This window comes from Balaenoptera borealis (genome assembly GCF_965194805.1).
Source record: "Balaenoptera borealis genome assembly, contig: HAP1_SCAFFOLD_1608, whole genome shotgun sequence".
NCBI lineage: Eukaryota > Metazoa > Chordata > Mammalia > Artiodactyla > Balaenopteridae > Balaenoptera > Balaenoptera borealis.
The window spans coordinates 19,814-91,902 of NW_028122627.1; the positions used below are offsets into that span (position 1 = coordinate 19,814).

General features: G+C 39.8%; 1 protein-coding gene and 2 long non-coding RNA genes across 10 annotated transcripts in view; 2 read left to right on the forward strand and 1 right to left on the reverse strand.

The window, feature by feature from the left end:
* Positions 1 to 25,611: 25,611 nt before the first annotated feature.
* On the reverse strand, positions 25,612 to 26,723 carry LOC309622132. Its single transcript, XR_014240536.1, has 2 exons — positions 26,529 to 26,723; positions 25,612 to 26,402 (listed from the first exon to the last, which is right to left on the reverse strand). It is a non-coding gene; the product is annotated as an uncharacterized lncRNA (long non-coding RNA).
* Positions 26,724 to 26,746: 23 nt separating this feature from the next.
* INSIG2 (insulin induced gene 2) lies at positions 26,747 to 51,566 on the forward strand. Of its 7 annotated transcripts, XM_082409285.1 has the most exons (6): positions 26,747 to 26,824; positions 39,696 to 40,088; positions 46,340 to 46,464; positions 49,598 to 49,764; positions 49,929 to 50,028; positions 51,080 to 51,566. In XM_082409285.1, the coding sequence occupies exons 2-6, from the start codon at positions 39,845 to 39,847 to the stop codon at positions 51,119 to 51,121; spliced, it is 678 nt and encodes a 225-aa protein (XP_082265411.1). In that variant the 5' UTR covers positions 26,747 to 26,824; positions 39,696 to 39,844; the 3' UTR covers positions 51,122 to 51,566. The 7 variants fall into 7 exon arrangements, with proteins under 7 accessions (XP_082265411.1, XP_082265407.1, XP_082265413.1 ...); XM_082409281.1 differs by lacking the exon at positions 51,080 to 51,566 and having other exon boundaries at positions 49,929 to 51,070; XM_082409287.1 differs by lacking the exon at positions 39,696 to 40,088 and having other exon boundaries at positions 26,773 to 26,824.
* Positions 51,567 to 68,998: 17,432 nt separating this feature from the next.
* Positions 68,999 to 72,089, forward strand: part of LOC309622133 — a 13,081-nt gene continuing 9,990 nt past the window's right edge. The window contains exon 1 of one of the 2 annotated variants that reach the window (XR_014240537.1): positions 68,999 to 69,211. This is a non-coding gene — a long non-coding RNA (uncharacterized lncRNA). Of the gene's footprint in view, positions 69,212 to 69,422; positions 69,859 to 72,089 lie in introns of those variants that run through there. The other variant, XR_014240538.1, reaches the window with a different exon arrangement.

The window sequence follows — 72,089 nt, forward strand, 5'->3', positions numbered from 1 at the left end:
CATTTACATCTCAAAGGCACAGGGAAAGTATGCAAGTTTCTCCAAGAAGGACTTTTGTTTTCTAAGGCCAGAATTTTTACAACACTTACAAGCCTTTTGAGATAAATTAGGGGAGGTTTGGGGCTTGGTTAAAAGGATAGGTGAATTTTTAATTCTTTCTGGAGCCACATTTCTGGTCTTGCAAATAATTGTAAGATAAGGACAGTTGCTTTTAATACCGCAAAGAATTGGTTTGCAGCCTAAATGATATCAAAGGGCTGATCCTTCCATCCAACCATATTATCTTTAATTTGCTTTTTTATATCAGGGAGAAGATTTCCAACTAAGATGGAAATCAAAAGATTTTTATGTTCTGAATTTAGAGCTGTTTGTCTTTGGAATGTTTTAGTGAATTCTTTCACAAAGGCTTCAGAAGTTTTCTCTGTCCCTCTGGGTACATAATTTTGGTTTAGTTTAGGGGAAGAGGCCAAAAATATTTCTGGCAGTATTGAATAACGCTGTCAACTGAAAAAAAATGCACAACCTAAAAGTTGAGAATTATATTTTATTCAGTGGACTTTCTGAGGACTTCAAGCCTGGGAGGTAGCCTCTCAGACAGCTCTGAAAGACTGCTCTGAACAGGTAAGGGAGTAGCCAGGATATTTGGGAGTTTTGCAACAAAAATCAGGTAGTTGGAACATCAAAAGATTACTGTTAATTAAAGAAAACCAGATATCTCAAGTTAATGAATTTAGTACGTTTCTGTGTATGGGAAGACACAAGATTCTGGGCTCATCAAAATCATTCCTTTGAAAAGCACCTTAGCTATCTAGGGTCAGTATCCTGTTCTTTCCCATCTTGAGTTCCCTCAGGGTGCACCGTTGGGGGCGGCTGTAGTGGCTTGATGGCTGCACATCCTTTGTATACTAATATGGCAGGCAACATTTTTCATTTACAACCCCATGGGCCCAAGATGTGTTTCCAAAGAGAGTGCAAAAATATTACCCTCCTAAGATCCAGAGCCACTCCCAAAGATAGCCAAATAGAAAATTTCTCTGAATGCTGGCAATAGGCTCTAGCTGCAAATGGAGTTCAACCCACATTTCTGATGGTTACCAAGCTGAGTTCTCAGGACACACAACAGGACAAACAAGAAGGTAACAACTGTCTCTGGGAGAGAAAGGATCAATAATCAATGGGTCTGACTTTGGAAATAAAAGGACAACATGAAATTTTATTTTTCTCTTTCAACAGTGTACTACAGAGATTCAGGAATGCTGACACTGGTAAGAATTATCCCTCTTCTTTGGCTTTTACCAGTTTTCCCAAGATCCCATCTTCAAGCTGTGGCATCTCCCAGAATTTGGTAAGGTTTTCCATTAATTTTAATTTTAGTTTCCCCTTCACTGCTTAAAGGGAAAATGTAGCAGTTTATCACAAATTCTCTCAGAGTTCTGTTAACCTGGGAAGAGTCAATATGGGTGATCTTGGGTAGCCTTGGCTTGCAGAAGCTGAAGCAGGATCTCAGTTCCCTGACCAGAGATTGAAGCCAGACCGTGGCAGTGAGAGCACCAAATCCTAACCACTAGATCATGACGGTCAATGGCTAGTGACAAGGTCCTGGATCGTCTGCTTAAGAGAAGGGAATTTCAACAAAGAGACGGAAAGTAGTGAAACAAGTAAAGTGTCTATTAGGAGGAAAAAAGCACGTATGGATAGACACACATGGGAGGGCTCAGAGAAAGAGTTGCATCTTTAAGGTAGTTCAAATCACTTATATGGGGCAGTTCTTCTAGGTTTCCTCTGGCCAGTCATCTTGCTTTCCCTGGCTCTGAGTCCGTATTTGGTCTAACCCAGGGCCCTCCCCTGTGTGTGCGTGCATCTTTTAACCAAGATGGATTCCAGTGCAAGGGTTTCTGGGAAGAAGAACACATTATGGTCTGGCACCTCCTTCCTTCTGTGACCTCTGAGGAACCTTTCTGTGCATGTGTAGTTTGGGAGGTCTCCTTGACCTCAAGAATGAAAAATATGTGGTCTCTTTATCTTCTATTCAAGCAGGACTCAACTCCTCCTTGCTCCTGCCATTGTCTTTATCTTGGAGTATCTGTCCACAGGGGACAGTTTCCAGATACTCAGCCTGGGGCCCATCTGTCTCCTGCTTCATGGGGACCTTCCTTCGAGGGTAGTTATGGGAGTATCTGTAAGGCCACTAATTTGGCCAACTTTTGTGTATAGTCATGTACTAGTCTGCAGGGTGGAAAGACAATTCAGAAAAAGGAGGAGTAGAATGAGTACTCAAGTAAAGAAAGATAAGATAGAGGAGAGTAATAGGAATTGTGTCAGTCCCATAGTCCCTTGATTTAGGTACCTATTGTGTCTTCAATTTTTCACTAGCAGTTTGTAATGAATCTTTCAATGAAGCTGTTTTGGAATTTTGAAGCCTTTTATAGGCTTTGGCATGTCAATTAAAATAGGTGTCCCATTCTGTTTGTTTGATTTGGTAGTCTTTGCTTTCAAGTGAACTTCTTAAATAATCTTTTCTAATTGGAATGCTCCTCTTAATGGCCATTGTAATTCTAAGTGGTATTCATAATATTTTGACATTTTTGTAGATATCTACAGCTTCTGGGACCATAGTTCTTAGATATAAAATAAGCAGGTGTGCTGGAGGTAGCATGCTCAACTCTTTGGAACTTAAGGATCCCATTTCTTTAGCTAAGTCTTGGGTCTCTCAGAGCCAAACTAATACCTAAGAGGGATGTTGCGCTGGGTTGGGGATTGTGTTTTCAGTGTACCTCATTGCATGGAAACTTTCTTGAGGTTGCAGGTGACCTAGTGTCAATCTAACCCTTTCTGTGACCAATTTATCCTAACATAGGAGCCTTAGAGTTAGGTGGCAAGTGCTCTAACAGCTTTTAAGTGCTTGGCACCCACTGAATTTTCAGGTTTTAGCTTTCAAGATTCCCATTAGCAATAGCTTTACCTTAACACAACAGTAGTAGTCAAAGAGATATTACTGTGAACTGGTCAATAGAAGGCCTTGTGTGGCCCTTCAGCAATTCCCAGTGTGGCAATGGAGAAAGGACTGAACCAACAGACCCCAACAAAAAGGGACTGCAGACTGGGATTCCAATCAAATGTGTAACTGCAGACTGAACCACCAGCAGTTCCCAATGTGGAATCTGGAGACTGATCCAAGGGCTGGGATTCTAATCAAATGGGGAATTGCAGACTGAAGCAAGGACTAGGGGCTTGGGCTCTGGGTGGAACTGTGCTAGCTTAAGCTAAGCTGCCCTGGACTGGAAAGCTAATTAGATCAGGAGCTTAATGCAAAGACAGTGGAGCTCAAAACTGAGTGGAACTTACCCACAGATCTTGGACATGGTGAGGAAGGCAGAGAACCCAAAGTGTTCATCGGTACCAGGACCTGTGTTTCTCATCATCCCTGAAGCCATCAGAAGTTTCCTTCGGATCCCACTGCTGCCACCAATACTGTTAAAACAAAATTCAACGGAGTGAATTTTAAAGATCTTGTTGGCTTTAGTCAATGATTTATGAATCAGGCAGCATCCCTTCTAGCAGATAGAAAGGAGCTCCAAGGAACTGTAGAAAATTAAAGATTTTTATAGGCAGAAAGGAGCAGGACAAGAAAGTTATATTAGCAAAAAAAATGGATTGGTTGTGGCAAGGTCACCTTCCTCTAGGGGACAGCAGGGTCTACTAGATGGATTACCTCACTAGTGCCGCCTAGGTATTTCCTGATTGACTGGTTTAAGATTCCATTCCTGGGAGAAGCTGAAACTGTAATTAAGTTAGGTATTAACTCTTGGTTTAATGATGTGGGGCATAGCAAAAGTGACTCCATTTTGGGTCTTCTGTCTCTTTTTTAACAGTATTGATCAACTTCTGCCAATCCAAATTATGTCTGCTAGTACTTATAATGTGTGTGTGTGTGTGTGTGCGTGCGTGCGTGTGTGTGTGTGTGTGTGTGTGTGTGTGTGTGTTTTGCAGCTGTTTTGGGGTTGTTGGAATCAGTATATAGTAGATGGGGAAAATATTACAGTTATGTAATTTGTGTATAGAAAGGATAATATTTTCCGGACTACTAGGAAGAAATACATAGCTACCCCTTTGAGTTTTACTTTCCTTTCAGAGAAAATCTGAAGCTAACCAATGTGAGTAGGGTGTGCCCACTTCGCATCACAAACAACTAGACTGAAATGGTGTGAAAGTAACAAGATATCATTTTCTCTTTCCTTTTTGGTACCAGAAACATCTTACAGAGAATTTGGGTAAACTGTGCTCTTTCAAAGAAAATCAAGAAGAAATTGATTGATTAGTTAATGTTCATTAATAACTTATTCTGAGCTAAGAATTACAAAGTGTTCAAAACATGTACAAATCATAGACCCTGTCCTCAGGGGGCCTTCAAACTCATTGAGAAGACATACAGAAACATCAAAGTATGATCCCTACGTGAAGCTTCTGATAAGTACTAAAGAAAGGGTGTAGACCAGAATTTGGCAAATTTTTCTATAAAGAACAGATAGTAATTATATTAGGCTGGCATTTTATATGGTCTCTGGGTCAACTACTCAAGTCTGTCCTTATAGAGGAAAAAGCCGCTATAGACAATCATAAATGAATGGGCGTGGCTGTGTTCCAATAAAATTGTATCTACAAAAATAGATGGCAGGCTGAATTTGGAAGGAGGACCATGCTTTGTTGACCTCTGGTATAGTCATTAAGTGGTGTGGGTATTCAGAGAACTGAGAGAGTTTAACAGTCTTCATGCAGTAGCAGGAGATTGAAGACTAAGTAGGAATTCTTAGTGGGAACACAGTGTAAACAAAAGCTGTGTATAATAAAAAGGCTTTGTTTTGGGGTGGGTGGGAGTAAATAGAAAAAATGGGCTTCTCTGTGAAAGCACCCCAAGAGGCAAGGGAATTTCCACTTCTGGCAAGCAACTGCTGAGAGATTAAATGCACAATATAGATCCTGAGATGCATATTCCTAAAGCCATGGTGCCTGTTCAGGTCCTTTTGCCCTTCCACCAGGCTATATTTCTAGCCTATCTCTTTCTGCAGAATTGGCATTTCAGACTCGAGGGTACAGGGATGTCAACCTACAGGAAGAATGAAATTTGTTGTATGAGTGTTTAGGAGAGTTCCTTGGTGAGGTTTTCTCTATGTGGTCAAGAGTTGCACACCAATCTAAGTGACTGAGGTAGCTCTGAATGTCCAAGTCTCTGATGACAAGAGCTCCCAGTTTAAGACAAACCCTTACGCCAAAGGGTGGCATTTCTTCCACTGTATTAATCAGAACACTAGTCTGGCTCAATGATTCCAGAAAAATAGGGTTCTTCTTCCTTTTGGAGATTGACTAGGTCCACTGGTAAATTAAAGGGCAAGAGAAGACCTGTTGCAGAGAAATCTGTTTAACTTGTAATAACCATAAATTTCCCAAACATTTGACCACAGAACCTTTTTCCATGGAGCATCTATTAACATCTGATAGAACCCATTTTGGAAAACAATGTTTTAGGGAAACAAGTGTGGAAATAAATATTGCTAACAGTTACTAGTTGTGGCTTCAAGTTAACATGAAAGACAGGGTGGGGGATGAGAAAGAGAGAGAATTTTAAAAGCTCAGATGACTCTTGAGGGATGTAAGTATAGGGTGGAACTGAGCCTTTTTATTTACTGTAGCCATTTGAATTCTTGTCCCAACCTACCCACAACCTTCTAATTTCAGGTGAACAGGAGTACTAAAATGCTGTGATAAGGTAGCAAAAAATAGGGAGCAGAATACTTAAATATCTTTTCTTCTTTTCTTGTTGTTATTGATGTTAAACTTCTGGCTTTGTTCTCTTCTTCCTGGTCCTTCTGGAGCCTTTGTTTGAAAGCATGAAAATGATTGTCATCTGGAACGATTCATGGCAGGCAGAGCTGAGCTTAGAGGGAAAACAAACGTATGATTAGCAAGTACATAAACATCCCTATCCAGACCTAACTCCCCTCCTCTGTAGAGCAGAGGAGGGGCGGTGCAGAGGAGTGAGGCAACCAAGAATTTCATTGAAGTATCTGGAGGATTCGCTGGGAAATTCTGTCCAATTTGCTGCAAACAAGTCAGACATTACAATCTAATTAAATTTAACCCTTTGTTGAAGATGCTCTAGTTGGCATTTCATTTCAAAGCATTTTCTTTTTTTTTTCTTCTATGAGCTTACGAAACGCCCTAATTTTAGGCACTGTATGGCTATCTAGTTTTGTCAGCTTGTTCACTTGGTATGTATTTATTTAGGATCTACTATACAACAAGTACTAGCAAATCAATGAAGAATTTGGCATGATCCCGCCACTGAGGGGCTGATAATCAATATGGGGAGAGAGACACAGAAGCTAATAAATACAGTCAAGTGTTTAGATGCATGCTCGATATCTGTATAGGCAGAGGTGAATTCAAGGGAAGCAGCTGTCAGTTCTACCTGGAAATCCCAGAAGTTTCATGCAAAGGGTGGTCTTAGAACCAAATCTTGAAAAATGAGCAAGTAGGGTGTTTGTCAGGCAGACAGATATTCACATCCTCCAGATATCTGTTGCTGGTTAGTTCCATGTGCAGTTAGATGATCAGCAAATCCTTAAGCCCATCCCATCCTCATACTATCTTGTAGTTGAGAATACTGTACCATCAGTGATCTTCAAAGTGAAACATGTGAACCCAGGGTGAGGGACATTGCAGATGATCCACTAAAATGTAGAAAAGAAATGCCACAACTTTAAAATTTTTATCTCATCCCTTTGAAATTTCTATTTTTGAGTTTTATGAAGTGCATATGAATGTCATTATATATGTTTATAATTTATAAATAAATATACGTATATTGGAGGTGCGTGGTGCAAATTTTTTACTGATGGAGTGCAGGATCCAAAAGCTTGTAGACCACCTGTATTTGTTATTCATCTATGAAGTGGTTGCAAATATCTTAGGTTTTGTCTTTTTTGTTCAATAGACTATTCCTCAGTGTCTAGACATTAATTTTTTTTTTTTTTTTTTTAGTAATAGTAGCACACTATTTTATGCCTCTACCAAGTTCCAGGTTCTGAATTAGGCACTTTGCATAAAGTACCTCGGTTAACTTTTAGAATTGTCCTAGTGAGACTGGGAAAACTGTCCCAGTTTGTGATTGAAAAAGTGAGGAACATAGAAGTTTAGTAATTTTCCTCCATATTAGAAGGTGGCAGACCCATGGTTGAAATTATATGTAGTCTGACTTAAATGCCAACATGCTGAACAATTAACAATTGCCTTTTCAAGGTCAATAAAAAGAAATTACTAACGTGCTTTCTTTGTTTTGTTGGAGATGATAGAAATTAAGTATTTATAACCTTTTACACTTATAATTTTACCATGAAAATGTATATTCCTGTGAGTAAATGTGAACTCTGATGCTTATTAGATTATTCAGCCTTTTATACTTGCATTTGATTTTTGAAAATGTATCTCTTCTTTGACCTGGAAAGAATTAGCCATCTCTAGTCATTTATCATAAATAGAAAATATTTATTTAGTACTTACTATATGTCAGACACTGTAAAAAAATATTTTCCCACAACAGCAAGCCTCCAGTTAAGTAACTACTTAGAGTAATAGCTAGTAGGTGATAAAGCCAAAATTCTAACCCAAGCAGTATCTTTGGCTTTGGAACCCATGCTGTTAACCGTTAGGCTGTGTTCCCTCCCCATAAAAAGGCATAAAGTTGCCTCAACAAGAATATTCATTGCAATGTTTTTTGCAGTAGTGAAAAACTGAAAGCAACCTTAATAGCCATCAACAATGTCCATCATTGTGTTCCATTCCCTGTGGTAATCCATGAGGAATGGAATACAGTAAATACTATGCAGCCAATAAAAATGCTAACTGTACAGTACTGGTTTCTTGGAGCCGCCATAACAAATTACCACATACTTGGTGACTTAAACAATAGGAATTTATTGTCTCACTGTTCTGGAGGTCAGAAGTCCAAAATCAAGGTATCATCAGGGTCAGACTCCCTCTGAAGGCTCTAGGAGAGAATCCTTCTTTGCCTCTTCCAGCTTCTGGTGACCCCAGGTGTTGCTTGGCTGGTAGCTGCATCCATCCAATCTTTATCTCATCTTCATATGGCCCCCTCCCTCTGTCTCTCTGTGTCCAAATCTCCCTCTCCTTTTACTCAGAAGGATGCCAGTCATTGGATTTAGGGCTCATCCTAAATCCAGGATGATTTCATCTCTAGACTCTTAACTCATTAAATTTGCAAAGACACCACTTCCCAATAAGGTCACTTTCTGAGGTTCCAGGTGGACATTAATCTGGGGGCGGGGGGACACTACTCAACTCACTATACTAATTTAAACCTATATTTATTGAAATACAAAATGATGTATTATTAAGTAAAAAAACCCATTAAATTGCAGCATGCCTAATATGATTTCATTATTATAAAAAGTATATGCTAACATGTGTGTATACATACATAGAAACGCGTGTAGAAGAGTATCCCCCAAAATGTTAATATTGATTATCTCTCTGTAGTAGGATTATGGATGATTTTTGCTTTTCTCTCTATCATTTTCTATACAGTCTGAATGCTTTGCTGTGAAGAAAAAATAATCAGAAAAACAATTTCTAATTTTTTAGAACATATCTATATTTGACTCAAAAATTCCCAAACACTTTAATGACAGAGTATGAAACCCTATTGGTCTAATACTTTTGATGCTTACAGAAAATCACTTGGGGGAAAATCATAAGAAAGGATTTTGCTTTTTGTTTGCACAGAAAAACACTTTATCAGCTCTTCCCATGTTCCTAACCTCAAGTCCTTTGTCATCTCCAACCGCACCCCATCGTATTGACTACAAAAAGCCTCTAAACCCAATTTTTTTACCTCTTCGTTGTAGTCACACATCTGTTTTGTTCGTCATAGAATTCTCAGATATTAGGCAAAGGGTTTTAAAAATCTTTCACAATGTGAAACAATATCCCTTTAATTTTTCCACGTGCAAGACCTCATCTTCCCACCAATATTGTGACTCAAAGAAAAGATTGTGTCACACTTCTTTGTCTTCTCATATTGTGGTTGCCTATCTCTGACTCATGGAAGTCAGCTAAGAAAATATGTGGTTATCTGAAAGACTAATTTCTCTCTATAAAGGTACCTTTTAAAGATAAATATTCCCTAATTGCCTAATGTCTTATGAGAAATTGAAATGCTTTTCTCAGTATACCTATCTTGTTTTGCTGCAAATCTGCTGCTTCTCTCAACATACTAGCTGCTGATTCATTACCGTCAGCTATTTGGATGGGATTGTTTCTCTACTTGTTATCTCTGCAGTCAGAGTTCCAATCCCTTGGGATGTCCAGACTATTTTTGTCATCACCTTTGCAATTTAGTTGCATGTTTTGCAACATGAAAAATACTTTGGGAGGCTCTTAAAATTGAGAATAATGTTGAGAATATCAAGAGATCTATATAGTCAAATTTACTATGAGGTCCTTACCAGGCTGAGCACTCTCTGAGGACGCAAACTGGGTTTTCTTCCTTCTTATACCCTCATGTTTGTAGCCAGTCTGGCCCATAGCACTCACTAAATGAGCTTGCTTATGTGGCTTCCAAGATGCTAGACTTCCCATCAGCCTCATTAAGCTGAAACTCAGAATATTCTTTTTCCATCAGGGATGGGCAGTGACAGTGCCTGGCAGAGCCCGAGGAGAAAAAAGGCCAGCAGATACTCCTTACCCTGCTTCTGAGTATGCAGATTTGTCCCTGGGATATAGGCCATGTCTTGACCCTCAGCTCTGGGCACACTTACTTTTAGGCTATGATTTAGAGATGCAAGAAAATGAGCAATGGGAGAAAGAGTTTCTTCAATGAATATGAAAAGGATTAAAGATCAAGGATATAGCACCAATTCCCTATCTATTCGACCCCAGTCATCAGCTAGGCAAAGCATGTAGAACAACCTCTCTGTCTCCATGCCCCACCCCTGCACATTCTTGAGAAGGACACTCTGTGTGGCCCCTGGGACCAGCAAACCCACCGCAGACACACCCAGACCATGTCCATGAATCCTACCAACATCTGGGACCCATGTTGTGATTGACTGTATTTAACTGTTATTTGGTGACTGTGTTTTGAGCGGGGAGGCTGAGGCTAGCTAGGGCTAAATGGACTCAGGTTTTCTGGAAATCAGGCACAAACACTGCATCCGATTTTTCCTGCAGAGATGGTGAGAAGCCCAGAGGAACTTTGGTTTACGGAATGGGGGCAGCTGCTGCCTCAATGCAAGAGGTAATTCCTTCAGCAGACGTAGTAAGGCAGAGTCTTACGTGTGGAGGAAATGTTCTATCCCTTTTCCCGACCATATAAAAGATTGAGTGCCAAAGCTGGTTGAATGTTCATTTTGTGATTACTGGCATGAGTGAGCTTGGTATTGTTTTAGCAATTGTCTCTCAGAAAAAGGAGGTAACATTGGTTAAAAAGGTCATTGGGTGGCTCCATTCAGAACAGCCCTCAGGATAATGTCAGGAGTAGAGCACACCTCCCTGTTAGAAGAATTAAAAAAAAAAAAAAAAAAAGAGGAAGAAGAAAGCAGTTGAGTCAGTTGGGATGCTGAATTACTGAACAACATTCTGCATAATTATTGGAGCAGGAAAGAAACGCCTGCGTAGTTTGCATCGTTTCTTGCTTCAAAAGAAAAGCTAAAGTTCCGATGCTGAATTACTGAACAACATTCTGTATAATTATTGGAGCAGGAAAGAAACGCCTGTGTTGTTTGCATCGTTTCTTGCTTCAAAAGAAAAGCTTAAAAAAAAAAACCCGATAAAGTCAGATGTAAAATTTCTGTTTCAAGACTCCCAGGTGACACTGATAGATTCCTGTTAAACAAAAAAGATGTTTTCTGAAAAATAAAATAAAATCTTACTGCAAAAATAGCAAAATTGCAAAGGAGGGAAGAAAAGTAACCTCAGATTTGAGAGAAATACCAATCTTCAAAGTCCATTATCCAAAGACATTGTACATCAATACTTGATTTGAATTATGGAGCTGGGTTGTACTTTCATTTACATGGTATTTCCCCAAGTAGCCAGATAATATCAATACCTTGCATTTATACGACGATCATCTTCCCAGATGGCTTCATTAAATTGTATGTTTTATGAGACCCACTTTCTGAAATGTGGTCATCTCTGAATGAGAATGATGTTCCCGGGTAACTCGGGGCAAGGGAAAAATCGTGTTTTGCATTCATGTGTCTATCAGTCCTCATAAAAATCTTTAGTTAGCAATCATTTCCTGAGCATCTGTGTGGGCAGAGCCCGAGACAAAGCTTTGTATGGTAACATACGGAAGATTAAAAGGTGTGGTCCCAACCCTCCAATACCTCAGACTCTATTAAAGGTAATTTTTCCATTTCACAAATGTGAAAACTTGAAGCCAGAGAAGTTTAGAGAATTGGCAGAGATCATATGGTATAATTTTCCAGAAGTGGTAATCCTTATTTCCAGGTTTGGATGTGAGTAGTTTTGATAATAACATCCAAAAATGTTTAAAATATCACAAAGATGTATTTAAGTGGAAAGGTTAAGGCTTGGATTTTACTTAAGGAAGAAAAGACCAGCACCAAAAAAAGAAAATGAAGAAGGGTCTCTTATGTCGTCAACATAGATTATAAATATTATTAAATATCTAGGACTGTGATAATTGCCTTGAGGGGACAAAAGAAAGGCAGAATTCCAACTGTAAAGAGCTTGGCTGACTTTGGAAGTAGACTATTGCCTATATGTGGTGGTTTCAAGGAAACAGGGAACCTGACTTAATTTGTTGGCTTAGTTCACTACCTTGTAAAATTGCAAGTTCCCCCAGGAGAAGTAACACATGAAGCCATGCCCAGCACAATGTTTGGCACATGACAATCACTCCATAAAGATTAGTAGGAAGTTACCTTGTGCGGATAAATTTATCATAGCCTTTCTTGAGAACTTAGGTTTTAATGAGTTAGTTAAAAGGGGGGGGTAGGGTGGTGAGTGGAGAGGGTAGGAGTAATGGGTACCAAAGGAGGGAAGAAGAAATAGTCAAGAGTGAAAAGAAAGCAGAAAAGAGAGCCTATGGGACTGGGAAAACCTTGTCTTCCTTATAATCTCTCTCAGGGACTTCACTGATGTATAGTGTACTGCATATCTGGAGATATGGGGATATAAGATTATTTATATAAAATACCTACAAGATCATACATCACAGTAGAAATTCCAGCTCTAATACTGATCTCCTTGGGATTTGGGGCAAGTTGCTTCACTTAGCTGGGTCTTAGATATCCTATCAGTTAAACAAGGGGATAGACTAAATGACCTCTAAGATAATTTTCTGTGTATAGAGTTCTGTTTTTCTACATAAATGAGAATATAGGACCATTTAGAACAAGAAGTAGGGGAGCGATTGTCCTGACGCTTACTGAGCTTGATGAAAGAAGGGATAATGTTAAAATCAAAGGTCTAGTGACCTTTTCTTAATGTACTACTACAGTCTGTTCAACACCTCAGTCTCCTGATCAAAATATATTGGATTCTATTCTGTCAACCTTAAAAGACCGTATCCAACTTCAGATGCATTTAGAATAATGGGTGATTTATCTTTGTTCTAGATTTCTGTATTTTTTTTTCTTTCCTGAGCTGAGATCTTCTTCAACGATGTCTAACTTGTGGTTCTCTCAGTAATAAAATTTAAAAAGTTTTTAGTTAAAAATAAAACTACAAATGTTAACTAAAAAAATGTTATGTATGAAACATTCTAAATTTCCAAAACTTTTCCCACAAAGTAAAGTTGCTAAATTATATTTTAAAATTATAAGTGCTAAAAGAATTCAGAGAGTATAAAATCATAAAGGTTATAGGTAATCAGGAGAAGCTTCAAAGTAGAAATAGGGCTGCAAGTTTGGCCTTGAGGACATTTAAGCCTGGAATTGTTGGAGGAAAAGGCTTTCTAGTTCTAAGAGTATCTTACAAAGAGCGGGACTTCTAAATGCAGGTCTAAGGGCCATTCTGGTCCAAGAAGTTTTCACTGATCATGACTACTAAAAAAAGTCGAGGGCAATGCAGTGAGTATGTCTGAAAACTAAATGTAAGCAATTTAGAGGACTCTTATTTTGAGACAGTGTCCTTCCTTCATTTGAGTGTTAACATACCCTTTTGTAAAATGATAGTCGTTGTGGATGTTTTTATTTTGTGAAATAATGGTGTCAAATTTGGCCTCCATGGGACGGTCTCTCTCTTTCCCTTTGAAATTTTACTGACCCATGAAATCCAAAGATCTGGGCACCACCAGTTAGGTGAGCATTTCCTGACATTGGACCTTTCCTATAGCCTTCCCCCATGTAAGCCAAGAGGTTGAGGACAGCTTTCCAGCAGGGGTGAGGACCATTGTGTCTTAGGATTTTATTTCCCTGTTCCTGTGATGTTGTCCTGGCAGTAAATGCTGTGCAGCCTTAGCCATGACGCTGATAGAGTTAAGCTCGTTATGCTGGACCTATGATGTGTCCCAGGCCTTTCAATGACATAGCAACCTAGAAAACACCAGCTGCTTTGTTGACTTTTACTTTATTTTAGAGCTCCATGCCACACTGGCAGCAGAAGCGCTGCCAGCCTGTTTACCAAAGTCCCTGCTTTGTACTGATTAAATAAAAGCACTCTTTCACAACTCTTCCTCATTCCGTTGATGGAACGCCTGATCCTTGGATTTCTGCTTTAGTACAGGCATGCAGAATTCCTTCCTCAGAAGCCACTCTTAGGTATTTAAAAGGCCCCTTGACTCCAACATACAGGGGGGGACCACCCCTCTAAGCCACCACGTAAACACTGATTCCCCTCTGGAGGAAACACACGTGGGGACACACTGTTCTAGTACAAAGCTTTATGGTTTTCCATTTCCACAGCTATCCCTGTGTCTCCTGGCCCCTTGCTAAGGAGCACATATAAGGAAATTTTTAATGGTGATCCTAGGGCTGGAGCTATAAAAAAAAGCTAATGAACTTTCTATATTCTAATAGATGTTTTGTTATATATTTTAATATTTATATTTTATTATATGTTTAATAGGTAGCAAATTTTATACATGTTTTTATCAGCTCACTGTGATCTTTGAGCTATTATGGGGGAAAAAGATCTTAGAAACACAAACTCTGATTTCATGTTTCTCAATTCAAAGATGAAGGAAAACTAAGGCCCAGATTAGGTAGTGACTAGCTCAAGGTCACCCAGCTATTCAGCTGAAGTGCAAGGACTTGAAGTTGATCTAGTGCTCTGTCTCCTACCTTCCTCCAATACCCCATTGGAACTGAAATCATTGCAATAGCCACTGCCAAGTACTTAACAATGGATATTTGATGGTGGTCCTTTAAGTCTGTACCAGGGTGGTTTTCAGTTTTTCCCTTCATCAGCACAGGAAGGCAAGGACATCGCACAGACTCTAATATTTCATGCTAGCTCTGGATTCCCTTGGTTTTATATTTCTGACTCTTCCCTCAGTTTCTTGTAGGGCTTTATGATTTAATTTAATTTCAGCTTATGGCTAGCTTTGGTACCCAGAAGAGTGGTAATTTGTCCTTTAAATTATTCACCCAGGGGAGTCAGTGTTCTTAGAAAGTGACGGCGGGAAGAACCCAGAAGCTTTGTCCCCTCAGAGGGATACACAACACACACTGATACCTCACTCACTTGTTCTCCCGCCACAGTACCTTATCTCCTGTGTCCAGCCCCAGTTCCTATAATATTTTGTATTTCTGCAGAGCTTTTCACATTCACAAATAAAGCAATTTAGACAGTATTTACACACTGACTAGCGACTAATTATACACGTACAAGCACTGCAATCATTCTGGACAAGCAGCATTCCTCTACATGAAGTTCCCTGTAGGAACGTGTCTGAGAGTTATTTGTGGAGAGAAATTTGGGGCAACACTCTTGGCTCCTACATTCAACTGTTCAACGTAGCGGAGTTTATATAATCTAAGATGCACCTCTGGACTGTGCATCTCAGAGCTGAGCCAGGGGCTAGAAGGTTTACAAAAGAAGAGAAAAAAATGGGTGACTGTGAGCCTAGAGGATCTTATGAAAATTGCTGATGAAACCAGGAAAACAGCTCACAAAGAACACATGGTGTTATAAAGTCACCTGCCAGGGTGTTTGGTACAGATATACAGGTGCTGTTTTACGCAGCACCGGAGTACAGGATGGAGGTAATCATTGTAGTTTTCAGTTAAAAGGATAAGAGCTGAATAATATTAAGAGCTACCATTTAATGAGTGCCTAACCTGTACTAAATTCTTCCCACGTATTCTTTCATCTAATCCCACTGGCATCCCCATGTGTCACATAAAATTTACTAAATTTTACAAAGAAGTAAAATCACATACTTCAGATTACCTGGATAGCTAGTAAGGGAGAGCGGGAATTTAAGCCACGTCTGTCTGACCATGCCGTTATACCTTCTGCACCCTAAGAGGGATGACAAGAGGCAAATACCTAGTGTGTATGTGTATATGTGGAAGTGCATTATGCACACAGAAGAAGGAAAGGATTGGTAGCATTCCATTTATAGGGACGCTAAGAAAAGAAATTAAACATTTTCAAAGTTTAAGTTTTGGCAATAGAGTGGGGTAGGAGCAATGGAAGTGCTCCTAATAAACTGATTTGGGTTCAGAGGGTCTTCTCTGATGAATCCAAACAGAAAATAGACAAGCAGTCATGTTCAAAGACTAAACAACCACGTAAGTCTGTAAGAATGTTACATGTTAATGTCCAGAATGAAGGGAGCTATGTGAAACATATGAAGTCATCAAAAAGGACTTGTCCGCTTATGTGGAGGAGGAAAAGCAAGTGACAGATGCCTTTGCTGCATGATGCTTGGTCTCTGTTTGCTGGGCTCTGCTAATCTGGTATGGTGTTTTAAAATCTTGTCTGCAAATCTGACACTGCTCTCATTGAGAGGTGGAATCTATGTCTCCTCTCTCTGAATCTGGGCCAACCCTAGTGAGCAGTTGACCAGCTGAGTATGGCAGAAGTGATACCCTGTGACTGAAAGGTGATACAGCTGCTACCTGGTTGGATACACAGCAATGAATAACCGGAATACCTGGTGAGGATGCCAGACCCAAGCGTATCACCCTAAGGAAAGAACCCATTGGCTGAAGAGAAGCATTTCCCCTTGGGAGACCAAAGGGTTAGGAGCAAAGAGAAAAGTCAAAGTATGAGAACTCTCAGGTCTAAGAAGGCAAGTAGAAGTGAAAAGTACAAATAAGTCACAGAGTCAGGCTGAAAACAGGTCAGACTGTAGAGTGCAAGCACTCAGGGTGAAGTTATGAACAATACAAATGTATGTGGTTCAGGACTGAGGTGGTGAGTCACAGATGGCCCAGAAAGGTGCCCATGATTTAAGGAGCCTGGTAGACCCAGACATTTACAGTGTTAAAAGAGAAAAGGAAGAAAGCAGAACTGCTTATCTGCTTTAATTCCTACGTTTTCTCCAGCTGAAAGACTGTCAGATAGGGAAGGAATGTGTAAGAATCTGTAGGTGCTGACTGTTCAAAATGCATACACATTTCATGACATTCATGATGAGGTGCATTTCTTAGACACTGAAAGAACTTCGGGATAAAACAGAGGAATTCCTGTCAATAATTTTTGAAGAATCCTGAGAATTAGGGAAGACTGAAAATGGACAATGTCTTCTTCTCAAAACAGAGGTGAATCCTGTGAACTCCGGAGATGGGCTTGACATCTGAGACCAATTATTAAGGAGATGATTTGTAAGCCTTTGGCAAAGAAAACAGCATAAATTAGTGAGGATGAAGTGCTTAGCTTGAATTTCTACATCAATTTACCAACCTCTAACGATAGCACTCTGAATGTGAGTTGGGTGTACAGTAGGCAGAGTTCTCTCTGATGAATGGATTTATGTCAACTAAAAGGCAGGGCTCTCTCTAGAGCCCACCACAGGCCTCTGGGCTTGGCGCTGTACTACACAAATTGTTTACTATGGACTTGGAATAAGATTATGATAGCATGATGGCATGCAGATACAGGCTGTAGGTAACACAAAGCTGAAAGGCATTATGTTAAATGGTGGAATTTGTACCCCAGAGATCTTTATAGGTAGTAACTATGATCATGGTTTAAGAAGAAGAAATTCAACCCTTTTGAATTATAAACACTTTCGTTTAGGCATCCACCCCTCACCTTCAATGGACAAGGTAGAAACATCCAAAACAGCCCCAATTCTACTCACAACTATAAAAGAAAAAGATAAAGAAAATGTGGTTTCTGCACATGGAAAGGATTTAAGAGTTATTTAAATTTAACAACTCAATACAACTTAATAGTGGGATGTAGCTGCCAAAAAATGCTACTGTGATAGAACATTGTGTTAAAAGAAGTATCCAAAACAAGGGGTGTGAGGCTGCAACTCTGGTGTTTGTTCTGGAAGTAGCCCTATGGCAGGTAAATTGACAGACTGAAGTATGTCCAGAAGAAAGCAACAGTTATAGAAGGGGGCAGAGAAACTGTGCTATGGAAAATGAGTAAAGAAACAGTATATTTAGCCAGGACAAGAATCTGTGGGGAGTGTGGAGTGGAAGGAGAATAGAACAATTTAAAACTGTCACATGGAAGGGAATCAAGAGGTGGGAGCCATAAAGAATCCGAGTCCAGTTGAACCCCAGGAGGAACTCTCTCATACCTGGAGCTGTGTGTGCAAAGATGAAGAGGTGAGAAAGTCCCAATCCTGGAGACATTCGATAGAAATAAGGCCATTTGTCAAGATGTATATCAAAGTCATTAATAATAATACCCACAAAACTATGATCTTTTATGACTTTATCAGATATATTCCTTACAACAGGAAGTCTTGGGTTGGCCAAAAAGTTCGTTCGGGTTTTCCGTACCATCTTCTGGAAAAACCCGAACGAACTTTTTGGCCAACCAGTGCTTTAATGATGAGGAAATGGAGGATCAGAGAAGCCAAGCAACTTGCCAAAGAATACCCAGCTGGTGATAGCGAGCAGAGACCAGAACGTAGATACGCCTGCTTCTAAAGAGTGTTCACCCTTTTCCACTAGTACAGGCTTCCTCAAAGAAAACTGAGCTCTAGCAGAGGATCAATCTTTAAAATCACAGAGGAGCTATGAGATCTACTGGAGCTAAGGTGTCCAATAAAACCTCTGAGAATATTAAGCATCACCAGGACTCTCCAGGCCATCACTGAGCAACATATACTATTTCTCAGTTTGGAATATCTTTTCTACTGATGGTTCTGTCATACTTCAATACTAAAATTAATTTTATGAATCTAAGATCTGTTTCTGAAAAGTCTTAAGTTCTTTTAATTTTCTGTCATCATTATTAAAGCATTAATTCCTAGCCTTAAAGAAAAAGCAATGCTTCTCAAATTCCAAAGGAACTAAATTTAATTTTTTTAATTAAAACAATTTATCAAAGTATAGTTGATTTATCATATTGTGTTAGTTTCAGGTGTACAGAAAGTGATTCAGTTATATATATATATTTTTTTCAGATTATTTTCAATTATAGGTTATTACAAGATGGTGAATAGAGTTCCCTGTGCTCTACAGTAGGTCCTTGTTGCTTATCTATTTTATATATAGTAGTGTGTATCTGTTAATCCCATACTCCTAATTTATCCCTCTCCTCCCTTTCCCCTTTGAATTTAAAATCATTTCAAATAATTTATTTCTATGGAAAAATATTTCGATAGTTCCTGTTTTGGGGAAATCTAAATCCCAAAAGGAATCTAAATTCAAGCCCTTGACTTTCTATAGGTGTGTTTTGTGTCTATTACATCACCTACCTTATACATATTTCTTTTGGGAAATTTTAAACTATTTAATCATTTGTGTCCTCCACCTGTTATCAGATAAAATCCTCTGCTTTTATATATATGTAACTGGCAAGTCAGAGGAAATTCTCTGCTACATTTTTCAGCCCCTTATAAAAGCAATATACACTTTTAGACAACTGTGAGTCTAGCTTAAGTTCAATAAGAGCTTAGAATACACCTATTCCCTTCGGGAGAGTGAAAGCTGTATAAGCCCCTCATGTGTGATTCAGTTTGAATGAAGGAGCGTTGCAGAGCTGGAACGACAGTGTGGTGAATTAGCAGGAGAGAAATCCCTGAGAGAGCACCTTGCTATGTTTTTTGACCTCAGATTGTATGGGCCCTTGCAATAATTAATAGCTAGTGTCGCCTCTTTTTTCTTGGTCTCTATCATTGCCTCTCTGACAAATAGTTTATAGTCTATAATCTTTCCAGTTGTCTTCTAGCCCTGATGTTTTATACCTCAGTGACTTTGTCTCAGAGTTGTATTTTGCATTTGCTTCCTCATCCATGGTGACCTTGTTTGGGCTTTGTTTAGTTTATTTGTTGCCTGATGATACATACCAAGCCTTACAGGGACCATTTGACTTTATATACATTGACTAAAGTCAATTTATTGACTTTAGTCATCACTGCTTCCTAACAGACCCGAAAAACGTCCTGAAAGGGTTACACCAAGGTCAGTACTAAATGGTGAATACCCTTCTCATTGCCCTGTTCTTTCAGAATATTGGGGGTTCAACCTGTCCTGTTCCCCATCCTGCCCACCTCTTTGACCACATTTTTTTTTTTTTTTTTTTCTGTAGCCAGCATTGATCATCACATCACTAATCATCACGGATTGAAGCAGTGCAACCATGAGAATTCAGGTTAGTTTGCCGGCTGGTGACTAGACTGATTTATAAGCGCCTCTGTCATTCCTCTTTTCTTCCAGTTTGTTTGAATGTGGTATGGAGCTAGCCACCAATTAAAAAAAAATTACAATTAAGCTAAGGTCAGTAATTGCAGTAGACATTGAATGAGTTTACATGCAAGAAGATAAGCATCCCTATTATGAAATCACCTCACATTTGTAACTATTATCGAATAGTGGGTGATCTCAGTGTACAGAGTTATGAAATGATAAATAACTTATATTGAGTATTCTGGGCATATTATTAAGAAAATGTACAAAAGCTTTACCTACAAATATACCAAGAATGATCTATTATTGTCTCAGAGTCTGTTAAGCTAATACAGTAGAAAAAATGTCTTTTACATGATCTAAAAGATGTAAAGCATGGTCCTGAGATCAAGATGAATTCTATTTAAAAAAAAAAAAAAGAGCACAGGATTAGGAATCAAAGATCTGATTGCTCTTCTGACCCAACTAAAAATAAACCTTGGGCAAGTCCTTTCCCTCTGTGAGCCTCCTGGTCTCCTCCCAGCGCTGACAAAGGATGTAAGAAGATCCTGAAACAGTCTCACAAAGAGAACAGACATGTGGCTGGGGTGTGGGGAGGAGGGTAGGGAAGGGAAGGCCTGGGAGTGTGGGATGAACAGGTGCACACTATTATATAGAGGATGGATACACAACAAGGTCCCACCATAGAGCACAGGGAACTCTATGCAATATCCTGGGATAAACCATCATGGAAAAGAAGATGGAAAAGAATAGATATACGTATGTAACTGAGTCACTTTGCTGTCCAGAAGAAAGTAACACAGTATTGTCAATCAACTGTACTTCAATAAAATAAAAAAAAAAAAGAAGATCCTGCACTCAGAGTAGAGTAAAAGCCCCCTTTCCCTGGCAGAGCCTCCTCCATTCCCGCGGCCGGCTACCCCAGGCTCTTGTGACCCCAGCAATTAGGCTGTGTGTCCACCAAGAGTTCATTGTGATTGTTACCAGTTGTGTTGTTGAAATTACATAAAGTGATACAAAATTTGTAATTTGATGAAATGAAAATATGAAAGGGGTGGTTTTTGTTTCCTATGACAAATAAGTTGAAAGCTCTGGATACTTGGTTAAGGTGAGTGTTACTAAAGAAACTTCTAGATGTATTAGATGTGGGCTTGGTATTTGGAAAAGGCTGGAAGAACATTTAGAAGGGTTCAATTCACAGGCATTTTGGACCCTATCCGTTCTAAGACCACTTTAAACAAAACTAAAGACAGGAAGTTTTTGTATTTACTGGGGTGGAGTGAATTTGGCATGCAAACTTGCCTGAAGGCCAGCTTCTGGCTACATTTCCACAGGTACTTATTTCGTACCTTTGAATTTCCCACTGCTCCGCTCATTTCTGCCTGTGGGTGGGGAGTGGGATTACTTCACAGGGTCAAAGGTGCTGTTCTTTGGGATCCTGCCTTTTCAATGTGAGGTCTCTGAAGCCAAAAGTTCGCAGCCAAGATGTTACATTGTCTCTTGTCTGAAAAGTCTGCCAAAACAGAATTTCAGTTTTTCCCAATCAGCAAATAATTTCAGGGCAAGAGTGGCTTCCTTGCTCTGCTTACTTGCCTGGGGTCCCATTTCCCCTTAGATTTCAGCCTGCTAATTCCTCTTGATCTTTTCGGATGTCTGATGCTTTCAAGGTCCTACTTAAAATACATTCCAACAAACACTGTTTCCAGCGGGAAGCTTTTTCTTTATAACCTGGCCCACCTTTATGTGCTATATAGACTTTCTTATAGGTCACCTACTCATGATTCTTGCTGAGAAACCAAACTGCCTTCTGAAATGGGCATGTCCCTCTGGAAGAGGCTGGTGCCAAGTCTGAAAGCTTAGAATGCCATAACTCAAACTTTTTCCTAAAGTAAAACTAAAACCACTGGGCTCCTCTGCATTACAGAATTCTGTCTCCAACATGCTAAGAGAACCAATAAATTTTAGATGGACACATTGGTGGATAGATAATGATTTTGCCTCTATTTCTTGATGTTTTTTCTTACCTTGTCAGTATTTTGAGGCAGGTAAATTTACATAAATCATCTAATCAGTGCTTCCCAGTAAAACGTCATGTGATGATAGAAGTGTCCTATAATCTGCACTGTCCATCACGTGGGTTATTGCACTCTTGAGATGTGGCTAGTGTAACTGAGGACCTGAATTTTTATTTTATTTTAATTAATTTAAATAGATGCATGTGTCTAGTGCCTGCTGTATTAGACAGTACAGATTCTAAGACAAATTTCTTTCTGCTCCTTCAGGATAAACACTTGTTATATAAGAAGGCTACATAAAAATAGTTTTCTGATCAGTCTTCTCTCCAGATGCTACGTAGTTCATGAAAGCAAAATAGTAGCAACCACTATTGACATAAAACAAATAACAAACACAACAAAATTTTAATTAACCCAACAAATATTTATTGAACTTGTATTACAATACAAACCAGGCACCATCCTAGGCACTGAAAAGTGTGCCATATGCCCTAAGAGCCTGCTTTCTATGTAGATGATGATGGATTGATTGATGACAGAGGATTTTATAAACAGCTTTCACTGTAAAATGCAACGTCAATACTTCAACTTCCCCTAAACATATTAGAGAGGGATGTTTATTTGACAATATATAAACATAGCCAACCACTAGCTCTGTGAGATGCTCCAAAGGGGGGGGGGGAAACAAATGTTTCATGGAACAAATTGTGTCCTGGAATATTACAGGGTCGCAAAATTCCCATATTGACAATATCTGTTTAATTTTTTCTAATCCAGTGCTTACCAAATATGAGCACAGAATCCTATTTTTCTCCACAAATTCCTGTTAATATTAATTCTACGGAATACATTTTGGGAATTGGAGATTTATGCTAAGGAATTTTACAAGGCATAAATAAGCAAAAACTCTGGATAACCTATGATAGCTTTTTTCAAAGTAGTGTTTGCAGATCTTTAGAAGACATGAGTACATTCTCAGTGGTCCATAAATTTACTGGAGAATTTTTAAATGATGTGATTTTAATTACATGACAACCATCAAATATTAATACAAGCATGTTGTGAATCATGTTGATAAACACGTTCCAGCAGAGCACTGCTACATGATTTCTCTTAAGATTGGATTCTAATTGTCTTACATTGATTAAAAAACAACAGAGATGGATTTAAATTATCATTCGCTCTAAATGAAGGCCAAATAATGGTAGGGTTGACTGTACAAATAAAGGTTCAATAAAGAGAACTAGTGAAAGAATTGGGCCATCACATGATAAACAGTAATAACAGCATGTTTTATTTCAAAATAATTCATTCTGTAGCAGCTACTTCAGTCTTTATTGAAATGCTTCAGTTTCAAGAAACACCTTTCACATTACTATAATTTGAAGCTTACTTATTTTATGCTTTTGTTCATATTTATTTTGCAAATGTTTTGGTTTATAGAAGTAGGAGTTAAGCCTAAGGATTTTCTACCTAGTTTTATGTTTAGAACATTATAATTTTTGTAGGTTTAAGTAATATTATCAAAATGATTGAAGTCAAAACTAGGGTTACATACAAATTAGTTGTGTGTGAAAACACTGTTGTAGGATATTTCTGTTACAGTTCTGAATGCATCATATAGCATTCTTAAATATTTAGTCAATATTTAAAATTGGTTTGCATTCCATGGTTATGCATCATCTGTTAAATTTGCTGTGTGCCCAGGGAAGGTCTGGAAAGTATTAAAATCTCATCATAGATAATCATAAGTTGACTGTGTTTAATATCACTGCAGATAAAAATAGCTTTATTGAACTATTCAAATACAGCAATGTCAGGTTTTGTGGATTTTTTTCCTCTTGATCTCTATTGTCTTTTAAAAAAAATTCCATACACAGCATACACACTATGCAAGGCATGCCTTCAACTACCACCTGCAGGTCAAGGATTCCAGATATCTATTTCTATCCGTTTGCTCACCTGAATTCCATATGCACGTTTCCAGTACTCTATTAGACATTTTTACCTAAATGTTCCACAAGTATTTCAAACTCGTTCAACCCCAGATTCGATTCCTGTGTTCTTGTTCTAGATCAGTGGTGTTCACTTCCACTCAGTCTATCAAACTCGAAACTCTGAAGTCATCTTCCACTTCTTTCTTGTCCTCACCCTCATGTCAGTGGTCAGCAAGTCCTGCCAATTCTCTTTGAACCCTCACCATTGTCTTAGTTCAGGCTTGTACCATCTCTCAGATGATGATTGCAATAGCTGCCTACGTAGATCCCCTGATGCACCAGTTACCTTCAGTGCCAATCTAGCTTAAAATAGGAAGAACGTATCTGATCTCAATGACAGTCCTCAGTTGACTTGTTTCTGCCTACATGAGCTGGCCTAGCTTCATTTACTGAGACTTCTGCCTTAAAAGGCTGTGAATTTAATGAAGGCGAGGGCTCTGTCTTGTTCATTTTTATTTCTCAGTGTTTTACAAAGTTTTTAGCATGCAACTGGCGCTACACGTAGTTGAATGTTGACAGGGCACTAGTGAGTGGCTAAAAGCACAGGTTGTAGAATCAGACAGATCTAGGTTTAATTTCTCTCCTCTGCCACTTAGTTGCCAAGTGACCCTGGGCAAATTAACTTTAAGACAGTGATTCTCAACTCTGGCTTCATATTAGGATTACACAAGGGATTTATTAAACGGGCCCAGGCCCCCTCTTCAGTCCAATCAAATCAGAATGTATGGAGAGTGAGGCTCAGGCACTAGAAATTGTAATAGATCCACAGGTGATCGTGACATGCAGCCAGGGTGAGAATCGCTGCTCTTAGCCTTAATTTCTCATCTACTATATAGTAACTGTTTTGAAGGGGTTTTGAGCATGTGAAATGAAACGGAATTTAGCATAGTGCCTGGCACATAGTAAGCCATGAAATTAACACACAACCTCAATATGTAACCTTCTTCTTAATGGCTACCCACTAGCTGCTTTGCCTTCCTTTCAGTTCCTGGAATGTTCCAAGATTTTGCAGCTTTAGTGCCTTCACACTTGCTCTTCACCCTGCTCTTAGAAGATCTCTATCTTCAAGTCACACCTGAAGTCGTACCCAGTCCCCTTTCACAGTATGGAGATGTTCATCATCTTTGTAGCACTTGTCTCAATTTGAAATTATACACTAATTTAACTATTTACTGTGTGTTTCCTCAACTGTACTGCAGACTTCACAAGGCAGAAAAAGTTTTGTTTTCCTCCTGAGGTCCAGTGCCAAGTACCTGGGATGTGCATGATGTTCAGGTGATAGTTGTTGAGGGATGAATGGATTAATAAATGATCCATCCCGTAATCTCAAAAAGGCAAAAATCCTTGACTTTTTGTGTCCTACAACTATATGTATTCCTACATCAAAACCCCACCAAAACTAGTACTAGAGTCTCTAGTGTTTTGGGTTCTAGGTACTGACTAGGAAAACTCCAGATGCTTTTAATTCGGGTAAGCCTTCCAAGTCCAAGGTTCTTAGAGGCTTAGTCATCAACCCTTGGACAATCATTAATGTTAGTCTAACAATATCTCACTTCAACAAGGCAAATAAACTTTTGTGGGTGTTTGTGTTAGCTAAGTAAAAAGGTTTTTGTTTTCTAGTTTACCTTTTGTCCCATTCAGTTGGGAAACCAAACAACATGTAAGGTTAACAGAAAAAACTTTTTTCTGAAGTCACAGAATTAGCAAATCATTGTTGATACTTTTGCCTATGAAGAGAACCTTAGAAATAATCTAGACCAATCCTTCATTTTACAAATAAGAACAAAAAAGCCTAGAGAAATCAATTTATTGGACATGATTATGCACTTGCTGTCACAGCGCCAGGTTTCAATCCTTCACCAGCGTTCTCTCAGCCATATTACACCAGCTTCAAAGTAACCCAAAGTTATTCTGATTTCTCAGCGTTCTTCATCAATTTACACTCTGGCATCAAGTAATTTGTGATTTTCATGTTTCCATGATAATAACAAATATCTAGTCCAAATTCATGAGTGTGACATTCAGATCTCATGTCTCAATACATCTGTCCACGCTCCAGGCTCCACCATCTATTTCATGTTTTTCCATCTCTGAGCTCCCAGAGAATGTACAGCTTCATCATATCTGCCTCCTTATCATGCATGAAAACTGTTCCCAAACTTAATCAGAAGACGGTGGCTCTCTGTATTTCTCCTGAGGACTTTGTATTCTGCCTCATACTGAAGTAGGAATGACTGCGTTGGATGGAAGAACCTTAGGAACTGGGGGCCCCACAGTTCTTGCTTTTTAGGTCTTGTCCCTCCTTGCAATCAGTAAATATTTAAACTAAAACAAAGGTCTCTCCAGCCTAAAATCTTCCACAAGGATTTCACTGAAGGCAATTTTGAAGTGTTTGAAAAAGCTGGGTTAGAGGAGGCAAGACCTGATGAACAGGACTCATGTTGCTGTAAAGAGAACAATGATGTCAGGACATTTTGAAGTTATTGTCTCTTTTCTGGGTGCTTTTCTCCTTTCTTTTTAAAATTCCTCCTCCATTCAGTATAATCCACCCACATCCCTTTTTTTACTGGTAGTGTGAAAACCTACAGGAGAGAAATTTAAGACCTTTAGGAAACATTAGAGAAAACAAGAAAGGCCATATAAATACTTGCTTAGATGCATTTTGTTGCAAATTTAATTTCTCCTTCAATTTTCATTAATAAATGTACCAGTAAAAACGACGACTGCCCGGTCAGCAAACAACAGCAGATCTAGCAGCCTTTCACCACTCGACAGTCCACGCCTACAGCCCGCCGCTACCCTCGCGGAGACCGGAAGTCCTTTTGCCCCGGCTCGCAGGCCCACCACCTGGCGCCGTTGGGAACCGGAAGTTGTTCTGCCCCGATCGTCCGAGCGTGTCCGCGTCGGCCGCACAGGCGCAGTGGAGCTCGGGCGGAGTTGTGGGAGGGGAGGAGGAAGCGGCGACGGAGGTGGGGGCCGGTCCCAGAAGATGGCGGAGGCGGGGGTGAGTTGGGCTTCCCCGGGGAAGCGCGGGGGACTTGGTGCTGAGGGAAGGGGCCTGAGGAAGGTGGTGGCCCTCGGGAAGAGGAACCGCTTGCGTTTTTGCGGCCTGGGAACCCTGCTGGCAAGTGCGAGGAGCCAGGACCACAGATGGGGCCTGAAGGGTGAGGGGCTCCGCTTAACCTGGAGAAGGGTCGGCGAGATCCGGAAGGGGACACCTGGGTTGGGGAGAGGGTCTAGGAGAGGCCGAGGCTCCCCAGACAGTGGAAGAGTGTCCGAGCCGATAGAAGGCTGGAGGACGACGGGAAGGGCGACCCCGGAGATCTGATGGGGTGGAGGTCGGCGGGCTGTCAAGCATAGAGCTGTCAGGACTCGGCAGGCTCGTAGCCAGGGAGACCAGACTCAGGCTTGGGAGGGGGAAGGATCCGAAAAGGTAGGTATTGTAGAATGCTTAGAATCCGCCAAAAGGTGTGTTGATATTGGGTTGAGGAGTGGGGCTTCGGCATTTTGGATTGGAATTGGAAACCTCTGGAGTAGGTGTGTGGTAAAGACAAAGATAACTCTTTTCAGGACCTAGAAGTCGGTTGGTGATAGTTTCTGGGATTTTAGGGTTGGTCAGTGGGGTTTGGCAATCTGGTAGAGGAAAGCAGTGTGGGTATGATGGGGGACGAGGGGAAGGGTGGTAAAACTTAAGTGATAGTGACCCATGTCCAGTTAGCATTGGCAACAAGTTAGTGAAGTATGGCGTTAGCTAGATAGTCTAGGAAAATAGACCAGGGAGAGCTGACTATTTTGTAGGATTATTGAGAAAATGCTTCAAGAAGGAATGAATAGTCTTGACAGCTGGGGCACTGAGACTGGCCGGGATCACTATTGCAATGGAGCTGAGGATTGCGGGGGAAGACAGGCTCCTGTCTTGGGTGCAGGAGGAATGAAGGCAGTCTGGCAGAGGCTAGGTTGTGTCTTCCAACTTTGGGGTTTGGCCCTGATAGGGAACCATTGAGTGAAAAATGAATGAAGGGATGCCCCCACTAATAGGGCCCCCCCCAGAGAATAGCCACGTACTCTTCCTGTTTCCTCCTTTTATTCTTTCTCTGGACATGACGTAGAGTAGTGTGTTTTGTTATAGTTCTCAGTACATATTTGATATAAAGTGACGAAGCTGTGAATCATGTACATTTATTTGGGAAAGAGGTTGATTCTTTTTAAACTGACAACTGTTGCTTTTACGTGTGGTGGGCTGAAAAGGAAAGGATAAAATGCAATTTAGTAATTTAAAGACAGAGCTTGTTTTCATTGTTATCAGAAAATTATTCTCAAACGATGGAGTAACCTTTTTAGGGACTGAGATTTGTCATTTAAAAGCAATAATGGGATGCAAATGTTGCTTGCTTAATGGTTTCTGTGTTTGGGTTTTAATGTTGACAGGAAAGATGAGTTGCAGGGTCTTCAAGGCAAACATGTTTTTCTTCCTAGAAGTTTTTAGCGTCCATAGCCTATGATTCACATTTGTGTGCTTTTATTTAAGGAGAGTTTCATTGATTTAAGTGTGTTTTTCCTAACTGTAATGCTTATTCTATTTTGAGAATGCCATTCTAATGACAAGAGCATAGGATAAAAAAGATGTGAGGTAGTAATTTAATTTTATTATTTAGTAGCCTTTCTGACCTAAGCACCTGAAGAGACAGGTAATCTGAGGGAGTAAACATACTTCTGTGACTGCTCTTCCTTTGAAGACAAATAATCTTGTATGGTTTTGGGGGTGTTGCAATTGTTAAAATACAATTGGTACTTCATCGGTTCTTAAGGAGATTTTGTTTGTATGCTTGTTTTCAAATGCCTGTTGCCTGGAAGTTGTTTCAGTGGCAAATGTAAACTTTGATTTTCATCCACAAAGCTGAGAATCACTTATTTTATTTACCTAAAGGTAATAATAATCCATTGACAGGAAGCCAGAGACTGGGAATAATGTTTTTCCAGTTTTGATGATTTGTTATTATCTATCCAAACTATTTGAACTATTTTTCTTTTTTGTTCAGTAACGTACTGTATAGAAGTTGTAGGTCAGGGCTCAAGGTAGAATTTTTCATGTTCTGTGGAAGTTTCTTCTTTGTCAGTTTTTGAAAAAAAAAAGTATTATTTTGGTATTAACGGTAGTTTCTCAACATGGCTTTAAAAACTGTTTCTTTTGTGACATTTCAATTGTTTCTGTATGGTGTTTGTAGAAAAGGCAACTGTGAAATGGGAAATACTCTGGACATGGAGTCAGAGTGCTTGGGGCTAGTCCTGGTACTACCTGGCAACAGTTTTATAATCTCAGAAAGTTACTTAATCTATTTTATTTTGTAAAATAAAAAGATTAAGTATTAAAAACACCTGCCTACTTACTAGGATTATTGTTGAGGATCTATTGAGATATTGTCTTTTAAATGGTATCTTTACACCAGAGACTTCTTCCCTGATAAGAAAATTGTTTCTTGGGTAATCTAAATTTTTCAAATATAGGTTTTTAAAAAAATTTTGAGAATCGAATTTATTGCTGATGTAACAGTAACATTTAAAGGTATAGATACGCTCTAGGAAGATATTATCAATACATAATCAGAAAAACCAAACTTTAAAACAAACAAATTAGGGATACATATTCCAAGAGCTTTCACTTTAAAATAACCTACTCCCCTAATGTGTGACTATTATAAACAACATGCTTTATTTAGGAACTTAGTTGTTGCATAGTAGGCGGTGAATGGTCTTGTGGAATTTTTTACCCCTTTGATGAGTCTGTCTGGCCATTTCTAGGAGTTCACTTTACATGTTTGTCTGTCGTAGCAAGACCCAGTAGTATACATTCTTGATCTTGTCACTTCTCTTAACCACTTTGGGTCTCATTTGCTTTGCCAGGAAACAGATCACTGGTTCTTAACTTCTTTTGGATCATGAACTTTTTGAGTACTTGATATAAAAATGTCCAACTCCCTAACCAGAAAAATGCACATATCCACAACTTTTTTGGTTTTGTTTTACATCAGACTCACATACCCCCTGGAAGAGATGAACTCCCAATTCCCTTCCATTTCTTACATTTTAGGATACTGTGATTCTAAAACATTTTAACTTTTATTTTTGTCTCCAGTAATTATATAGTATTGTATTATTATGTAGTCACAAAATTAGCTTTTTGGACTTAAAAAATCTGATTCAAATAAACATGAAACAAGTGTTGTGTTATTTTTAAAGACAACTTTTGGGGTGAAGTAGGAAACTATAAACAAGCACTTTTGAGGAAAGGTTGAGTAAACAGCTGGGGCAGAATTACATAAATAAACATTGTAGAAAGTCTCTAGCAGCCTGGAAATAGAATGCGGAAAGAGTCTAGCAATCAGTATCTCTCAGTGGGAGAACATTGCCTCTCTGTGGGAATTTGGAAACATGTAAGGCCATGTTTGGTTATCTCAGAGCGGGGAGGGGGCGTGCACTGGCATTTAGTGGGCACGAGCCAGGGCTGCTAAATGTTTTGCAATGCTTAGGGCAGTTCCAAACAACAAGAAATTGCCCTGCCCAAAATGCCAGTGCCCTTTGACAAACACTGGTGAGTGATGTGAGATGGGACGTACCACACCAGAATAGCTTTTTAAAACTGAAGCTGTTTTGTTCTTTTAAAAATATTATTCAACATAAAATTCCCTTTTGGAAAAATTCACAGACAGAAACAATTTACTAGATATACTAGAGCAATTTGGGTTACTTAAAATGTATATTTACTCTTTGTCCTCTAGTAGCTGTTTTAATAGCAGAAAGCGGGGGGTATTGCTGTGTCTACTGAAGTTTGGGAAATGAGGAGTCAACTCTTGGTCTAATACTGTATGCAAGTTGGCCATATGATTTTTTTCTTTAATACATCTTTTTACTCCTGGATCTAGTACTTTTAAAGAAAATTTCAAGGTGTTTGTACATTTATTCTTATGGTCTTTCTGCTTGGACACTAACTGACATTAGTACCTTGAGAATATTTACAGTTAAGATTGTTTTCCGGTGTCTATCCATCTTTTCAGTAACCAAATCCCTTCTATAGGGGATGCCAAAAAAGAAGTCTAAGGAGTTGGGCTGGAATGGGACTCAAGGTTTACAGGAAAGAGGATGGGTTTTGGCATCAGTCAGATGTAAGGTACAATTCCAGCGCTAATACTGCATGTCATGTGACCATAGGCAAGTTGCTAAGTCTCTTTGACTTTATATCTTCATTTGTAAAATGTGGATGATAATACCTACCTTTAGCATTATTTTGAAGATTAGAGTTACTATATGCCTGGCATGGAGTAGGCCCTCCATAAATGGGTGCTGTATTATGATGATAATGATGATGATGAATTCTGTAGCTACTGAACACTATAGAACACATGACATGCTGACATGCTGCATACCACAGCAAGGAATAGTCTGCAAGACCAGGTCAGGGGGAGATGTTTTCTATGTTTTCTAGGATTTTCAGTAGGTGTTTAGAATATATTTCCCTATGAATCAGCTATAATATATACTGTTTTCTCAAGGCTGCTAAGCTATAGAGCTCAGTGATGCTAGAGTAAGTAGGTTTGTGAGCTTGAGGGTAAAATTCCCCCCTTGGGTGTTGGGCACAGAACTTTGAGTGTGGTAGAGGCACAGTAAAAAAGTCTACTGTCTCTGTTTATCACGTGGAACTGATAGGCTGTGAAAGTTACTAGTGCTTACAGATGTTCTCATTTTCATACTGATTATTTCTAAACTCAACACCCCCACCCCTCCCTCCGGTTTACACATGGGTTTTGTTCCCAAAATTCATTTATAAGGTAGTTTGAAACTTGGAAGCTTAGAGGACATATATTTTAAAGATGATTAAGTGCTAGATTAGGTTTACCTTCCAAAAGCCCTGCTTAGGAGAGACGTTCAAGATGGCAGAGGAGTAAGACGTGGAGATCACCTTCCTCCCCACAAATACATCAGAAATACATCTACATGTGGAACAACTCCTACAGAACACCTACTGAACGCTGGCAGAAGACCTCAGACTTCCCAAAAGGCAAGAAACTCCCCATGTACCTGGGTAGGGCAAAAGAAAAAAGAAAATACAGAGACAAAGGAATAGGGACAGGACCTGCACCTCTGGGAGGGAGCTGTGAAGGAGGAAAGGTTTCCACACTCTAGGAAGCCCCTTCGTGGGTGGAGATGGAAGGTGGACGATGGGGGAGAGCTTCGGAGCCACGGAGGAGAGCGCAGCAACAGGGGTGCGGAGGGCAAAGCGGAGAGACTCCCACACAGAGGATCGGTGCTGACCAGCACTCACCAGCCCGAGAGGCTTGTCTGCTCACCCGCTGAGGCAGGCGGGGGCTGGGAGCTGAGGCTCGGGTTTTGGAGGTCAGATCCCAGGGGAAGGACTGGGGTTGGCTGCGTGAACACAGCCTGAAGGGGGCTAGTGTGCACAGCTAGCTGGGAGGGAGTCCGGGGAAAAGTCTAGACCTGCCTAAGAGGCAAGAGACCATTGTTTCAGGGTGCACGAGGAGAGAGGATTCAGAGCACCGCCTAAACGAGCTCCAGAGACAGACACGAGCCGTGGCTGTCAGAGCAGACCCCAGAGACGGGCATGAAATGCTAAGGCTGCTGCTGCCACCACCAAGAAGCCTGTGTGTGAGCACAGGTCACATCCACACTGCCCGTCCCGGGAGCCGGTGCAGCCCGCCACGGCCAGGCTCCCGCGATCCAGCGACAACTTCCCTGGGAGAACGCACGGCGCACCTCAGACTGTTGCAATGTCATGTTGGCCTCTGCCGCCGCAGGCTCGCCCTGCATTCTGTACCCCTCTCTGCCTCCCACCCTGAGTGAGCCAGAGCCCCCTAATCAGCTGCTATTTTAACCCCGTCCTGTCTGAGTGAAGAACAGATGCCCTCAGGAGACCTACATGCAGAGGAGGGGTCAAATCCAAAGCTGAACCCCAGGAGCTGAGCGAACAAAGAAAAGAAAGGGAAATCTCTCACAGCAGCCTCAGGAGCAGCGGATTTAATCTCCACAATCAACTTGATGTACCCTGCATCTCTGGAATACCTGAATAGACAACGAATCATCCCAAAATTGAGGTGGTGGACTTTGGGATCAACTGTAGGCTTGGGGTTTGCTTTCTGCATCTAATTTGTTTCTGGTTTTATGTTTATCTTGTTTAGTATTTAGAGTTTATTGTCATTGGTAGATTTGTTTATTGATTTGATTGCTGTCTTCCATTTTTTTTTTTTACATATAGATATATGTATATTTTTTTCCTGTTTCTCTTTTTGTGAGTGTGTATGTGTAAGCTTCATTGTGTGATTTTGTCTGTATAGCTTTGCTTTTACCATTTGTCCTAGGGTTCTGTCTGTCTGGGTTTTTTTTTTTTTTGGATAGTTTTGAGTGCTTGTTATCATTGGTAGATTTTTTTGGTTTGGTTGCTCTCTTCTTTCTTTTTTTTTTCTTTAAAATTTTTTTATTTTTAATAATTTAAAAATTTTTTTATTTTAATAACTTTATTTTATTTTATTTTATCATTATTTTTTCTTTCTTTCTATTTTTCTCCCTTTTCTTCTGAGCCGTGTGGCTGACAGGGTCTTGGTGCTCCGGCCGAGTGTCAGGCCTGTGCCTCTGAGGTGGGAGAGCCGAGTTCAGGACATTGGTCCACCAGGGACCTCCCGGCTCTACATGATATCAAACAGCGAAAGCTCTCCCAAATATCTCCATCTCAATGCTAAGACCCAGTTCCACTCAACGACCAACAAGCTATAGGGCTGGACACCCTATGCCAAGCAACTAGCAAGACAGGAACACAACCCCACCCATTAGCAGAGAGGCTGCCAAAAATCATAATAAGGTAACAGACACCCCAAAACACACCACTGGATGCGGTCCTGCCCACCAGAAAGACAAGATCCAGCCTCATCCACCAGACCACAGATACCAATCCCCTCCACCCAGAAGCCTACACAACCCATTGAACCAACCTTACCCACTGGGGGCAGACACCAAAAACAACAGGAACTATGAACCTGCAGCCTGCGAAAAGGAGACCCCAAACACAGTAAGTTAAGCAAAATGAGAAGACAGAGGAATACGCAGCAGATGAAGGAGCAAGGTAAAAACCCACCAGACCAAACAAATGAAGAGGAAATAGGCAGTCTAACTGAAAAAGAATTCAGAGTAATGATAGTAAAGATGATCCAAAATCTTGGAAATAGAATGGAGAAAATACAAGAAACATTTAACAAGGACCTAGAAGAACTAAAGAACAAACAAACAATGATGAACAACACAATAAATGAAATTAAATATTCTCTAGAAGGAATCAATAGCAGAATAACTTTGGCTAGAAGTTATTAGGCAGAAGAACGGATAAGTTCTTAGGCAGAAGAACGGATAAGTGACCTCGAAGATAAAATAGTGGAAATAACTACCGCAGAGTAGAATAAAGAAAAAAGAATGAAAAGAATTGAGGAGAGTCTCAGAGACCTCTGGGACAACATTAAATGCACCAACATTTGAGTTATAGGGGTCCCAGAAGAAGAAGAGAAAAAGAAAGGGACTGAGAAAGTACTTGAAGAGATTATAGTTGAAAATTTCCCTAATATGGGAAAGGAAATAGTCAAGTCCAGGAAGCTCAGAGAGTCCCATACAGGATAAATCCAAGGGGAAACACACCAAGACACATATTAATCAAACTATCAAAAATTAAATACAAAGAAGAAATATTAAAAGCAGCAAGGGAAAAGCAAAAAATAACGTACAAGGGAATCTCCATAAGGTTAACAGCTGATCTTTCAGCAGAAGCTCTGCAAGCCTGAGGGAGTGGCAGGACATATTTAAAGTGATGAAAGGGAATAAACTACAACCAAGATTACCCTACCCAGCAAGGATCTCATTCAGATTTGAGGAGAAATTAAAACCTTTATAGGCAAGCAAAAGCTAAGAGAATTCAGCACCACCAAACCAGCTGTACAACAAATGCTAAAGGAACTTCTCTAGGCAGGAAACACAAGGGAAGGAAAAGACCTACAATAACAAACTCAAACAATTAAGAAAATGGTAATAGGAAAATACATATCGATAACCACCTTAAATGTAAATGGATTAAATGCTCCAACCAAAAGACATAGACTGGCTGAATGGATACAAAAACAAGACGCATACATAGGCTGTCTACAAGACACCCACTTCAGACCTAGGGACACATACAGACTGAAAGTGAGGGGACGGAAAAAGATATTCCATGCAAATGGAAATCAAAAGAAAGCTGGAGTAGCAATACTCATATCAGATCAAATAGGCATAGAGGGAGCTTACCTCAACATAATAAAGGCCATATATGACAGATCCACAGCCAACATCATTCTCAATGGTGAAAAATTGAAACCATTTCCTCTAAGATCAGGAACAAGTGAAGGTTGTCCACTCTCACCACTATTATTGAACATAGTTTTGGAAGTTTTAGCCAAAGCCATCAGAGAAGAAAAAGAAATAAAAGGAATCCAACTCGGAAAAGACGAAGTAAAGCTGTCACTGCTTGCAGATAACATGATACTCTACATAGAGAATCCTAAAGATGCTACCAGAAAACTTCTAGAGCTAATCAATGAATTTGGTAGAGTAGCAGGATACAAAATTAATGCACAGAAATCTCTTGCTTTCCTATACACAAATGATGAAAATCTGAAGAGAAATTAAGGAAACACTCCCATTTACTATTGCAACAAAAAAAATAAAATACCTAGGAATAAACCTACCTAAGGAGACCAAGACCTGCATGCAGAAAACTATAAGACACTGATGAAAGAAATTAAAGTTGATAGAAACAGATGGAGAGATATACCATGTTCTTGGATTGGAAGAGTCAACATTGTGAAAATGACTATACTACCCAAAGCAATCTGCAGATTCAGTGCAATCCTTATCAAACTACCAGTGGCATTTTTCACAGAACTAGAACAAATTTCACAATTTGTATGGAAACACAAAAGACCCTGAGTAGCCAAAGCAATCTTGAGAAAGAAAAACGGAGCTGGAGGAATCAAGCTCCTGGACTTCAGACTATAATACGAAGCTACAGTAATCAATACAGTATGGTTCTGGCACAAAAACAGAAATACAGATCAATGGAACAGTATAGAAAGCCCAGAGATAAACCCACACACATATGGTCACCTTATTTTTGATAAAGGAGGCAAGAATATGCAATGGAGAAAAGACAGGCTCTTCAAGAAGTGGTGCTGGGAAAACTGGACAGCTACATGTAAAAGAATGAAATTAGAACACTCCCTAACACCATATACAAAAATAAACTCCAGATGGATTAAAGACCTAAATGTAAGGCCAGCCACTATAATACTCTTAGAAGAAAACATAGGCAGAACACTCTATGACATAAATCACAGCAAGATTCTTTTTGACCCACCTCCTAGAGAAATGAAAATAAAAACAAAAATAAACAAATGGGACCTAATGAAACTTAAAAGCTTTTGCACAGCAAAGGAAACCATAAACGAGACGAAAAGACCACCCTCAGAATGAGAGAAGATATTTGCAAATGAAGCAACTGACAAAGGATTAATCTCCAAAATTTATAAAGAGCTCATGCAGCTCAATATCAAAAAAACAAACAACCCAATCCAAAAATGGGCAGAGGACCTAAATAGACATTTCTCCCAAGAAGATATACAGATCGCCAACAAACACATGAAAGGATGCTCAGCGTCATTAATCATCAGAGAAATGCAAATCAAAACTACAATGAGGTATCACCTCACACCAGTCAGAATGGCCATCATCAAAAAATCTACAAACAATAAATGCTGGAGAGGGTGTGGAGAAAAGGGAACCCTCTTGCACTGTTGGTGGGAATGTAAATTGATACAGCCACTATGGAGAACAGTATGGGGGTTCCTTAAAAAACTACAAATAGAACTACCATACGATCCAGCAATCCCACTACTGGGCATATACCCTGAGAAAACCATAGTTCAAAAAGAGTCATGTACCAAAATGTTCATTGCAGCTCTATTTACAATAGCCAGGACATGGAAGCAACCTAAATGTCCATCGACAGATGAATGGATAAAGAAGATGTGGCACATATATACAATGGAATATTACTCAGCCATAAAAAGAAATGAAATGGAGGTATTTGTAATGAGGTGGATGGAGTTAGAGTCTGTCATACAGAGTGAAGTAAGTCAGAAAGAGAAAAACAAATACAGTATGCTAACACATATATACGGAATCTAAGGGAAAAAAAGCCATGAAGAACCTAGTGGCAAGACGGGAATAAAGACACAGACCTACTAGAGAATGGACTTGAGGATATGGGGAGGGGGTGGGGTGAGACGTGACAAGGTGAGAGAGTGTCATGGACATATATACACTACCAAATGTAAAATAGATAGCTAGTGGGAAGCAGCCGCATAGCACAGGGAGATCAGCTCGGTGCTTTGTGACCACCTAGAAGGGTGGGATGGGGAGGGTGGGAGGGAGGGAGATGCAAGAGGGAAGAGATATGGGAACATATTGTATATGTATAACTGATTAACTTTGTTATAAAGCAGAAGCTAACACACCATTGTAAGGCAATTATACTTCAATAAAGATGTTTAAAAAAAAAAAAAAAAAAAACTAAAAATAGATCTACCATACAATGCAGCAATCCCACTACTGGGCATATACCCTGAGAAAACCATAATTCAAAAAGAGTCATGTACCACAGTGTTCATTGCAGCTCTATTTACAATAGCCAGGACGTGGAAGCAACCTAAGTGTCCGTGAACAGATGAATGGATAAAGAAGGTGTGGCACATATATACAATGGAATATTACTTAGCCATAAAAAGAAGCGAAATTGAGTTATTTGTAGTGAGGTGGATGGACCTGGAGTCTGTCATACAGAGTGAAGTAAGTCAGAATGAGGACAATAAAATACCATAGGATAACACATATATATGGAATCTAAAAAATAAATAAATAAACTTTCTGAAGAACCTATGGGTAGGACAGGAATAAAGGTGCAGATGTAGGGAATGGACTTGAGGACATGGGGAGGGGGAAGGGTAAGCTGGGACGAAGTGAGAGAGTGGCATGGACATATGTACACTACCAAATGTAAAATAGATAGCTAGTGGGAAGCAGCTACATAACACAGGGAGATCAGCTCGGTGCTTGTGACCACCTAGAGGGGTGGGATAGGGAGGGTGGGAGGGAGGAGATATGGGGATATATGTATATGTATAGCTGATTCACTTTCTTATAAAGCAGAAACTAACACAGCATCGTAAAGCAATTATACGCCAATAAAGATGTGAAAAAAAAAAAAAGGCCTGCTTAACCCAATATAGTTTGATTCAAAAAGAGTTAACCTAATTTAATGAAACAAATATGAATATGTAGAGCTCCCACTATGAGCTAGGCACGTACCTTTCTGGGTACATAGGCACAGCGAAAACTTGATAGTGAATAAGATCTACACAGACATTTTATAATCCGTAAAGCAACTATGCATATCATCACATAAGGTAGCTATTAGAAGTGCCATAGTAAAGGTTTAAATAAAATACTTAGAGGTTCAAAGGAAATATCCCAAGAAATGTTGTTAGGTGGGATAATGGTAAGTTATGAAAATAGTCTTTATAATACTTTCCCACTTAAAAAAAAAGTATTCATAGAAAAAGAATTTAGGGCAACATGTAACAATTTGGGAGGCTGAACATAATGGTATGAATGAGGGCTTTGGAGCCAGCCAGACTGCATGGGTTTGAATCCCAGCTTGCCCTCTTACTAAGGCTGGGAACTTGGTTGAGTGACTTAACCTTTCTTTGCTTTTATACCTCACCTGTAAAATGGGCATAATTGCACTTACCTGTTAGGGTTATTGTGAGAGTTAAAAGGACAGCTCATAGATCGCCTCAAATGTTATTTGTCTTAAACATATACAAAGGAAAGTTCACTTTGGTTTAGAGGGGTGAGTGAACACCTAGAGTGACGGTACTTGCAAAGTTCTAGGTTTTAGGGATCAGGAGCCATGTGGATCAAACTTCTGAGAATCTAGCCAAGAGGTTATTCTTTATTTTCTTAGCTCGCTTTCTTCTGCTTCCTCCTGCAGCTTTCTCACAGTAGCTCCCCATGATTGCAACAAGGGCAGACTGGGTCAAGGCAGGGGTGGGACACAACTCGGGCCCTGGTGACAGCGGGTCAGGTCTGGTTTCTGTGCTTGGTGTATGTGTGAGTGAGTGGGTGGTGGTCTGTTTCTTTGTAAGATACTTTTGTGCAGAAATTCACATATATCAGCATTAAACATCAAAAGAGGTCATTTTATTCCCCTATGGAGATTGTCCTCACGAGCAAGTCACATTTTATTGAGAACAATATAACATTTTCAATCAGAATATGTTGATTTTCTGTGAAGTATAAATTTATTTATTTTCTGTAAAGCGTAAGAATTTCTACCTAAATCTCCAAGCCCATCAGTTACTTGGGCTTGGAGATTTGGGTAGAAGAAACAGAAACCTGGATTTTGATCTTCCAGTTTCTAGTAGAAGTGTCTCAGATAACCCATCCTGCTTTTTTCACTGATGTGGAGCTAGCTGTTTTTACTATTATTCTAACCTTTTAGTCTCTTAGGTCACTAATTCTGTCCTAGTAAATATAGATTTAGCACTTTATTTTTTATTACATCATTCATATAAAAATGCTTTTTAAATGTCTTCTTATTTAGTAAATAACTAACTAAATATATAAGCTTGTCAATTCATTATTTGGCCTTTAAAATGAATTAGTATTGAAATCAGGAAAATTGTATAGTCATTTATTAGACACATTGATTTCTTTTTTCTTATCTCTTGCAGGATTTCTGGTAGGTCCTATTTTAGGACGAGATGCAATATTGTTGAAACGCCAATCTGCTTTGGTTCAGGCAGTTGGCTTTTCAGCTGAGAAGCCATTTCTTCTTCCTCTTTTTAAAATTTTTTTGCTGACTTACTGAACTTATGAAACCATGGCGGAAGGAGAGACACAGTCACCTGGGCCCAAAAAGTGTGGTCCCTATATCTCATCTGTCACTAGCCGAAGTGTGAACTTGATGATTCGAGGAGTAGTGCTGTTTTTTATTGGAGTATTTCTTGCATTAGTGTTAAATTTACTTCAGATTCAGAGAAATGTGACGCTTTTTCCACCTGATGTGATTGCAAGCATCTTTTCTTCAGCATGGTGGGTACCGCCGTGCTGTGGCACAGCTTCAGGTACGTGAAGGCCATGTCTGTAACGCTTAGAAAGGAATTAGGGTAAATGAGTGTCAATATTGTCTGGGCAATACTTTTAAAAAATCAGCTTTATTGAGGTGTAATTTAAATAGAGTGCAATAGACCTGTTTTACATGAACAGTTTGATGAGTTTAGACAAATACATACAAGTCATGTAACTACCACCACAATCTAAGTATAGAACATTTCTATCACCCCCTAAATTCTCCTGTGCCCTTTTGCAGCCTACCCCCAGCCTCAGGCTGTCACTGGATTATTTTTGCCTGTTCTAGAATGTGATATAAATGGAATCATAGAGTTCGTACTCTTTTGTGTCTGATTTCTATCTGACTGACCCATATGACTTTTAAAAATTCAATCCTAAAAACAATCTTGATTCTCTTAGAGATGAGGCTTTTAACCTCTTAATTTTGTTCTTCCGTCAATCCATCTCATATAAACTTACGTTAAGTTATTTTGATGATCATCATCACTGTTTGGTTTTAAGGTTTTGACATGTATGTTTTTTGAAGTTTTGGTTTTTGAAGTAGATAAAAACTTGAAAGATGGAGACAGTCGACCCTTGAACAACATAAGTTGGAATTTATGTGTGGATGTTTTTCAGTAAATACGTACTACGCAGTCCGATCTTGGTTGAATCTGTGGATGTGGAACTGTGGATACAGAGGGCTGACTGTAAAGTTATTCTCAGATTTTTGATTGTATGGAGGGTTGGTGCCCCTAACCCTCATGCTGTTCAAAGGTTGACTATAGTTTTATTCAAGTTTAAAGCTTCATGTTGTTATTTTTTAGATTTTTGCATATGCTTTGTTTCTTGGTATCTTGTTTCTAGATATACATTCAGAATAATAGATTCTTAAAGAGATCAGTAAGGTAGATTCTCTTTGCTTAAAATCATTATTATCCTATTTAGATCTTTGTTTTGGTGGACAGTGTGTATTGGATAGAGTGGAGCATTTCAGAATGCTGTATTGATGATGAGCTTCCATAATGGATAGCTCTTCAGCTTTTTCTAATGAGACCAATAGATGGATACTATTTTATATAATAAAGTAATAGAAGGAAGCTGTAATGATGTGGTAGAAGATAATTCTGATTGAGAGAGAAAAGTGCTTTTATGAATGTCCATTTGGTATCTCACACCTAATATACATAACTACCTTGCAATATAGTGTAGATCCTCCTTGACTTCCGTCCTAGAGCTAGAGGGCCAACAGTGAGGAGTTAGGTGTGAGACATTTTAAAATGACCTTGTGAAACTTATTTGACAATTACATAATCCCATTGCATGGATTGAAGGGTATTTTCGTGGTAAGGTTTCAGCATGGTTTATATATTGATGTCTCACTATTACAATATTCACATTAAAAGAGAACTTGTAAAGGTGATGATTCCTAGTTTCCCCAGAGCTGTTGTTATTCTCTGAGAGAACAGGCAACATAGTCCAAACAGACAAAGCGTAAATTATGTTTTATTATTCTCTGTTGTGTCTACCAGTCCTCAGGTATTTTCCTTTCTTTCATTTAAGTTCAGAAGAAAAAAAGTTTCCCAATGACTTTTTCTACTTCTTTATTTTCTCCTATGGTAGAGCTGCAGTCTTGCTGCTAATAGAAGCTTTTCCGGACTTGGAAGAACATGTCTTTTCAGAATAGACAAAAGGAAGGCCAAGGGAGGGAAATTATTGCTTATTGAATGTCTACTAATGTTCTGGGCATATCCCTTAATCCCAGGGATCTGTAGGGCAGCGTTGGGAGTGAGATGTTTGCATTGTGCCTATTTTGGGGGGATGAGGAAACAGATAAGGAGAGGATATCAATGAGTCCAGGGTTCTAGGGCCAGGGAATGGTGTGGCTAGGTGAAACATCACATGCTGGGGAAGGGGGCAGAGAGAGCCACTCATCCTTCCCTCTATTGGGTATCTCTTTTGAACCTTCCAGACTAAGTGCCAGGTTTGGATGGAGTACACTGGCCTGTGCTACACATTCTGGGCTAGGGCAGGAGAACTTGGCTGAGGTTTCATTCTACCTCCACTATGGAGAGGAACAGGGGTTACATCTCTGCCTGTGATATGGGCACTTTTGACACAAACTCACATTTAGGAAGGAAAACTTGTAATGTTAATGCTACATTTTAGTCACTTTGTCCCTACTTTCCTACCTTCTCCCAGCCGCTCGGCTTGTCACACTTACAAACCTAACCTCATATCATTTCATGTGGAGGATTTGCATTCTTGCTTAAGTGTTTCTTCTGAAAGCAGTACATTCTATGAGGTGCCCAGCAAATGAAAGGAGAGAGGCCTTGGGGAATTGAGATTCCAGTTAACGCTGCTGTTGATGTTGGGTAGGTCATGGTGTTTAGTAGGTGGGGGTGAGGATACCAGGTTTGTGGAAGTTGCCAAAGATGGAAAATGGACTCTTGCATAATCGCTGCCCCCCTCCAATTTTAGGGAAAATATTAAGGAAAAAAAGTAAATGCTGTAAGAAACAGTGTGTACAGTTTGCGTGTGTATATGGTATGTATATGTTTTTGTGTATATGTGTTGGTGTGCATTTTCAAAGCTCTTATCATCTTAAATCAGAAAAACTGATAATTGTCCTTTGATTTTCCTGTCCAATTAATATTCGTAGACTGAGCAGCTACCTTCTGGAGGGTCTCCAGAATCACCACTTTCTACATGTAAACCCAGTGCTGGAAAATTTGCTAGTGGTGCTTCTGGAGGGACAACTAGTAGAGAACTCTGATAAACTCCTTTTGATCCCATTTTCCTTTTCCTGGTTCTCTATTTTTAGTTTAATAATGTTTGGTGTTTCAAGTTGGTTAAGTTCTTTACGTGTGCAGTGCATTGGAATTGGAGTTAAGAACCTCTTGAATGTGATTGAGAGCTACAAAGGAATCTCTCTGAAGAATAAGTAGGAGAAAAAAGATTGTGTGGATAAAATGTCCAGAGAAGTTGACTAACAAATCACGAGTGAAATTACTATCTAATTTAAAAATGGAAGCAAACAGATCTTTTCTGTTGAGTCATGCAGTCAGTCACCCAGTTCCTGGAGACTCTTAGAAGGATCCTCCCGTTGTCTCTCACTGCCCACGTCTGGTTTCCAAGTTTCACATCTCTCCCTTGTCTCTTTCTTGGTCTAGGCCCTCAACCGCTCTGCTTGGAATTTTCAGTCTTTTCTTTTTCTGCCTCTGATTTTGTGCCCCCTGCACCCCAAGTCCCTCCTCTCCTGTCCTGTGTTGTACACTCACTGCTGGAAGAACGATTGGCCCTCTCTCTGGCACACGTGTGATGGTGTTATTTTCCCAGTGACTGTGGGGCAAGTCTCTGTGATATGGCCCCCGCCAACTTGTATCCTTCTCAGAGTCTTTCTGGACCCGAAACTCCCTTTCCGCCTAAAGTTTCCAGTTTCCAGATGATACCAGGTATTTTCTGTTGTCTGTGCTTTTCCTCAAATGCTTTCCTTTGATTAGAAAGCCCTTTCCAGACCACTCAGCTGCTGAACACTCCTGCCTCAAGGGTCACCTCTTCTGTGAAGCTTTCCTGACACGCTCGCACCCTGCTTCCCCTCGGCACACACCAGGAGAAGACTGGACCCCCGGGCCCTGTCAGTGCTGCCCCAACACGTTACTCTACTTAATTGTATCTGTGGTCACTGTGGGACGGGGGTCATGTCTTACTCATTTTCCCTTTTTAAATCCCCAGTAAATACCAAGAACTAGACACATTATGGGGGTTTAAGTATTTGTTGGATGAACACATTGCTTATCCTGTCGTAGTTTTCCATGAAAGTATATCTCGTTCAGTGGTTGTGCTTTTTCAGCCCCCTTTCCTTGAAAAATGTTTGATTTAACTGTTTCTTTTAGTGCAGCACTGCATTAAAAACATGACCATGAAAAATGATGACTTAATATTGACGTTTTACAAACTTCTCTTGTTTTTGGTCTTGGTACCCTTCAACTAGTCACTGGGAAATAACTGAAATATATCCCAAGAAATGTGATTTTTGCATCAGAGAACCGTCTGATTAAGCAGGACTGTGTTTGCATATGATTTTACGCAGGCGTGATCTTAACGGTCTCTCTTGTTAAAATAAGAAAGTGGAGGAAGAGGACGAGAAGGCCAGACACACTTCTGCTGAGCTCTCAGCAGTGCAGCCTCACTGTGCTGTAGATGTTGCTCTCAGACTCTGCCAGGCCTTTATTTAAAGGAAAGAAAGAAGACGTTTAATGCGAAGTGACAAGCTCCCTCGAATTCTCCCTCTCAGTGAGCGTCCAAGAACCATGCATACTCAATGGATTTGATTTTTATTGGCAAATCCCAAGGTTGGCAGCGTGGCAGTTTAAGTTTCTTTTTGTGTTTTTGCTTTCTCTCCTCAGTTGTCTCTCATGTGTGAGTCTGACATCACATGCATAAAAATACAGTCAATTTTACTTATTTATATCTTTGCACACACGTCAGTACTCTCTATGTGATCATTCTTTACCTATGGCATCAGCTGCTGAGGAAAATTGACTTGGAATATCTGATCTTAGTTGATTTCCTCAGCAACAGGCAAAGGGAAGAAAGAAAGAGAGAGAGAGTGAGGGATGACACATGAGCTGCCAGTTTCATGACCCGTTGAGAACAAAAAAGAGGTAATATTCATCTAGATATATTTCAACTGTTAGGCATGCTTGTTACCACTTTAATTTTGTAGACATTTGGAAATGCTGTCAGTTAATCTCACAGGATTTTAGAGCAGAACCTTTTAAATAGGAGTATAATTTGAAACTTTAAAATTTACTAGTAGCTGTTGGAGCTCTGCGTTGCTGAAGTTTCTTGTTAATGTCTTGATGGTCTGTGAACCATCTATCCTCAGCAAAAGCCTAATCAGAAGAGCACCTTCAGTTTTGCGGATTAGAAAATGTCTGCATCATTGCAACATCTCCACTCCAGATGAAAGGGTGACGGTGCAGTCTGGTTTTCATGCTGTTCCACTGGTCTGCTAGCCTCTGATTTTTGATATTAGTTGATTTCTGTTTTTCCTTTAAGATTGAGTGCATTGTTTGTGAGATAGAGCTAGCCAGTACCAGGCCAGGCAGGGGCTTCTAACCCCTCAGGCATAGGTTTGGGTACAATAATTTCATGATACATCATAGGTAATACTGGACATTTTAAACATACTTTTCAACTGATGTGACAGTTGTGTTTTTATTACCAAATGGCAGCATAAACATTCTGTTTTTAGGAAGATTAGCAAATTAAAGCTGCCCAGCTATTTGCTGTTAAATTTAATCTGTAGAAGTATATTTTCCTTAGAACTTGTTGAAGAATGTTTTGGTTCATGAAATACTCTTTTTTTTAATGACTAACTTAGCATTTAAAATCTTCTCCCGGTGAATGAATAAAATGTTGAGATTTGACAAGTATTTAAGTTAAAAATTGAGTTATTCATACTAATTAATTGCACCATTAGTATTCAAAACGTTCTTTCCAAAATGCAGAAATATACTAAAAAGATTTCTTCTGATCTTTTAACAGTGGATTTAAATTTTAACTGAAAATATATAATTCTGTAGACCGTGTTTCCTCCATTTGTCCTCTACAGAATGAGTCTCACAGGTAGATTTCTGTTGCAAGTTTCCCTGCTTTGACAGTTTGACCTAGAGTCTCATCAGAGGGCCAGGTTGGAAGGGAGTTGTCAGGACAAGGCACTAGACACAAGAGACTGAGACAAGAAGCTGGGGGGACGAGGATTGTATGTGTAGCAGGACGGCTACAGCCATCTAATAGGATGTATATAATGAGCTTGTAAGTGTTTACGCTTTGAGGTTCTCTTTAGATTTGTGACATTTCATAGCGTGCTTCATGGTTATATAGCTTAGAGAGAACATTGCTTAACTGCCAGCTGCTTTGATGTTTTCCAAGTCTCAGAGATGTTAGTAGTAGAAAAGTAGCGTGAATCATCTAGTCCAATCTGCTAAATTCTGAATCATACGCTGAAGTAGTGTTTTGCCTATGATAATTGAGAGTACTGTTGTACTCATTTACAATGCTGTCTTCGATGGTGTTATCCTCACTTTTTTTTTTTCTTTTGGAAGGTAAGTTTAAAATATCAACGATTAATGTTACGTAAGTTGAAAAGCTTTTCTAGAGAATCTTTCAAATGCTTATGATGGTTGTGACTCTTAGCTTAAGTTTTGCCTGTATACCATTGGAGATGCCTTAATTTTTTCCCTTTTTTTCCCCACAGCCGTGATTGGGTTATTATACCCCTGCATTGACAGGCATCTAGGAGAACCACATAAATTTAAAAGAGAGTGGTCCAGTGTAATGCGGTGTGTAGCCGTCTTTGTTGGTATAAATCATGCCAGCGCTGTATCCTTCCTGCTGTAATGAAATGCGTAATAACAAAGCAGCTTTTGACAAACCAAAGGTTGAACAGTCCCTCGCAGCTTCACTGTTGTCAAATTGTGATATGCCCACTTAGTCATAAAAAGAATGCACGCCGCATTGTTGAAGCATCATGGGAGCACCTGTGCAATTGCAGCATGGGGTATAGCCTTTCCTTTCAATCCCTATTTTTCGATATCACTCAGAACTTTGCACATTTAAAAAATTTACATGGTTTTCTTAAATTAGGTTACTTAATTACCTGCATCTAGTTTTGGTAACTAGCATTGAAACAGATACATTTTCAAAGGAATTTCTTTTCTCTCTTCATTTAAGATTTGTCAGTAAGGACATCTGGTGGCTTCAGGTGCTGGTTGGTTTTTTCTGTTTTTTAATTTGAAGAATATATATACATATATATATATATATATATGTATATATATTTTTTAAAGACTGTTATTTATTGGTTTTAATCAACACCAACAAACCACAGAAATGTTCTTAAAAGTGGCAGAGGCAGAAATAGCCAACTTAGACTGGCCAAAAAGAACTTTTTTTCCTAAGTTACATATTTCTAAAGTTTGATCATTTTGAGGATTTTGATATTTTAATTTAGTGATTAATGAGTATTTTCACAGTGTCCTGTCTAGAAGGATAAGGTAGCCTCTATTTCCCACCTCTCCTCTGCTTCTACCCCCCAGAAAAAAATGTCCACCCCCAGAACAAAAGTTTTTGCCCTCATAAGGATTTTATCCTGTCATCCTCCGTACTTCCCGCCCCGCTGACCTCCCAACTTCCCTTTGTAGAAGAGGATCTGGGAAATGCTAGTTCAGCCTTCCCTTTTCTGGAAGAAATGGCTTAGAGGATGGAGGTGGCAGGAACCTTCTCTTTGGGGAAGAGAAGATGTGTGACTCCGGCTGCCGGAGGTTTCCTCCTGTAACTCTGCGCTGGGCTCAGGGCTGGCAGTTGGCTGGAGAGAGTGTGGGTCATGGGGCAAGGAGATTCCAGCGTCTCTAACAGCATGTATTGAGGTGTTTTGGAGAAGCTGGAGAAGAGGAACCAAGGAAAGAAGCAGGGTCCTAGATTCTGAAAGCACGTCTACCTTTCTGTTCCTAGTTGCGCTGGCTCTTGGAGATCTATGAATTTGGAAGTCCCTCAGTGGCTCTTATTATTTTGTTTTTCACCCTTTTGTCTTAAAGAGTTTCCCAACATGTTTAGTTTGGTGAAATCTTTGAGAATTAGGATTTTATAACAAACAAACCTAGTGGTTAGTAGGACTTTAAAAAGGTAGACTCATAGAATATTATATCTAGAAAAAAACTTAGAAATCCCCTAGTTCTACATTTTCTTTATAAAGATAATAAGAGAAATGAAAGCTAGAGAGGTTTGGTACTATGCTAAGTCATACGTACTGCAAGGCTGCTCCAGAGCTGAGGCCAGACCCTGGAGATCCTGACTTGAGTCTAGGAACATTCCTTCTCCTACCCAGGAGCCCCACAAGTGTGTAAATTTGTCTCTGTCTGGTGGATTAGACCCTTCTATCCTAGACAGTTCAGGTATTTTTAAGTTGAGTAATTTAAATAACATTTTCTGGAATTAAAAAGACTTATATATCTAATTTAAATTCTTTACTTTGGTCATTCTTTTCTTCCTCTCAATGAAATCCTTAAATATAGCCATCTTAGCTATTCTGTTCATCCTTTAAGCAAAATCCAAAATGTTTACAAAATATATAACACAGACTTAATATTAGGTTACTTAGACTTTAGAAAATCACATTGTACTATTTTTAAGATGGATGTTTTACCCGCACCCTAGAAGCCTCCTTATTTTGCTTTGACTCTTAGCAAAGTTAATTTAGTCAGCAAAGATAGAACCCAGTTAATGTCAAATTCCACTCTTTACAAGAATGTTTACTGCATAGAGAAATCAGAGTGCACAAGTGTTTCTTTGGAATTTGAGGTATAATACTCACTAAAGAATAAAAGCTTTTTCAGAAAGCATACCATAGACTATAGGTCTCTTGATAAATCAAGCCTAGACAAGGACTGACCAAGAGTGGCAGTCTGGGTGTTCAGGATACACGCTGGTTGGGTAGGAGGGGGGAATGGTGGTAAACAGCAGGGTGTTAAAGGAAGCGGAAAATGGTTTTATACGTATTTTTGGAACTTCCCCTCTCTTCTCTGTAGTTGCAACATGGCCGGTTTGGCAAGCTATATAGTATCCTCTGGGGAGCTGTATATAGAGCCAAGATGTGGCCTTTGGGACATAGATAATGCCCTTTTAATGGCACTTGAAATTAATTCCTTTAGTGTAATCCTCTAGCAAAGAAATGAGAAGATTGAATTTATAAAGCTTCGTTTTGCCCAGAGATTTTGAAGTAGAAAAGGGCTGTACATTTGTGAATAGGTGCTTAAGTAGATGACGGAAATAAAACATCATTTGAGCAAACTGTCCTATACCAGAAAGTTTCAGGCACCAAAATAGCTTGGCAGGTTGCGAGATAATGTTCACTTCAAGGCTTTATCCTCAACAAATTAAAACTAGAACAGTTGACATAATAGAAAGGGATAGTGTGTCCTTGGTACTCTTGTTTCTGAACTGCATTATTATAAAATGTGTCAGTAAATCACATAGAGAATGTGGTACCCTGTTAAATAGCTGTCAGCTCCTCTATTTGCAAGTTCCTGTATGATTCTCAAGTAATTCTAAACCTGTTTGAGAAGTAGTATCGGTTTCCTTTTTAGCAAAAGTGTGTTCCTTTAGCAATACTTGTGTTCTGAGGCTTCTAGTCACATTTTTTTTTGCAAGGAAAGCATTTCTTAAATAATGGATCTGATCTGATAATCGGCAATGTATATACTGTGCCATTTTTTTGGAGAGATTAACACGTCGGTGAGATCTATTCGTGAAGTATCATGCCCTCTGTGCGTCTTTAGTACATATCGGAAATAGTTTTAATCCTCCCTACTCTCGTACATTGTATTAAAAACCTGAATGCACTCTAGACTACGCAGTCTATTCTCTTCTCAACGTTAACATCTTTTATTTTAGAAAAATGAACAAGTTATATTATTTGGTTACAAATTTTAAGATGACTCTTTAACACTGATCTCAGAAGGTGGATTTTGATAACAACATACAGTTGTCTCTCACACTGGCTGCACTATCTGTTGGACTGTGGTGGACTTTTGATAGATCTAGAAGTGGTTTTGGCCTCGGAATAGGAATTGCTTTCTTGGCAACTTTGGTCACTCAACTGCTAGTCTATAACGGTGTTTATCAGTAAGTATTCTTTTTGGTGCTTATTTCCTAAAATCTCAGAATTGAGATTTTAAAATTGCATTAGCCACTTTAATCTACACAGTAACTTATTTCCATTGTAATTATCTTAATAAGTGTCATTGTACTTCCTCTGTGAGTTGTTAAAAATATTTCTATTATTCTAGATATACATCTCCAGATTTCCTCTATGTTCGCTCTTGGTTACCGTGTATATTTTTTGCCGGAGGCATAACAATGGGAAACATCGGTCGACAGCTGGCAATGGTAAGCTCATGCTTATTTACTTACCTTCCTGTTATTGAGATGTAAGACAAGTTTTCTCCATACAGTAATGGAATAAGTCATTTGTAAGAATTTAATCACAAGTGTATTAAAAATGGAAAGAACCACTGGATAGAAAAGCTAAAATGTGTTACGGATAGGGTGATATGATTTATCCTCCAATTTTTATTAATTAATTAATTAATTTTACTAATCTATACGTTTCTGCTCCATGAAAAAGGGACAGTTTTAAAAGTGAGAAGAAGCGCTGCTTATAACTATGTTGCTACAATAAATATAAATTAGGACTGTCTCCAGCAAATCAAGATGTTTGATCATTTTAGTTAAGAAGGAAAAGGACATTGTTGATAAGCCCAGTCAGAGATGGCGAAGGTCAGGGACTGGCATTCAGATGCCACGGCAGTTTCATGAATAAGTGCTGTCACTTTTACCATTTTAGCCAGCTGAGAGAATTGAATGTTTTACATTGTTGTCTTTTTGGTAGTCCAGCCACCCAATTATCCTAAATCCATTGGTTTACTTTATTTTGAACTATGGGTAGACATTTTTATAGCTGTCCTTTCAAAATATTGTTTTGACCGGAAGCTTTTGCTAATATAGTAGATTTTTTCCTTTCAATTTTTAAGTTATTTGAAAAAAATATTATCGGAATTCACAATATTAGTCCTGTCCTTAAGTTCATGACCTTTCCTTTGCTAATATGCCTTAGTGAACACACAAAGAAATTTATTTTGCTTCCTTTCATAGTCTAGGATTGATCTAAATCATATACTATTATCATTTGCTTGTAATGTAGAAATATCATTTTTTCCCTGCTTTTGGCTATGCCCCTTTCAGTTCTAGAATGCAAGTTTCTTTTTTCCTTTCATAATTGTCATTTAATCCTAATAGTTGTATAACTCTCAGATTCTTTGAGGAATAAAGTGGGCATATGTTAATAAACTGTTAAGTTTAGACCTTTTTAGTTTATATGGAAATTGCTATTCAAAATAAACATTAATCTGTTAACCTTTTAACCTTTTAATTTTTACAGTATGAATGTAAAGTTATCGCAGAAAAATCTCATCAAGAATGAAGAAGGCAAAAACATATCTTTTGTACAGAAAAACAAGATGAAAAGGGCGTGTAAATGATAGCTATACCAACAAAACTTCGGACTATAAAATTGCCAGGATGCAGTTTTCCCCTTAATTGGTGTGTGTATATATATATACACACATATACATATATATACACACATATGTTACTGCAATCTGTGATTGCTTCATCTGTAAATCAAGTACAAACCTTTATGTATTTGACTTAAATAACTGTAAAATATGTATGCACTACGTTAAAAAACATGTTGATTAATAGATGAAATTTTTAAATTAATTTTTTAGACATACCATATATTGTATCACAATGTTGATGTGCCAAAATATTCAGTTATCGTCATGCAGAGTATAAGAATGCTTTGAACAATTTATAAACTTACTGAAATAAAATATGAGGAAAGCCAAAAAAAAAAAAAAAGCAAATGGAAAGCGGTATATTCTCTTTTGCTTACTGTTGTGCCTTTTTATTTTTCTAATATATGGCAGTACGAGTTATGGGTGCCCTAATGTGTGGTTAGTTTCTATTTTAATGTTGTCTCGGAGAGCTTTGGGTGTTTTAATATATGATGAAAAAGAACTTCCAGGGAACATTTTCATACCTTCATTACAGGAGAGAGTCCAAAGAGTAATTTTTTGTTTTAACAGATTTTACTGGAGGTGAAAGTCCCAGCAGGAGAGTTTATCAGCATTAAATTATTCTGAGTCTAAATCTTTAAGAATACATATAATTAAAAGTAAGGACCATTGAAAAATTTAACTAGAGTAAATATGTTTTACAAATACAAAATGACCTTCTGGAGTGCCACAAAGTGTTGGTGATATTAACTGTCATTTGCAGTACAGTGTTCCACTGCTTTTGCACATGGAACGCGTAAGAATTCCCGAACAGGTCAAAGTCAAGTTTCTAACTGTCTTGGGTTCTATAATCTGTTGGGTTCTGTAAAGCGAACCGTTTGAGCTGGGCTGCTTCATACGATTGATTGTCAGTGGATTGCATCCGAGGAGTGGATGGGCACATAATTTCTTATGTATCCATGTGCCCATTAGTGAACAGTTCAAGAATGTATTGTTTAAGAATGTATTGGGATGGCATATTGTGCATGTTAAAGATCCTGGTAGCAGTTTTGTGCATATTTTTCCAACAACTAGAGCCTTTTGAGTGTGATTTAAACATAGTCTTAGTTAACCTTCTCCCCCAGTTTTTATTTTTGAAATTGATGGCAGTTGTCTGATACACAAGGGTGAAATCTGCTTACTCTGGAGGGGTGTGTGTGTGTGTGTGTGTAGGATTGAGTGAGAGAGAGAGTGTGTGTGTGTGTGTAGGATTGAGTGAGGGAGAGTGTGTGTGTGTGTGTGTGTGTGTGTAGGATTGAGTGAGGGGGAGAGAGAGTGTGTGTGTGTGTGTGTGTGTGTGTAGGATTGAGTGAGAGAGAGAGTGTGTGTGTGTGTGTGTAGGATTGAGTGAGAGAGAGAGAGTGTGTGTGTGTAGGATTGAGTGAGAGAGTGTGTGTGTGTGTGTGTGTCTGTAGGATTGAGTGAGAGAGAGAGAGTGTGTGTGTGTGTGTAGGATTGAGTGAGAGAGAGTGTGTGTGTGTGTGTAGGATTGAGTGAGGGAGTGTGTGTGTGTGTGTGTGTAGGATTGAGTGAGGGAGTGTGCGTGTGTGTGTGTGTAGGATTGAGTGAGGGAGAGAGAGTGTGTGTGTGTGTGTAGGATTGAGTGAGAGAGAGAGTGTGTGTGTGTGTGTGTGTAGGATTGAGTGAGAGAGAGTGTGTGTGTGTGTGTAGGATTGAGTGAGGGAGTGTGTGTGTGTGTGTGTGTGTGTGTAGGATTGAGTGAGGGAGAGAGAGTGTGTGTGTGTGTGTGTGTGTGTGTGTAGGATTGAGTGAGAGAGTGTGTGTGTGTGTGTAGGATTGAGTGAGGGAGAGTGTGTGTGTGTGTGTGTGTGTAGGATTGAGTGAGGGAGAGTGTGTGTGCGTGTGTGTGCGTGTGTGTGCATGTGCTCATGCTCTCTTAATCTGTCAACTAGATATTTTTCCATTTTTGATTTTAAAACCATTTCTGTCAGACTGAGATCTTGTATGCCAAACTTTAATCTGCTCTTATGTTTTAAGGCTGAAAGTGTGAAAATCCTAAGAGGATTTCCTATTGAATATATGTACACAATCTTAACTATAGTGGTGGTAAACATACTACTGTAATTTATTATTCTATCTTCCAGATAATGTTATTCATTTAGAACAAATAAGGTATATTTTTAGAATCAACTTTGTAAGCACTATAAATCTTTAATAAGTTATAAGGTCTATGATGTGTTTACTTTGAAATTTGCTGTTTAAAGCAAGATGTATTAAATATATAATTATCATCTTGGTTAAGAGTCTTTTTTCCTTCCTTGTGGTTAATCTTAGAATTATATTACTGAGGATTAATTTATTAAAATTAACATGGGTGGTTGAATTTATTCAGAAATAATGCAGGAAACTAAGTTTAGTGTTACAGGAATTGAATGATTATCACTTTGAGTTCTTAAATTATTTGCATATCACCTAGAAAACAAGAAAAGATATTTATGACAAAAATAAAATTGTTTTGATATTTTGATAAGTGTATAAATATATTACATCCTTTTTTTTTTGCAGTGAAAGTGGTAAACATCTTTTAATACTGCTATATTGGCAGTGCTTTCTGGCTTTTATTATTTAAAGTTTTAAAAATTGAATAGTTGAAAACTGAAAATTAAATTCTATGAAAGCACAGGCAAATAATTAAAATTAGCTAGCAAGAACCCTGGTAATACTTTTGTTATAATCTTCATTTGTTTGCACTGAACTGTTTTACCTTCATTAAGGTCTTTGGAACCTCTCAGTGGGGCCTCTACTTCACACATCTGTTTTCTAGGTGGAATCTAGACTTGGTCAATATCATTAAATACTTCTCTAATCTTTCGGCTCACTTACCTGCATAATGACATATATTCTTCATAAGGTAATTCTTCCAGTGATGGTCTGTGAATAGAAGAGTCTTAGCTTTGTGTGTCTGAAAAAGTCTGTTTCATTCTTGAAGAACAATTTAGCAGGCCATAGAATTCTAGGTTCACAATTTCCCCCCTAATCCCACCACTTTGAAGATTTTTTTAACTTGTTGTCTTCTGTCATCTAATGTTGCAGACAACAAGTCTGCTATTCGTGTAATTTTCTTTCCTTTGTAGATAATCTGTCTTTTCTCTCCAGGAACTTTTTCATGATTTTCCCTTCATCTTCGAAGTTAGTTTCACTTTTACTTCTTTAGTTTTAAAATTTGTTTTTATTTTTCTTGCTTAGTATTCAGTATGCACTTTCAGTCTATGGGCTCATGTCTGGAAAATTTTAAAATCTGGCTACATATTGGAGTCCTGTGGAGTCTTGTAAAAATATGGTGATGCCTGTATCCCACTCCCAGAGACTCTAATATCATTGACCTGAGGTGTGCTCTGAGCATTAGGAGTTTCATAAGTTCCCCAGGTGATTCTAATGTGCAGCCCAGGTTGACTCTCACAGGTATAGATACATGTAATATAAGGTGGAGGGTCCAGGTGAGAGAGATGTAATGACTTTGGAAATGAAGAGTGAGGGGACACACTGAGATACATTTTGGATTAAATCATCTGAACTTGGTGACTTGGGTATAAAGGTCAAGGAAGAGGAAATGTGAAAGGTGACTTAATTTTTCTTTCTTGGAAAACTAAGTGGATGGTATTTCTGTCAACCAAAAAAGGAATGCAGAGAAGTAGGTGAATAGAAGTTTGATTTGATATGTTGAGGCTGAGGTATGTAGGAGGCCTCTGGTAAAGATGGCTATAAGCAGTGGGATATTTGAGCCTGGGTTATTGGGTGTAATGAGGGAGTCATCAGCATATGACACTAATAAATGCAGCTGTGGGGGTGGATGAGGTCACCTAGGCAGCATGTTATAGTGAAAAGGAAGAGATCTGAGGGACACTGGCCTGTTGGCAGAGAAGCTGGTGAAGGAGATAAAGGGGGTACAGTCAGAAGTAGGAGGAAAAACGAGAGTGATGTAGAAGCCAAAATAGGAGGGGGTTTCAGGCAGAGGGTAACGGGTAGGATGAAGTACAGTTGGAGGGAATAATTGACTTTAGAAGTACAGGTGATGATATCTGATTGTTTTATGTCGAAAAATGTTTTTTCTAACCTATTTTATCTTACCATTTAAAGTATATCATTGCATACAAAATATATTTGAGAAAAGCCTGATCATGTATTGTCATTTATTACTAGTAAGGGGAGCTGGGGACAGCTAGAGAACTTTGAAAGAATAGTGGAGATTTGGGCCGTATCTTTGAAGAACAGGCCCAGGAACTGACTAGAGGTGAAGAAAGAATTTTCAGAGAGTTTTGAGACCATCCAGGACCCAGGTGAGGCTGGAGATCACATATTTGCAGTGGAGTCAGTTAACATGGTGGTGCCATGTTTAAATGGGCTCAGTAGCCCAGGGGCTGGGCCATTTGTGATGGAGTAGATTGAGTCTAGTGGGGAGTTCATTGGCAGACGTGGCGCAAGCCTTTGTGGAAAATTAAAGGAGGCTCCTAATGCAAGGTCAAGAGATTTATCGTGGGATCCAGGCAAATTGGGGAAGGAAGTTGAATCAGCAGTGCTAACCTGACTGCATGCGAGAACAGTGTGAGGTGAAAGGTCAGCAAGTCTAAGGAGGCCAAAACCCTGTTTGATGGGAAGGGTGATCGGCTTGGGGTTTGTAGTCAGGGAGGGATTTAATGGCTCACTTCCAGATCTCGAGGTCCAGGGTGTGATCTGAACACCTGTGTTTCCATGGTTTACAGAAATGGCTGGAGATCTGAGGCCTGGGTGACCAGCTGTTAGTACCAGTATGGACGGTACTAGAATGGTCGCAGAGGCTGGGTGGAAAGGAAGGTCTCCTCTGTGGGCTCATGACCATTAGAGTGAAACACTTATCCAGATGCCTTGATTGTACTGGAATTCTAATTAGAGTCCTTTCCCCCCTTGTATGTAATTATTTTGAGTTGTTTCATCGTCCTCGGTGCTCTGAAACTTCACACGATGTTTAGGAGTATGTCTTCTACTAGTCCTGTTCAATCAGAGACATCATCTCTTTAATCCTGGGCAATTTTTTTTCTGTCTTTGCTGTTATTATTCCTTTGTTTACCTTCTCTGTTCTAAAATTCCTCTATTTGGGAGATCTTGGACCTTTTGTTCCTGTTTTCTATATATCCCTTAGCTTTTCTCTGTTGTGCTACATTCTAGAAGAACTACTTAACTGGATCTTCCAGCTCTTCAGCTGTACCCATTCAGCGTTCAGCCCATCAGCTGAACTTTTTTTTTTTTTTTCTTTTTTTTCAGCAGAACTTTTAATTTCAGTGATGACAATTTTAATTTCCAGGATCTCTATTTTTGTGTGTGTGTATGTGTGGCAGTGTGTGGCCATTCTTGTATTTTCTGAGGATATTAATTAATCTTCTAAAGTTCTAAACTCTTCTAAAGATCCGTGGCAGGGGAGGGCAGGATGAACCTGCGCCAGTCTGTCTCTGGGTGTGAGCGCCCCTTGGTCTGCCTTGGGCACACTCCCAGGCCCCTCTGAACTTAGTGTTCACACCGCTTGCATCTAGGGGCAGATACTGTGCTGTCTGTCTCTGCCCGGTCCAAGGCAGCGAGTAGAAGTATGGAGGGGTTGACCAGATGGCTGCTTCTGCAGGAGCCTGCTCTAACCCATGACGTCTGTTGCCTTTGGTATTTCTGGCTCCAGGCATTAGCCACCTATGAGCTTTGAATGTCCCTAGTTTTCATTTTTAGCAAATCCTTTCCTTGAGTGAGCTGTGGTTTCTTTCCACTATCTTCTCTCAATTGTTCTCTTGCTTTCAGGGATTCCTTGTAGTGGCTGGTCCATGGAGGATACTTCTCCTTATCTGGCAGTATACTTACAGATTCCTTTACCTTTTAAAAATCTTTTGTTGTTGTTTCTATGGATTTGGGATAGGAGGGAAGAGCTACAGCTTGACTAGTCTGCCGCCCTGATTCAATCTTCCCCACCATTTTTTATACTGTAAAATCTTGCCATTGGCCTGATCATTTGTCTTTACATTTCAAAAATTCAATTTAGTTGGGAGCTGAGATAAATAGGTTTAAGTCAGTGGTTTCCTACTTGGTCTCAATAAAAATTGGGGTATGGAGATTTTTTTTTTGCTTTCGAAATACATTTAGTTCATTGAGATCATTGTGCCAGGAAGTGTGAATATCCTAGTATCTGTTCCTTTATGCCTCCCTTCTTTTTATCACTGATGAAATCTGTGAAACCTGTCATCCTTCTTTGTGATTTACAAGACAGACTTTTCCAGGGTATGTCAACTGTTCTGAAGACAATGTTGTTAAGGATCAGATAGATAATGATGTGCCTGTGAAAGACTGGACTATTGATGAGCCTCGTGTGGAAACTGATTGCCATATATGGGCAATTTTTCCCTTTCACCGTTGCTCTTGCTGAGGTGTCTATAAGGAGTTTCATGAACAAGGGACGGTTTTGATTCTAAGTCAAAATTCCGTGCTGGCACAACTGTGTTTTATTCTGCTTTGTCACGGCAGGATTTGTAACTGCTAATAGTTCTGTGGCTTCCCCGAAGGTGGGCTTTAAAAGTAATGAGCACTTAGGAAACGTATTTCCATTTAAAATAATCTTTTTTTTATTACTGTTCTGAACCTAATAAATTCACTCAGTACTACTGTGTTTCCACGAGTTTGTTCAGTTCGCGAGATTTTGTCTTAGAAACGTGTTTTGAGTAACTTGTACAGAATGTGATCGTGGACCAATTCATTGTGATGAGCAATTGAGTAGACAAAAGAAAGAAAGAACCCAACTGCTGAATCTGTTTGTTTTAGAAGAAAAGTTTCTAAAATGCATTCCCTGGGAATTTCTGCCATTGAATGAAAGTCATTTCTATTCCCTTTATAGTCATCACATGGTACTCCTAGATCTGGGAATGTCTGCTCAACTAAGTTATGACGGTGACAGTTCTGTTTTGAAACAGTTCCTTCTGCCTTCACAAAAACTTGAAATTTTGCAGCAGGACATTACAGGACAGACCGCTGCCCCATCATCTTAGGATCAGCTGGAGGCAGCTGCTGTGCTCGGTCTCCACACACTGGACTTCGGAAGCCTGCACACTGACAAACTGAAGACGAAGTTTAAAGATGTTTGTAAAGACAAATCTCTGTGGAATTTTCTATGCCTCAGACCTAGTGTGGGTCAATATCATGCCTGTCCAAGAGAGAAAGCGGGTCAGGATATGTTGAAGCAAGTCTTCTAGAATATATGTAAAATTCATAATAAAGTTGAGTCAGATTCAACTTTTTTTTCCCCCAGAAGAAGTATATTAGTGATTCTTAAATCTTTGTTAGGATTAGTTCTGGTCCTGTGGCCCCAGCTACCTGCAAGGGGGCTGGAATGTGCAATCCCTCCCCTGACAGGAGAACCAAATATAGGTGATCATTGGTAACGTCCACCTGAGTTGGTTTAAAGCATTTTGTAGCACTCTCTTCCCACTAGAATATTTCTCTTCATAAGTGATTCATAGTGAACACAGTTATAAGGAAATGAACATTCTTTTGGTGGTAAAATTAAAATTATAGCCTTTAAAATACATAAAATATAAACTTTGTATCCAAGTCCTGGAAGGGTGGGGAAGAAGGAAGGAGTCCATTTTTGTCTTTTCCTGTCATCTGAAAGGGAGGGGGTGAGGGGGAAGGAATGAATCAAGTGTTTCCTTAGTGCTTCCTGCAAATATCCCTACCACACAGGTAAGGGTCGTTTTACAGCAGCCAACATCCACGTTTTTCTGAATGGCGGAGCAGCATTTCAAACTCTGGTCTAACTCCGCTCCAACAGTCAAGGATTCTCACCAGCACATGGTATTATCCCTGCAAGTCCCTGCAAACTATTTTGCATGTGCATTTCCAGCAGATTTCCAAGACCATCACTAAGTGGCTTGGCACCGAGGCATCTCTGACACGAATGTGACCTTGACTTCATAGACGTGTGATTCATATGCTGCTTCACTCTGGGATCCAGCTTCTCTAGGAAGTTAACATAAGCATACTTAGAGAGTCTGACGACTTTAGCCCTCAGGGAATGCCTGGACTTGAACCTGAGGGCTCTCTTGATAGCAGACATCCTACCTCAGCCTCCACAGACACAGTCCCATATGGAAATCTGACAGCGTAGAAAGGAGATAAAATTTTTAACAGGTTTTGACTTCTGACCTTTTAAAAAGTTCAGTCTGAGAGAAGTCTGTGTGAATTATTGTGCTGGCCGGTCTAGCTTTTGATGTGCCCACAATACGTAAGTACTGGCCTGGTGGGATCCATGCATGCGAGCTGTATAGACGGTAAGTTCTATTAGAGTAGGAAGAGGATATTAACACGGTGGCCCGGGAAAGGCATCTAGAAGGCAGGGGCACGGGTACTGACGGGTCAGGCCAGCTCGAGCAGGGGAGGACAATTCTCTTGGGCATGGGATGGACAGGAACACCCCATGGACAGACAGGCGGATGTTCTCTGAAGACCCCAAAGTCCGGTCTGGAGGTGGTGAAGATTGCAGCTTGAGGAAGTGGTGGGAGGACGGACTTCAAACATGGCTTCATTTCACTCTGGGGGGTTTAAGTGGCTCCCAAAGAGCCTACCAGTAGGACGTGCTCTGCCCAGGCAGGGCCCCCAGCTGCCCACGGGGTTACTTGTGGGAGCCCTGCTTGTTGAGGCTACCCCGTCTAGCACAGCTCAGAGCATTCCCATCGTCATCAGACTTTTACTGAAAAAGAACATCCTGTGGCTGATCAAGGCGCGATCTTGAGGTTGAGCAGAGTCAGGAAAGAGCCTTGGGAATTGAACAAACTCAGGCTTGATTTGTGTCACCCAAGGAGTTACTTACAGACTGGGACCCTGGGCAAGTCCCCCAAGCTCTTGAAACTTCAGTTTTTCATCTATAAAATGGAAATACACTCCTACCTTTCTTGGAGGGCCATTAACATGAAATGCAGTAATATGTAAACAGGCGTCCAGTGAAATAGTAGTTCTTCTTTCCCTCCTGTCTATTCATTTCAAAGTATGGGTGCTGTACTGCTGCAGCACGTTGGCACCCCCTCTGCATCAGGATGACTTCCCTAATGTTTTTTATCAAAATGGAAGGGAGCAGAATGCAGGAATCTACTACGCCGATGACCACCGCCCACAGCTTCCCTCACCAGGTTAGTCAACGGCGAGCAGGTTCCTAAGGAAGCAGGACAGAACACTGGTTGGTCGTTGTTATGCTGAGTAATTGTTTGGCTGGAGGTTTGGCCAGGTTAGGCTGGGGTGTCATCCAGGGCGGGAAACTCAGGTGAGATGCTGCAGGCTGGCAAGAGGACACCAGAGGGAAGGAAGGATATGGGAAATAGTAGATAGATTTTGTCAGCATCTTATGTTTGCCTAGGGATGATGGCTCTGTCCGCATACTTTATAGTGTCACCACTGTGAGAGTGCACTTTCCCATAGAAGGAGTTACATTTTAATTAGCCACATGGCACCTGATTTCTAACCTATCAGCCCTTTTCTCCAGGCCTCATCTCTTCGGATTATTTTTGCCCATGTCCGCCACTTGCCTACGCCTTTCATGTGTATCAGAAAGAAACCACCAAGCACCCTGGAAATCCTATTACCAGACCTCAGGATATTAATTGTTGCGTTCTCCCCCATGGTTACACAAGTGCTGAAGAAGTGGTTCTCTTTCAATAGTGTCCTGTCAAAACGCCAGGCACAGTTTGTTTTTGACATTTGCTGCTACCGTTAAATAATAGTCTTGCTTCTGTCATAGTTAATGTTGACTTGAAGGCATTTGGAGGGCATTTCTCAACTCCAGCCTTAACAGTGAGACCTGGGTCTTGACAGATATTTTTCTTGCTTGCCCAGGGCAACTGAATGTAAGGGGTTGCAACCTTTGCTTTTCTAAGCTCAAGAAAATTTCAGATGAGCACACACCACTTAAAACTTTAGATCTCATTGTGCACACATGCATGTACTCACAGCCATGAACACCTACACACACATACAAGTTGGAGTTCCTGAAGTTTTGCCATCCTGGGAATGACATTTACATCAATTAAATAGTATCCCATTTTAAGACCCCTTAAATCCTGGCTGTGCTGCCTTGGTAAACCTTTATCTGTTCGAATGTCATACTTAATTACAGATCTCTTTAAAATCAGTAAGCAGGTTTATTGTTTCTGCATTGGCAATGGAGTAAGCCCCGAGCAGCAAGCACTGTGTACCATCTGTCAAAGAGAATCTGAGCTCTTCATACACAACACTTACTTTCTTCTGTCCATTCAAAATTTAATTTATGGGACTTTTCCCCACTTTTGTGCAGAAGCGTCTTTTGAATTTTTCCTCCAGTGTCTTATAGAGCAATGTGTAGAGATCTCCTTCTAATGGGATCGTAATTTCTGAAATGTTCACCATTTATGAGGTAATCGAGAGGAGAGTAAGAAAAAAAATTGGGCAGAGCAAGTGAGAACTGTGCAAGAATTCTGTGGAATTGTGTAGGAGTTGGCATCGCTTGTATGTGAAGGGGCCAAGAAATGCACAGTTGGTTTCAAAATAAATACCAAAGGAATGGTTAATTAGACAAGTCTGTTTTGCAGTTTCAGAAAAAAAGAAGTACAGCAGTCATTAGGATTTCCAGTAACTAAGGCATCTTGGGTTTAGAGCTTTGCATGTGGAGCAGTAGATTGTAAATCTAATGGATAAGCGTCCACCATGTCCTGCTACGTGCTTTTCTTTCGCTACACCTGTGTCACAAAATTCCTCTTCAAATTTTGAGAAATACTTTTAGAGATTTCCAAAATTACAAAATCTGAGCATACGAATTATTGTAACTGTCATCTCTCACTCTCTCTCTCTCTTTCCTTTTATCCTGATATTTGTTTGGGAGACTTGTTTTAGATGGCAGCATTGTTTTTTGAGAGGAATATGAATTCATTTAAAATCGAGATGTGATTATCTCATGACGATTCATATATATCACACAGCAACTTAACTGAATTATAAGATTCCCAGAAAAGAATGGCAGAGCTGGAAGAGACTCTAAAATTCATCCTGGGCAGCACAATCTTGTCATTTTACAAACGCAAAGGCAAAACTCACATCGGTTAAGTGCTTGTCCCTGGTCACAGAGCCAATTAGTGGCAGAATGAGACATTTCAGTAGCTTTAACAGGGCATTAACATTTCAATTCATGAAAAATGTAGATTTAATTTTATAACTCTGCAAGATTTATGACAATGCTGACAACTGGTAGAAAAGGGACACTCATGAATTATGAATGTTTCTATTTGAAGGACAATTATTTGTTACCTTAAGTAAGAGCTGGTACATAATAACATTGAGAATCTATTATATGCTTTACATATACCACCTCATTTAATTACCCCATTAAAACTATGATGCAAATATTATTATCTATAATATAATATGAAGAAACAAAGGCTTAACTTACAAAGATCATACATAATCTGCCAACATCACGCAAGTAGATGCTAAGTTGGGGGAGATCCCAAGCCCTCCTTCTTCCCAGGCTGAAAGACGCAGATCTTTATTGCCCGTGATGTCACCACAGGAATATGTGGAACCTGATTTATTTCTATGAAATGTTAGATGTAGGACTAAAACACATATGGGAAAGTCATGTCCTTACCCTACCTAAACAACTTTAAATTTCAGTCGGAGCAATGAACAATTTCAGTGGCACCATTCTTGGCTAAGAAATGGGTTCAGAGCCTGAGATTTATTATTTTGTGATGAAATAAATTGGATATCTTGAAAGAAGAGGTGTGGGGAAAGATTATTTGCATCATGACTTATTAGAGGTATTTTTAAATCAAAGAATTGGGTTAAATAGTCTCATAATGAAGAAACAGGATGTAAAACATTTCTTACCAGATACATTTTCATCTATGGCTTAAATTGGAACTTCTAAGTCACTCCAGTGTCTTTGATATTAAAATTAACGTTGGAATACTGAAAAAATTTTAAATATTGTTGGCATGTCCATAGGAGAATAACAAGGAAATGGACATTTTAAAAATTTCCATTAGACTTGCATGTGAAAAAAAAAAAAAATACAAGCATCATTTAAGAAGTTGGAAGTGATTTCTGTAGACTATCCCTTTTACTTTTTTTAAAAAAGGAATGCTGAACTTTATTTTATTCTATTTTTAAAAACATCTTTATTGGAGTATAATTGCTTTACAATGGTGTGTTAGTTTCTGCTTTATAACAAAGTGAATCAGCTATACATATACATATATCCCCATATCTCCTCCCTCTTGCGTCTCCCTCCCATCCTCCCTATCCCACCCCTCTAGGTGGTCACAAAGCACAGAGCTGACCTCCCTGTGCTATGCGGCTGCTTCCCACTACCTATTTTACATTTGGTAGTATTTATAAGTCCATGCCACTCTCTCACTTCGTCCCAGCTTACCCTTCCCACTCTCCATGTCCTCACGTCCATTCTCTACATCTGTGTCTTTATTTCTATCCCGGCCCTAGGTTCTTCAGGACCATATATATATATATATATATATATATATGTATTTTAGATTCCATGTATATGTGTTAGCATACGGTATTTGTTTTTCTCTTTCTGACTTACTTCACTTTGTATGACAGACTCTAAGTCCATCCACCTCACTACAAATAACTCAATTTTGTTTCTTTTTATGGCTGAGTAATATTCCATTGTATATATGTGACACATCTTCTTTATCCATTCTTCTGTCGATGGACACTTAGGTTGCTTCCATGTCCTGGCTATTGTAAATAGAGCTGCAATGAACGTTTTGGTACATGACTCTTTTTGAATTATGGTTCTCTCAGAGTATATGCCCAGTAGTGGGATTGCTGTGTCGTATAGTAGTTCTATTTTTAGTTTTTAAGGAAACTCCATACTGTTCTCCATAGTGGCTGTGTCAATTTACATTCCCACCAGCAGTGCAAGAGGGTTCCCTTTTCTCCACACTCTCTCCAGCATTAATTGTTTGTAGATTTTTTGATGACGCCATTCTGACTGGTGTGAGATGATATTTCATGGTAGTTTTGATTTGCATTTTTCGAATGATTAATGATGTTGAGCATTCTTTCAAGTGTTTGTTGGCAATCTGTATATCTTCTTTGGAGAAATGTCTATTTAGGTCTTCTGTCCATTTTTGGATTGGGTTGTTTGTTTTTTTGATATGGAGCTGCATGAGCTGCTTGTAAATTTTGGAGATTAAACCTTTGTCAGTTGCTTCATTTGCAAATATTTTGTCCCATTCTGAGGGTGGTCTTTTCATCTTATTTATGTTTTACTTTGCTGTGAAAGAGCTTTTCAGTTTCATTAGGTCCCACTTGTTTACTTTTGTTTTTATTTCCATTTCTCTAGGAGGTGGGTCAAAAAGGATCTTGCTGCGATTTATGTCATAGAGTGTTCTGCCTATGTTTTCCTCTAAGAGTTTGATAGTGTCTGGCCTTACAGTTAGGTCTTTGATGCATTTGAAGTTTATTTTTGTGTGTGGTGTTAGGGAGTGTTCTAATTTCATTCTTTTACATGTAGCTGTCCACTTTACCCAGCACCACTTACTGAAGAGACTGTCTTTTCTCCATTGTATATTCTTGCCTCCTTTATCAAAAATAAGGTGACCATACGTGTGTGGGTTTATCTCTGGGCTTTTTATCCTGTTCCATTGATCTATATTTCTGTTTTTGTGCCAGTACCATATTGTCTTGATTACTGTAGCTTTGTATTATAGTCTGAAGTCCGGGAGCCTGATGCCTCCAGCTCCGTTTTTCTTTCTCAGGTTTGTTGTGGCTGTTTGGGGTCTTTTGTGTTTCCATACAAATAGTGAAATATTTTGTTCTAGTTCTGTGAAAAATGCCATTGGTAATTTGATAGGGATTGCACTGAATCTGTAGATTGCTTTGGGTAGTATAGTCATTTTCACAATGTTGATTCTTCCAATACAAGAACATGGTATATCTCTCCATCTGTTTGTATCATCTTTAATTTCTTTCATCAGTGTTGTATAGTTTTCTGCATACAGGTTTTTGTCTCCTTAGGTAGGTTTATTCCTAGATATTTTATCCTTTTTGTTGCAATGGTAAATGGGAGTGTTTCCTTAATTTCTGTTTCAGATTTTTCATCATTAGTGTATAAGAATGCAAGAGATTTCTGTGCATTAATTTTGTATTCTGCTACTTTACCAAATTTTTTGATTAGCTCTAGTAGTTTTCTGGTAGCATCTTTAAGATTCCCTATGTGTAGTATCATGTCATCTGCAAACAGTGACAGCTTTACTTCTTTTCCGATTTGCATTCCTATTATTTCTTTTTCTTCTCTGATTGCTGTGGCTAAAACTTTCAAAACTATGTTGAATAATAGTGGTTAGAGTGGACAACCTTGTCTTGCTCCTGATCTTAGAGAAAATGGTTTCAGCTTTTCACCATGGGAAACGATGTTCACTGTAGGTTTGTCATATATGGACTTTACTCTGTTGAGGTAAGTTTCCTATATGCCTGCTTTCTGGAGGGTTTTTATCATAAATGGGTATTGAATTTTCTCAAAAGCTTTTTCTGCATCTATTGAGAGGATCATATGGTTTTTCTCCTTCAATTTGTTAATATGGTTTATCACATTGATTGATTTGTGTATATTGTGTGATTGTGTATATTGAAGAGTCCTTGCATTCCTTGATCATGGTGTATGATCCTTTAAATGTGCTGTTGGATTCTGTTGCTAGTATTTTGTTGAGGATTTTTGCATCTATGTTCATCAGTGTTATTGGCCTGTAGTTTTCTTTCTTTGTGACATCTTTGTCTGGTTTTGGTATCAGGGTGATGGTGGCCTCATAGAATGAGTTTGGAAGTGTGCCTTCCTCTGCTGTATTTTGGAAGAGTTTGAGAAGGACAGGTGTTAGCTCTTCTGTAAATGTTTGATAGATTCCGCCTGTGAAGCCATCTGTCCTGGGCTTTTGTTTGTTGGAAGGTTTTTAACCACAGTCTCAATTTCAGTGCTTGTGATTGGTCTGTTTATATTTTCTATTTCTTCCTGGTTCAGTCTCAGAAGGTTGTGCTTTTCTAAGAATTTGTCCATTTCTTCCAGGTTGTCCATTTTATTGGGATACAGTTGCTTGTAGTAATCTCTCATGATCCTTTGTATTTCTGCAGTGTCAGTTGTTGCTTCTCCTTTTTAATTTCTAATTCTATTGATTTGAGTCTTCTCCCTTATTTTCTTGATGAGCCTGGCTAATGGTTTATTAATTTTGTTTATCTTCTCAAAGAACCAGCTTTTAATTTTATTGATCTTTGCCATTGTTTCCTTCATTTCTTTTTCATTTATTTCTGATCTGCTCTTAATGATTTCTTTCCTTCTGCTAACTTTAGGGGTGTTTTTGTTCTTCTTTCTCTAATTGCTTTAGGTGCAAGGTTAGCTTGTTTATTTGAGATGTTTCTTGTTTCTTGAGGTAGGATTGTATTGCTATAAACTTCCCTCTTAGAACTGCTTTTGCTGCTTCCCGTAGGTTTTGGGTGGTCGTGTTTCCATTGTCATTTGTTTCTAGGTTGTTTTTTTTAAAAATTTATTTATTTATTTTTGGCTGTGTTGGGTCTTCGTTTCTGTGCGAGGGCTTTCTCTAGTTGCGGCGAGCAGGAGCCACTCGGGTTTGTTTGTTAGGTCTTTTGTTTTTGGGTTTGTTATTGTAGGTCTTTTCCTTCTCTTGTGTTTCCTGCCCAAAGAAGTTCCTTTAGCATTTGTTGTAAAGCTGGTTTGGTGGTGCTGAACTCTCTTAGCTTTTGCTTGTCTGTAAAGGTCTTAATTTCTCTGTAGAATCTGAATGAGATCCTTGCTGGGTAGAGAAATCTTGGTTGTAGGTTTTTTCCTTTCATCACTTTAAATATGTCCTGCCACTCCCTTCTGGCTTGCAGAGTTTCTGCTGAAAGATCAGCTGTTAACTTTATGGGGATTCCCTTGTATGTTATTTGTTGTTTTCCCCTTGCTGCTTTTAATATTTCTTCTTTGTATTTAATTATTGATAGTTTGATTAATATGTGTCTTGGTTTGTTTCTTCTTGTATTTATCCTGTATGGGACTCTGTGCTTCCTGGACTTGACTGACTATTTCTTTTCCCATATTAGGGAAGTTTTCTACTATAATCTCTTCAAATATTTTCTCAGTCCCTTTCTTTTTCTCTTCTTTTTCTGGGACCCTTATAATTCGAATGTTGGTGCATTTAATGTTGTCCCCCTGGTCTCTAAGACTGTCCTGAATTCTTTTCATTGTTTTTTCTTTATTCTGCTCTGCAGTAGTTATTTCCACTCTTTTATCTTCCAGGTCACTTATCCGTTCTTCTGCCTCAGTTATTCTGCTATTGATTCCCTCTAGAGAATTTTTAATTTCATTTATTGTGTTGTTCATCATTTTTTATTTAGTTGCTCTTTAGTTCTTCTAGGTCCTTGTTAAACGTTTCTTGTATTCTATTTCCAAGATTTTGGATCATCTTTACTATCATTATTCTGTATTCTTTTTCAGGTAGACTGCCTATTTCCTATTCATTTGTTTGCTCTGGTGGGTTTTTACCTTGGTCCTTCATCTGCTGTGTGTTTCTCTGTCTTCTCATTTTACTTAACCTACTGTGTTTGGGGTCTCCTTTTAGCAGGATGCAGGTTCATAGTTCTCATTGTTTTTGGTGTCAGCCCCCAGGGGCTAAGGTTTGTTCAGTGGGTTGTGTAGGTTTCCTGATGGAGGGGACTTGTGCCTGTGTTCTGGTGGATGAAGCTGGATCTTGTCTTTCTGTTGGGCAGGACTGTGTCCGGTGGTGTGTTTTGGGGTGTGTGTTACCTTATTAAGGTTTTAGGCAGCCTCTGTGCTAATGGGTGGTGTTGTGTTCCTGTCCTGCTAGTTGTTTGGCATAGGGTGTCCAGCACTGGAGCTTGCTGGTCGTTGAGTGGATCTGGGTTTTAGCATTGAGATGGAAATCTCTGGGAGAGCTTTTGCCATTTGATATTACATGGAGCTGGGAGGTGTCTGGTGGACAAATGTCCTGAACTCGGCTCTCCCACCTCAGAGGCACAGGCCTGACAGCTGGCTGGAGCACCAAGACCCTGTCAGCCACACAGCTCAGAAGATAAGGGACAAAAGAAGAAAGACAGAAAAAATAAAATAAAATTAAAAGGTTATTAAAATAAGAAATAGAAAATAATTATTACAAATAAAAAAATTAAAAAGTAATAAAAAAAAAGAAAGAAAGAAAGAAGGGAGCAACGAAACTAAAAAACAAATCTACCCATGAAAATAAACTCTAAATACTAAACTAAGATAAACATAAAGCCAGGATCAAATTAAATGCGGAAAGGAAACCCTAAGTCTACAGTTGCTCCCAAAGTCCACCTCCTCAATTTGGGATGATTCGTTGTCTATTCAGCAATTCCACAGATGCAGGTACATCAAGTTGTTTGTGGAGTTTTAATCCGCTGCTCCTGAGGCTGCTGGGAGAAATTTCCCTTTCTCTTCTTTGTTCGCACAGCTCCCGGGTTCAGCTTTGGATTTGGACCCCCCTCTGCATGTAGGTCGCCTGAGGGCATCTGTTCTTCGCTCAGACAGGACAGGGTTAAAGGCGCAGCTGCTTCGGGGGCTCTGGCTCACTCAGGCTGGGGGGAGGGAGGGGTACAGAGGAGGCGGGGCGAACCTGCGGCGTCAGAGGCCGGCGTGACGTTGCACCAGCCCGAGACGCGCCGTGCGTTCTCCCGGGGAAGTTGTCCCCGGATCACGGGACCCTGGCAGTGGCGGGCTGCACAGGCTCCCGGGAGGGGAGGTGTGGAGAGTGACCTGTGCTCGCACACAGGCTTCTTGGTGGCGGCAGCAGCAGCCCCAGCGTCTCACGCCCGTCTCTGGGGTCCACGCTGATGGCCGTGGCTCGCGCGCGTCTCTGGAGCTCCTTTAAGCGGCGCTCTGAATCCCCTCTCCTCGCGCACCAGGAAACAAAGAGGTAAGAAAAAGTCTCTTGCCTCTTCGGCAGCTGCAGACTTTTTCTCAGACTCCTTCCCGGCTAGCTGTGGTGTGCTAACCCCTTCAGGCTGTGTTCACGCCGCCAACCCCAGTCCTCTCCCTGCGATCCGACCGCAGCCCGAGCCTCAGCTCCCAGCCCCACCCGCCCCGGCGGGGGAGCAGACAAGCCTCTCGGGCTGGTGAGTGCTGCTCGGCGCCGAGCCTCTGTGCGGGGATCTCTCCGCTTTGCCCTCCGCACCCCTGTGGCTGCGCTCTCCCCCGTGGCTCCGAAGCTCCCCCCTCCGCCACCCGCAGTCTCCGCCCGCGAAGGGGCTCCTAGTGTGTGGAAACCTTTCCTCCTTCACGGCTCCCTCCCACTGGTGCAGGTCCCGTCCCTATTCTTTTGTCTCTGTTATTTCTTTTTTCTTTTGCCCTACCCAGGTATGTGGGGATTTTCTTGCCTTTTGGGAGGTCTGACGTCTTCTGCCAGTGTTCAGTGGGTGTTCTATAGGAGCAGTTCCACATGTAGATGTATTTCTGATGTATCTGTGGGAAGGAAGGTGATCTCCGCGTCTTACTCTTCCGCCATCTTGAAGGTCTCCGGAATGCTGTTAAATCGAAGGCAACATGGGAGTGCCTCAGAGTCCGGTATTTTTTCCATCTATCCCTTATATTCTGACATTCATGACTTTAATGAAGATAGGATAGAAAAAATAAGATTAGGCTAATTATGAGATCAAGGCCCTTAATTAATAAATATAAATGCAAGAGGTTAATAACTTCCTCTCCCTTTGCCTCACCTTTAGCTCTGAAAAGGGTTGTCCCACACGCCACAGTAAACTCCACTCCTTCCTGAGCACGCCCCCGCCCTTCCTAGTGAGTCCAATCCGGAAACTAGAGCCATAAGGTCAGGTCAGGAATGGGGTTGGCTCAGTGGAATCTGGGGCTTTTGGCTACAGCAGTTGGGACCTTTGGGGATATGCATGGCAGAATACCTGGTTCAAAATGACATAAGCAAGAAAGAAAGTTATTGAAACTAACAGGCAGGACTGGCTTCATGTGTAGCCAGGATTTAGGTTTCAAAAACTGCCATCAGGGCTCAACTTCTTTCCATCCTTCTCTGTATCTTTTGTGTTGGCCGTAAGCTGGGGCTTTATGAAGCTGGATGGTGTTGGCAGCTTCAGCCTCAAGTCCTTCCCCTTGCATGTCCTGTCTCTCAGGAACCTCTGCTAAAGTCTCATAGAAGCTTACTGGCTCTGGTCAGGTCAGGTGTCCCTTGCCACACCAATCCCCATGGATTGGTTCTGCACAGACACAATGCGATATTGATACCGCCAAGGGTTCTTGGCCTTTGTCAATCCATAGAAATTAATAAGAGGCCAGAAAAGAAATTGAGGCAAGGCTTTATTGGGGTTCCTGCTGCAGCAGCAGGGAGCAAAAACAAGTAACAGATTCCCTTGCTTGCTCCCTGTGGGGCAGTGAGCTGGTTCCTTATATGGGGTGAGGGTAGGGGTGTGTCCAGAAGTCAGGCGGAGGGGTGGCTTAGGTGGTCTGCCCACCCCTTTGGTGGTGTTGAGTACAGAGGGCATGCTCAGTAGCCTGCTTTTGCTCCCAACACCCTGTTTTTTGCTCCTGGCTCTTCAGAAGTGGCAGTTGGACTTTTTTGGTCTTTTTGTGTCTTGTCCAGAATTTGCCCCTACTACGCATGCACACAGTTATTTTTTGTCCTTTATAGTTTTGTTGTTTGTTCGTTCGTTTGTTTTTGTTGTTGCTTGAGTAGACATGTGTCCAGGTGCAAACATTGCAGCACTGCAGCAAAGGATCCCAGGTCCCAGGTCCCAGCCTGTATCAATATGATGACAAAAAAAAGGGTAACTAAAAAGACAAGGGTCGTGTATCAGAGCCCAAAAGTCATAATGAACTGGAAGTTGCTAACTGTAGACAGAAACAGACAGTAGGTGATGGAGAAAAAGAAGGGAGAGAGAAAAACCATCTCATGTCTTTCTACTTCCCATGAAACCTATACTTTCCTTCCAGTAAACTCTTTAAGAAAGGATTTAAATTGAGTGGTTTTCTGTTCTTTGTACCTGTCCAACCATGACTGAAATAATGTGCTGGTGTTCCCTTTACTGATTAATATTCTGAGTCATATGTAAGTTATACACACCTTATAGATAATGTGTGTCCCTCAATGGGAAGAGAAACCTGCCCACCAAACAGATCATCCAAAGATTATTTGGAGCAATTAGATGCGTGGCTTGAACTAAATGATCTTGGAAGTGACCATGAAACTGAGTTTCAGAGGTTACCTCGTTCTCTGAAAATACTGACACTCAGTTTCATGAAAAACAACTTTTTTCAACTCTTTTCCCACTTTTGCCAGATACATTTTCATTTATGACTTAAATTTGAACCACGTGTGAAAGTTCCCTGCTCAACTATCTCACCTGGTGTCATGGAAGGGGCTCCTGATAATCTATGTGGTTAAGCATGAGGTGGCCATACTTCCTTTTAAATAAATCTTTTGTAAATAAGAACATTTTGGTCAATGGCGCTGGAGATATCATTGAAGCAATTCCCTTAGATCTGAGCTAGGCCACAACTAAATCATTTCAGTTCTTGTTTGAAATGAAAACTAGGAGAGTCTAGAACCTCTCCAAGAAATCCACCCAAATCTTTAAGCGCTCTCACCTTCATTTGACATTCACCAAACACTAGGTTAGAAGGTTTGGGAGATGGATTTGCTCTTTAAGATGATGGGAACACATTTTATTCAGTTTCTGCTGCAGTGCCCAGAGGAGGCAGGTTGTGGGACTAGCTTTGGACAGATCTTTTCATGATGTCGTGATTTGAGAAAGTGCTTAGTTTCCGTTCTCATA

Coding starts and splice junctions, on each gene's coding strand:
- INSIG2 (XM_082409281.1), top strand. CDS start 39,845: ATGGCGGAAGGAGAGACACAGTCACCTGGGCCCAAAAAGTGTGGTCCC. Junction 40,089..46,339: donor GTGCTGTGGCACAGCTTCAG/GTACGTGAAGGC, acceptor TTTTCCCCACAG/CCGTGATTGGGTTATTATAC. Junction 49,765..49,928: donor GTCTATAACGGTGTTTATCA/GTAAGTATTCTT, acceptor CTATTATTCTAG/ATATACATCTCCAGATTTCC.